Genomic DNA, 63,989 nt, shown 5'->3' with positions numbered 1-63,989 from the left:
AGTGCTCAAACCCAAGAGCTACATCTGAGACTCTTCGGGCTCCGGTTAACATGTTAAACGGAAAAGTTCATGACAGTACATTTAGAAAAAGACTGCACAAGTATGACTTGCTTGAAAGGGTTCACACGAGAAAGCCTCTTCTCTCTCAAAAGAACATTGCAGCATGGCCTGTGTTTGCAAGTTTCATCCAAACAACCCCCAACACTTCTGGAACAATGTCCTTTGGATGGACAAGACCAAAGGGAGATGTTTGGCCTTAATGCACAGTGCAACATTGGGCCAAAATATAACAAAGCACATCAGCAGAAATACTTCATTCCAGCTGTTAAGCATGGTGGTGGAGGGGTGATGATTTGGGCTGATTTTGCAGCTGCTGGATCTGGACACTTTGAGGTCTTTGATCCCATCATGAACTCCTCTGTATGCCAAAGTATTCCAGAGTCAAATGTGAGGCTATCTGTCCAATAGCTAAAGGCTAAAAATGGCTGAAAGTGGGTCATGAAAGAGGACAATAGAAAGCAGCAAATCTAAAACAGAACCACTGAAAACCAAACTGAAATGTTGTTGCTGAACCTTAAGAGAGCTCTGCATAAACAAGTACCCACAAATCTAACTGAACTAAAGCAGCACTGTGTAGAAAAATGGGCCAAAATTCCTCTGCAGTGATGTGAGAGACTCGTAAAGTCATACAGAAAACAATTGCTTCATGTTATGGCTCCTAAAAGTGCTTCTAAAAGTTATTTAACTATGGAGTTTAGTTGTTCAGATGATTGCACAGTGTCCTATGAAAACGTTCTTTTTCACATGACTATATGTTTTTGTAAACTATAAGTTCTGATTTGTTATAAGTCACTCAGTGTTTTCTTCTCTGTAAAACCTGAGCAGCTCAGGGTGTTGGTCACAACAAAGCCCAGGTAATGCTACGAAGCATGTAAAGAAGATGCCTGAAAAGATGAACCCTACAAAGTCAGCTCTGTGAACAATGATCAATCTGGTAAAAAGCAAGTTAAATTTGAAATAATTATAGACTGCTATCTTTAAGAAATCTGGGTTTTTGTGAGTTTTTATGAGCTTTTATGAGGATAGTGAGAAGAGAACACACTAATATATGGGCCAGCAGAACTTATATTCATATAATAGGTGGTTAAGAACAGTAAACTATTGTATTACTACTACTTTGCATTTCGAATGTGCACATTTCACAGTGAAGCATATGAACAAAAAAACCAACACTTGAACTGGGACTTAAGGATGTAGTCAAATGTACTCACTGCCATCTGGTGGAACATAAGAGACAGTTATTGCTCCAAAGACAGAGCGAAAGCACCGTCAGCTGTGAAATCTTTGTGCAGGTATGCTACCAAAGCTGATGGCACTGTGTCCCACAACATAGGACACAGTGCTGTTTACTTCAGCTTTGTGTCCACTGAGCTTTGTTTCCTGGTGGATATTATTTAATTTGAAAAATATTACGTCTGAAAGATTTATTATCTAAAGGGTAATTTATCAAGTTGCTGTCAGAGACTGTCTAATTGTTAGTGGAGCTGTTCCTGTATTTCCTCCTTGCCAGGCATGGCAGTCTCTGGGGTCCTTGAAGAAAGTGGCATCAATCATGCTGGAGAGGAGAGATTGCCAGTATGGCCTTGGATCTCGAGCGCATCTGGCCCACAGTTCAGATCAATCCTGACACACAGATGAAGATCCCTCAACCCGCTCCTGTGGTCCTCTTAAGCACATCTATCATCCTTTTAACAGTTAGTCTCACCACACAAACTACTGTGCACCATGTCGTAAATCAGACTGTTCATACAAATAATCGGATGTACAGATAAAAAATAATATAAAGACTGTAATTAAGCCACGAGAACAAACGTCAGCTGTCTTTTTACCTAAACACAGTGTTTGCCAGCGGTTAGTTTATTGGGATCCAGTCACCCTGCACATACGTGAAGTCTGATCAGGACTCATAGCACTTCTTTTTCAACTTGTACTTGCGTGTCATTTCAGTGGGGAAATATATTTACAAACACTCCAGAAGGGGGCGATCTTCACTGGCAGCATCGTTGCTGCAGTGATTGGATCTTTTGTGGCATCTTAATGAACAAAGAGGATCCCCAGAGTCACCCAAGTTAAACCTAATTATGGTGGTATTTCTTGCATACCATGACATTTGATCTTTTATGTATTTTGAAGGGAAATGGATGCTATAATAACAGATAAGCCTCTCTCATGTTTGAAACTGACTGGAAAACACATTTATAAAGCCAGGGAAACTTCACTCCAAATATAAATGGGTGTAACAGATATTTGTACTAATTTCCCATTATCTTGTAAATTTCTGGCTTCTTTTCGCATGGTAACCTAAAACCTCTTTTTATGTGGGTGGTGCCAGTATGATTACCGGGGAGTGGTTAACATCTCGGTCCCGGGGGACAGGGCTGAAGAGCTGACATTGATGTCTTACTCAGATGGAGCCTCAGCTGCTGCTCTCTGCCATCAAATCCTAATGGCTTTATTTAAAATTCAAAGGGGAGACACGCTGCAATATGACTCTCTTCTCTCATTCAGCCACTCTCATTTTTTCTCTCTCAATACAAGAGGGAAAAGGTTGTGCATGAATCTTCTAGTCAAAACATTTGAAAGTTAGTGTGAAGTCAAAGTTGTGATAGTTTTGTATTCTCCAATAATTTTTATTTATTATTATTTTTTGACATTTTGACTTTTTTTAAATTAGTTTCTGTGTTCAAAAAATATGATTATTATTTTTTAAATGATTAGCTTTTATTTTTGTCTAGAGGGCTTATGTCAGAGGTTAGATTTATGAAAATCAGTGCAGCTGTTATAATAAAAACACAGAACTTCTTGAAAGCAGTTGACTCACAGACTTGTAGACATCCAAAGTCTCAATAAACATGTGCATCAGTGCCTCATTGGGCATTATTAGCTGTAATAACACGGTTACCAAACCAACAAATACTAAAACTAAAGATATTTACTTTATATTTATATTTTATTTTATTTTATTTTTAAAAGTCTATTTTTAAGTTTTAGTTTAGTTAGTTTAGTTATCAAAAAGGCCTTTTTCACCAGGTTACTATAGTTAACTAAAAAGCATTTTAGTTAGCTATAATAACCTTGGTCCTAATTTCAATGAGTGACTGATTGCTTCCTAAAACTGCTGCTACAATTGTGTGAAAATGCTGTGTCCTTGCAGGCTGTTTAGAGAACAAATGTGCAGATAGGGCAATAGGATGAACAAATATATCATTATTTACTTATTAATCAGGATTAACACTTAATCAAGATCTGGTATATCATATATTACAAAAATAGTGTCTGAACCAAACATAGCTTTTGTAATATAAGAATGTCTGTTTTGATCACTGTGACTATAATTTGGAGTATTAATTATACTTTTCTTATAGACATTAAAGTTAATGTGAAGTGATAATTTTCTTTGTATGGTGGTGAATGCATCTGATTTCAGATGAATCCCACTATTCACGAAAATGTGCTCCTATATTAAATCTCCCTCTTATTGCTGAGCATTAAATTACTAAATAATAATGAAATAATGAAATAAATAATGAAAATATTTAAATGTGTTTTATATATATCACTAACATTGTGTATTATAATAAGTGTAAAAAATAAAATAAATACTTGCTGTTGAAAGCAGATAAAACGCTTTACAGCCAAGAGCCAATCACAATAAGCCATGTTTGGTTGCTAGACAACGAGTGGGCCAATTAGAGCTATGTTTGGAGTGCTTGCGGTGGCGTAGACTGTCATTAGGAACGACGGGGCTTAAGGAGACCGTCCGGTGCGAGCTGCTTTGGGGAAATACGTTTCAAATTGTATCGTAAGGTGAGTAAGTTTTGTTTCCTCATGATGTAAACATTTAAAACAGCAACTGTCGCGGCTGCCCAACTTGTTCGTCCGGCAGTGGTAGCCCTCCGGCTTCTGTTTTCACTGTTCTGAGGTGGTGGCGCTCCGTGGTCAGCGTTAGTTTAGCGCTGACGGCTGGTGATAACGTTTGCTTTAATATGCTTTATTTATTTATTTAATTTCATCGGCAAACCTAAAGCTAAAATAATGCGTAACTGGATGACACTTTACTTTCCTGGGATTTTTGAGTTTCCACTAAATTAGGAACACCGACTACGCAGTTATGGTGTAATAAATCCTTCATTCAAACGGCCAATAATCTTCATTTCCAATTTAATTAATTTTAGAGATGTTTTAAATTTAATATAGCTGCCAATTTTATAAAGGGATGTAGCTGAACTTTTAATCGTTATATGAAGGAAAGATTTACTACAGAGAGTTTTAGCTTCCACCCAGTAAACATAAACAGTGCGGCTTAGTTTGGTTTCTGCTGTGATCCCATCAAGTTCTCCTCATGTTTGGGGATGCGGTCTAAAACAATTATATATTATTTCACCATTACACTTTTAACAAATTCTGTCAGGACTCAGTTTGTGAATGGTGACTTAATGAGCTAAAGGTTAATACTTGTTGAGTAGTCTATATAAGCCGGGCCCAGGCTCCTCAGGCTTTGTGGCTGAAGGCTTGCCATCTGTTTCTGCAGACTGATTAAGTATCACTGAAACCAAAGGTAGGTCCCCTAAAAGTCACACTTCTCATTACAGATGCAGATAAGAGGGAAAAAATATTTTTTAGGTCTCGCTCTGGTACAGTAGCTGATGTCTTGTGAAGCGCTGTAAAAGGATGTTGTATGTTTGAAGTAGTGTTAGTGCACACTGTTTATTTTGTTAGAAGCAAATATTTTCCTCACATAATTTTTTTCATTCATGTTTTTGAACGTGATTGCCTGCAGACAAACAAGCATGTTGTCTGTCTGGGATTAGTCTAATCAGCTGATAAGCACATTGAGATAAGATGATCTCCCGTGTCCCAAACAGTAACCTGTTAGATACTCAGCCTGCACTGACAATGGTTTGATAACAAAAGCTACATTGTTAGATTTGAAGCTAAACTTTTTAAATAAACACACTGTGGGGTAACTGCGAGTGCGCTGTATGTTTTCTGTGTAGCTTGTTGCCGCTAATAAATGAATAAATCAACCCTCTGAAATCTGTTGTCCTCAGACCGTGCTCTCTAGCTTCATGCCTACATCTCTCACCACTGCCTCCCAAATCCTTGTAATCCAGACAAGTTGAATGGCTGCTGTTAATCTGATTGTCTATTTCAGGAGCAGGCTGCGTAGGTGGATCCTGTGGCAAACTTTGCCTGTCCTGCAAATGCAGTAGATGATCCAGAGACAAAGCCTGAGGTCTGCACTGCAAACATGCCAGAGTCCTCCCTGGGTGAGTTTTGACGTCTTTAAAGGCCACTGAATATATATCACTGCAGTGTTGTACCTTCAGTTCTGAATGTCGACCTCAGCTTTGCAGTAAAGAACGCTTAATTGATAAATATGATTGATAAAAGCTGTTCTTAGTGACACCTAATAAATGTATTGTTAGACACTGAATCAGCATGTACAATATTTAACAGGCTGCTTTCTTTCTCCACAAGTCAAGGACGGTCGCAGCAGCTCTGTTGAATATGGAGCATCCCCCTTGAGACAGTTTAGCCAATCATCACTGCTGCTGCACAGAAACTCCTACGTGCTCGGTACCTTCTGCACAGAGCACAATGTGCAACAATGTCTGTCACACATCAATCAGGTTGGTACCCTTACACATGCTTAATTACCACAGCTGTCATTGATGTTAGGTTAATGAAATGTAAAGTGTACATAACTGCAGTCTCCTGGGTTTGTCTTGTACTTGTTTTTCTCTGCTAAAACAAATTAGCCTTTAAAGAAAATCTTTATTTGAATGCATGTTTTCAGGGACACAAGACAGAGATGAATTTATGTCAGTCCTCCTTCACACTTTTCCCTTTGCTCTGTCTTTAAAGGAAATATCTTCTCTTGGCCTCCCACCAGTTTGGACAGAGTCGGGCGACAGCTCAGAGCTGAATATTGTGGCTGTGCTAAATTGCATGTATGACCTGATTCAGCTGCACCGCCGGGGCCTCAGAACCCTTGAAAGCATGGAAGTGGAGCAGCTTAAATCTAGCAGCAATATCGATCACCTGCAGCTCACCATCACTCGTCTGAAGGTACGCTAGCTCACCTGAAAAACACAGGTGGCATTATCTGTTGGTGAATTGGCATTAGAGTTTTGTTTCTTCATTTTATTTATGAAAAAACAACTTTACATTGTGATGTGCATCCTTTTGTTAAGCTCTCCAAAACACTTCTGGTCTTTTACTGAGTCTCTGGCCATTGTATTTTTTTAGGAGCAGCTCGAACTCTCTAAAAGAGAAAACACGGGACTTCTTGAGAGAGAACGGCAGCTACAGCTGAAAGCGAAAAGTTTGCAGAGCTGTCTGAAGAATGAGAAAGAAGAGGTATTTTTATTAAGTGCTGCCACAGACAGTGTGAAACCAGTCTGTGGCTTTCATGGCCTTGTATGTGGGTTTCACCTCAGGAGAAAGGGGGCCAATTTTATTAGAAGTCACAGTTTCTTTTATTCACAATCCCCTAGGTTCAAAAACTTCAGAACATTATTGCAAGCCGGGCCAGCCAGTACAATCATGAGATGAAAAGGAAGGAAAGAGAATTTAACAAACTGAAGGAACGACTGAATCAGCTGCTGGTTGACAAAAAGGAGAAGAAACAGGGTAAAATCCTCTCCTCTACATCATTCGTTGCATCAATAGTTAATTCAATGTCTTGTGTGTGTGAGAGGTGAAAATTCTTTCCTTTCGAGTCTCAGAATTTCTTCTTTTCCCACATTTGTTCTCCTGGCTCTTCAGCCATTGATGTATTAAACAACATTGGGAGAGCTGATGGGAAGAGAAGCCTTTGGAAAACTGAAAAGACAGAAGCAAAGTAAGTTCACTTCTTTTATATGTCAGTACAAATCTGGGTTTTGACTGCAAAGAGTCAATTTAAGTTACCAAGTTAAATTACTGACATCTAACTGTTAGTGTGAAGATGCTTTTATTTCTTGACAGTATTTATTGTATGTGTCAAAGTTAGAAAGGTTCAGTCTGCTACTGCCTTAGTCACATGATCCTAGAGCCTGGGGAAATGCATATTGTCCAACTAATTCTTGAATAGTTGCAAGTTTTTAAAATGGGTTGCAGTGGTGAGGCACAACTTCTACTCTGAGTCCTAAAATTCTCAGTTTCCAGTTTGTGTTGCACCTTTCACAGTTTGACTAGCACTCGGTGAGTAGTTGGCAAGTGTTTGGATCCGCAATGACAGCTACAGTAACCATGGCTATCTGCTAGTCACCAAATTAATCATAAGGTGGTCTTTGGTGTAAAGACCACCGCGTAAAGAGTGACTAACTCCTCTATGTTAGTCACTGTAGTTTGGAGCCTCAAACAAGAAGCAGATTAGTGCCTTTGTCAGTTTTCTTTTTCACGCTAATGAACATTTTTGGCAGCATGAACCTCAAACATGGCTGCCACTAATCTTGGATGTTTCTCTTCATAAGGCATGAAGGGGAAATGTATAAGACTCTGCTGAGCGACTATGACGCTCGACAGAGAGAGCTCGTGCTGGAAAATGCAGAGCTGAGAAAAGTGTTGCAGCAGATGAAAAAAGACATGGTGTCCATTCTAAGTTCAAGAAAACCAGCTGTGAAAAGCGACAAACCTGAACACAGTGGCGTACAGGTAGTGTTTGATCACTTTTTGCATACTTTGTACTTTTCTTTCTAGTACTTTGTGCTACCAGCAGACTGAAAAATGATTTTTTTATTTATTCACTCCAGGCCAGGTCGGAGGAGGAAGAGGAAGAGGTGTTCGATTCCAGTAAGGAAAGTGTAGAGCTTTATTGCCTTCATGCCCGGGAGAAACTGACCAACAGTATTCGCCTCCAGTGGAGAAGACTTAAGAACCACGTCGAAAGACTGGACAGCCAAGGTAAAATACTGTGACATCAACGATTCCTCACTAATGCAAATAATTCTTTACGTTATAAACTGAAGCCTCTGCTCTGATTGCTCAAAGAATTAAAAGTTCATGTTCACACATGGACCTGTTATTTTTTTGTCTGTTAAAATCAAGAAATGTTATGAGCTGATTGGAAGCTAAAGATAATGTGTGGTTTAAATATTTTATATACAGTGGCTCTGTCACTTGATGTTTGATGTTTACTTCTTGTTCCTTCTTGCTGAATTCAGTATTTATAAGACACATTTAAATCTGATTAATTATTTGGGCTTTTTGCTTAGCATCCTTGGTTCAGATGGTGGAAAGCAAAGACACTGATGCCGTTCCACAAGAGACTCAGGAGGAAGAGATGGACAGACTAAAGCTGGAGATCCAGCAGTGCAAAGACTTTATTCAAACACAGCAGCAGCTCCTACAGGTACGGATGAATTAGCCCTGAGGTTTTGTGGATTTAAAAGGTCAAGCTGATATTTGCACAGAGAGAGAAAGTGTCTTTAATCTTTATCGGTGTTTAGTGAAAGGTAATATGCGTTTACCAAAAACAGGATCAGAGATGTCTGCTACTTCTCACGTTACCCTGGAATGAACACCTGATTTTCTGTTGTTTGTGTTCTGGTTGAAACTGATTTTGTTCTATAAATAATCAATAAATTGTTGATTAATCAGGCCATCCACGTTCCTTTCTTTCCTACAGCAGCAGCTAAGCTCTCCATGTGATGAGGAAACCGCATCCCTGCTAAGCAATTGCTACATGCTTCAAGAGAAGGAGCGCCTCGGGGAGGAGTGGAAGACTCTGGAGGAGCAGAGGAAGATCTTTGAGAGGGAGAGGAAGAACTTTACAGAGGCAGCCATCAGACTGAGCCACGAGGTGATCAAAAACAAATATTAGTTTAGATCTTATGCAAAGTTGTGTGCATATGACAGGTTACTGACTTCAGTTAAGATGTTTGAACTGTTTTTAAAACCTTTTTTTGTTTGGTTCATTTTGCAGAGGAAGGCCTTTGAGGAGGATCGAGCAACATGGCTCAAACACCAGTTTTTAAACTTTAGTCCATTTGCGGACTCAAAGAAAACCCCATTGTTAAAATCTAAAAGTGCCTTTTTGATATGTGAGTGTCTCAGTTTTCTATCAGTTTTCCTAAAATGAAGAGGAGCAGTTGCTTTAGATGGTTTGAAATAGTTACATAGTAACAGGAGTTGGAAAAATGAATAGATATCTAAATAGACTTATGTCTGTTTCTTTTTAAGTGATGCGTAATTTCCATCAATTCCAGCAGTCATTAAATCAGCCTTTTTTAATCCAGCAGCTGAAACAGAGGCTCCAGAAAAGCTCATCAAATGTCATTCAGACACAGCCTCCCCCACACCCAGATGTGTCCCACTCGCGTCAGCTTCCACAGCTGACCTGTATCGCACGCTTTGCCTTATCCCAGAAAACAGGTGTGGTAGCTTTATGTGTACCACAATTTCTGAAATAGTAATAAGCATGGCATAATGTACCTGCATGAACTTAATTTGAAGTTTTCCCCTCAATGTGATTGCAGCTCAGTGCAACCAAAGACAAACGGGGAACATGTGGAGGAATCGAGCATGTTTCGTGGAGATGTTTTCGTCCAGCACCAACAGTGGGAGCACAGCGAGGACCACACACCCTCACAGGAGAAGAACAGCTCCATCTGAAGCCAAAAACTCCCATCACTTGAATCAGACTGATCGTTAATGTCCAGTGTTTATGTCTCACAAATGCATCTGATGGGTGGATGCCAAAGGCCCACAGATGAACTGTAAAATGATTAAACAGCTTAAGAAGGAAGGAGCATTAAGAGTGAAGTTCTGGCTTGCTGGATGGTTTCTTCTGTATTAATGTACTGCATATAGTATGTAGTTAGTTTATTTATTTATGGTACTGTAAATCATGAATTGGCATATCTTACATTTAGATGCTGCTGATTCAATGCAATATGTGACTGGGTAAATCAAGTATGCTGGCTCTCTATTGCTCAAGTGACAGCAGCATTTTTCCAGTAAATGTTGCTGTTAGGTTTATAACAGGTCGTATACCTGCTGCTTTTGAATAGGAAGAGTGTAACATCTTGCACAATTTACATATTATGTAGAAGATAGTGACTTTAAAGCTTCTTTTTTTTTATTGCCACTGTACATGTTTATTTACATTGCCACTCTGTACATTTCAGACATATCAGGCAGGGATTTACATTAAAGGCATAGTTTCATCCAACAATATTCATTATATCACAAAAATATGGAATGGAAATAACTGTTTGCATTGTTTAACAGTTCATTGTTTCAGCTGTTCAGTTCAGGAAACAAATGCTGTATAACACATATGTTTTGGAAAAACACATGCACTGAATACATGCTTCGGCAAAAGAAAATAAATTTTTATCTATCGTGGAACATTGATGTTGATCTCATTACAGAGATGTGAAGTTTTTTTTTCTTTTTTCTTTCTCCTTCCCTTTATTCTTTCCTTCCTTTCCTTTCCCTTCCAAAATCCGAAATCTTTTTTACATAAAATATAATAACCATTATATAAACGATCATATATTTATGTCTGTTCATATACATTTAGATGCCTAGATAGGTATATACAAAGGAGGGGAGAGAAGAAAAACCCCCAAAACAAAACAAAAAACAACCCCCCCCCCCCAAAAAAAAAAACCCCCCGAAAAGAACAATACACCTGCCCAAACCAATGTATATAATCTTGGAGCCGATATGGGAGGAGGCCATCCCTCCCAGTTTTACTTATTAAAGTAATCTATAAAGGGTTGCCAAATTAGGTAAAACTGTTTAATGTTATCTCTCAATGAGAATTTAATTTTCTCCAACTGTAAATGATACATTGTGTCTCTTAACAAAGCAGAGTGAGTTGGGGGGGCTTTATTTTTCCAGTTTAGAAGTATAAGGCGTCTTGCAAGCAATGTTATAAAACTCAAAACACAAACTCGTTTATTATTTAAGTATTTGACTGTAGCTACACCAAAAAGTGCCATTACTGGGTCTGGGGGGAGCTGTTTTATAAAAATATCAGACAAAGTTTTAAATATTTTAGACCAGTAGATGGCAATATTAGGACATGTCCAAAACATATGTGACAATGAGGCAGGATTCTGGCCACATCGATCACATCTTGAGTCTGCTCCTGGAAACATCCTTGAAACCTTCAATTTAGACAGATGGAGCCTATGTAGGACCTTAAATTGTAATAATCCGTGCCTGCAGCAGACAGAAGTGGAGTGAACCAGTTCTTGTGCCTTAGTCCATTGTTCTTCAGTGATGTTAATACCCAGTTCTTCATTCCAAGCGTTTCTCAAGTGGTCCAATGTTGTAGTACTGTCTATTTGCAAAAGTTGGTTATAGATCTTAGAAATAGCTCCTTTCTTTAGCGGGTTCATTAGGAACAGATCATCTGAAACTAGCTTTTGTGGTTCATTGGGAAAAGATGGAAATGTTTCTTTAATAAAATGACGTATTTGTAAATACTTGAAAAAATCTCTGTTTTCTATGGAAAATTTTTTCTGAAGTTGTTGAAACGAAGGAAAAAGGTTGTCAATAAACAAATCCTTGATTGTGTGTATCCCTTTGGAAGTCCATAGCTGGAATGTTGATCCTGAGAGCAATGTATATGCTTGATTATGAATTAATGGTGTAGAGATTGAACATTGAAGCCAATGGAAATGCCTTCTAATTTGAGACCAAATTTTTAGTGAGTTAGATACTACCGAATTTTTATATTTATGTTTACTCATATCTGAGTTTGAATGAACCAACGATTTAAGAGTATTAGGGAAAAAAGTCATACTTTCCATCTGTTCCCAATCAGGTCTATTTTCCCCGCCCCAGAATGACATACAACGTATATTACAAGCCCAATAATAAAACTGAAAGCAAGGCAACCCCATCCCTCCTGTAATCTTAGATCTTTGGAGAAAAACCTTTTTTATTCTAGGTGTCTTCTTGTTCCAGATAAACTGAGAAATTAACTGATCTATTTTCTTAAAAAAAGTTTTTGTGATCAATATTGGGATACATTGAAACAAAAATAAAAATTTGGGTAAAGTGCTCATCCTAATGATATTTATTCGGCCAGCAAGTGAGATGGGCAGTTTAAACAGTCTTTCCAGGTTCTGTTCAGTTTGATGGTATAAATTAATAAAACTATGTTTGAAAAGGCCAGAGAATTCACGGGTTACAGTTATTCCAAGATATTTAAAGGTATTTGAGATTGTAAAAGGAAATGAGGTCAATGTGGCGCTGTCTAATTTTTCTAAAGAACTAATAGGAAACAATATACTTTTTATTAAGTTGATTTTGTATCCAGAAATTTTCCCAAATTCAGTTAAAACTGTCATAATTTTTGGCAATGATTTAGTAGGGTCAGCGATATATAACAACAAATCATCTGCATAGAGAGACACCTTATGTTCTACACCAAATCTCCTTATTCCTTTATAATCCTTTGTTGAGCATAATTGAATGGCGAGAGGTTCTATAACAAGTGCAAATAGCAATGGGGACAAAGGGCACCCTTGTCTTGTAGAGCGGTGAAGGAGGAAAGGGCTAGAAATTAGATTATTTGTATTAACCGAGGCTTGAGGTTTTGTGTAAAGCAGTTTAACAAAGGAGATATAATTAGGGCCTATGCCATACTTTGATAGGGTCGAGAAGAGGAAATCCCACTCAACCCTGTCAAAGGCCTTCTCTGCATCTAGTGAGAGTAGTATTTCAGATTCAAATTCAGATTGATCATACGTATTCTGTGTATATATATAATATTGAATAGCCTTCTAATATTAAAAAATAACTGTCTATTTTTTACAAAACCCGTTTGGTCCTCCGACACAACAGTTGGGAGAACTATCTCTAATCGCATAGCCAAAATTTTTGCCAATATTTTATTATCTACGTTCAATAGGCTTATTGGTCTGTACGAACCAGGTTCCAAAGGATCCTTACCAGGCTTGTGAATTAGAGAGATAGTGCTATCATACATGGTTAAGGGTAAGCATCCTTTAGTTAAAGCTTCGTTATATACCTCTAAAAGAACGGATGAAATCTGTTCGCTAAAGGTCTTATAGAATTCAATACTATACCCGTCTGGACCGGGGCTTTTTGAGCACTGCATACTTTGAATGGCCTGATTTATCTCCCTTAATGTTATTGGTTGTTCTAACAATAATTTGTGTTCTATATTAATAGATGGAACTTGAATAGAATCGAAAAAACTTTAGATTATGTCTGGATCTTTTTTTAAGTCTGAAGAGTAAAATGCTTTATAATATTCTCGAAATACATCATTAATTCTCTTTGGGTCAGTTGTTAATTGTCCTGCACTAGTTCTTATTTCTGTAATCAGTCTTGATGCTGCAACTTCTTTAATTTGCCTTGCTAGTAAACTACCTGTTTTTTCCCCGTGTTCGTAGTACTTATGTCGAAGTTGTGTAAGTAATCTTATTGTGTCATTTGTATAAAGCAATTTAAGTTCTGTCTGCAATGAGACCTTCTTTTTATAAAGTTTGGATGAAGGAGAAATGGCGTATTCTTTATCTGTTTCTAAAAGTTCCGTTGTTATATTTAACCCTCTTTCTTTTCGTTGCTTATTCCTATAGCTACTCAATGAGATAATTTGGCCTCTCAAGTAGGCTTTTAATGTGTCCCATAGTGTGGATCTCGTAACTTCAGGTGTGTCGTTTATTGAAATAAATAGCTTAATTTGATCCTTTATTTCATTTACTAAAATGTTATCTAACAACAAACCATTATTAAATCGCCATTTTGATGCAGTAGGTCTATCTCCTATTGCTAACTGTAGCAATACTGGACTATGGTCAGATAAAACTATTGCCTTATAGTCACAGCTTTGGGTCTGTGTAAGAAATCTATGATCTATTAAGAAAAAGTCTATTCTAGAATAAGTGTGATGAACAGAAGAGAAAAATGAAAATTGATAGTGACTTTAGACCACTGTGATGTTAATATGATTTGTCATGAAACAACTTATTTCTTTAATGTTGCTTTTCCTTTAGGAGCTTTGTGTTGACAGATGGCCTTTATTTACCTCTCAAATGTTTAATGACATGTTCATGATCATTATAGTTTTACAGACACAAAAGGTTTCTGTCATTTGACTTCTATCATGGAAGTAATCACTGATTTTTTTATCATCACTGCCTCTCCTGGTTCCCATTCTTCTGAGACTGGAAAACAAAATACACTATAAAAAGAATACCATGGCACGAATGATTATAGCGATTCAATGGGTGTGTTTATTAAGAGGTCAAATAAAATACTTCATCTACATGAACAGAATACACTTGGTTTGCACTAAACACTGGGCATCATTCATTAATGTGTGTTTCAGTGTTCTTCCTTTGCACAAAAGAAGACACTGTGTGTGTGTGTGTGTGTGTGTGTGTGTGTGTGTGTGTGTGTGTGTGTGTGTGTGAATCACTAGTTCATTCTAAGTCAACAGTAGAGGTGGATGGATTAATCCAAATAGTTCCAATACAAATGCTGGTATTGGTATCAGATCAATACTTTGTTCCCAGCCTCTTAAGTTCAGTTTCATTTAGAGCCTAAAGCACATTTAAACAACAGAAGTTGACCCAAAGCTCTTTTGAGACGGGCACATTTACATTCCAGGTCCAAAAAATCTGTTTCAAAATACACAAAAAGCTGAAAGGTGTGTTTTATTGGCTTAAGTAATTATTGTGCAAAGTGAAAATCACAGCAGAAGTCATTAAAAGGTGTTCAGAATTTGCAAATTGATTATGATTTATGTCAAATGATAACGCACTGCTGTTCTCTACATAAGCTGCCTTTATACGCTAATAGTACCACTATCAGTGTATGGATCGATACCAAAATTTGCAGTATCACACAGCACTAGTCGCCTGCCATGTGCAAATCAATTGCAGTCACCATCCTCCCAAGCTCCTAAGGGAAGCATTTATGTGGATGATATCACAGAGGGCAGGGAAGCAGATGGAGAATATGGATCACTTGATATAAGCCAGAAGAAAAACTGGCTGCAATTACTGAATTTTAATGGGTGCGTTCAGCTTCACACTTTATTTCACAGATGATTTGATTTCTATCGTCTCTGTGTTACAATAAATGTAATAAACAGTCTTATTCAGTACGAATTTTCCTTTTGAAATCCACCATCGTTAATTTTCACCTCAGTAAGTTAATCTGCAGTTTATTTAAAATAACATTCAAAACATACATGCAATGTGTGAGACTGACAGTGCTGTTGTTAAGCACACTGAGCAGTGCAGGTGCAGGCGAGGTGACTCTCCGTAGTTTCCATCAGGTCCACGCTCGTATACATGCTGGAGGGGCTGGAACCTGCAGATGTGAAGGGAGCAAAAATGATTAGAAACACAGTGTTTTTCTCTACGTTGTTGCATTTTTAGTCTTTGTAGACTCACCAGCTGGAAGGCAGTGGAAGCCAACAGTGACGTTGGTGGTGCGCACAGGGAAGCACCCAGCCATGCAGCGCAGCACAGGGTCGACAGAGTAGCACTTGGAGTTCTGAGCTTGCACGTTTTCCTGTTTCTCCAGCTGCACAGATTCATGCTTCATACGGCACTCTGTAACACAGCAGGGACTTTAGGGTTCCTGATAGATTCAGTATATTTGTGTTTAGAAGACGTGCCTTCATTAAACATGACTTCATAGATATCTCTGTGTCATACCAGTGGCGTCTCTGCAGCTCTCAGCTGGCAGAATCCAAGAATGAGCAAAGCTCACTGCTGTCGTGGCTATCCATCCAGTGGGTGTGCGATACTCCTGCATGGTCTCCCCGTCAGCCTTTCCACAGAGCCCACAAGTCTTCCCCTTCATCCAGTCCACAACTTTAATCTGCATCGTAGGATCACGTGAGTAATCAGACCTCAATTTTAACCGAATTTCCATCTCTCTTGGTCTTTTTTGTTTTTCCTGGGCTTTTAAGCTAAAAACCAAAGTAATCCGTTTTGCTTTTACCTTCCATGACTTCTTGTCAAAGTAGACTTCATGAAGACCATAGCTAGCTGCATACACAGAGATGCCTTCGCCATTTTGTTTGATCTGGATGTCAGCTGTAAGACAAAAAGGTTTCATGATTGCGCTCGTTTTTTTCAACAGAAAGATCTGGGATAAAATTTGATCATAGATTTGATTGTAGTTTGCAAAATCAGATTAAATGTTGCTCATTAATAAAGTCACAGGTTTTAGACTGCATAGAAACCTTGGGGATAACGATATGGCAGGTTGCTCATGGGTATTTCCAGCCCGTTCACATTCACAGTCACACTGGTTCTCCTCTGATAGAGGTCAATGTCTCTGCACGAGAAGAAATAAAAAGACTCAGTTTTGTCAAAAAAAAAGAGTTTCTTTCCTGTTTTTAATGAAATCTTACATATGAGCAATTTTCACACTGATCTGCTTCTGTTCAGTGCGATCCTTCCTCAGTAGAACGATGAATTTCAGCTCGTCTGTGCCATCCTGTGCCAGAACCTGATAGCAGTTTGAGGGCATCTCGTTCTTTAATTTCTTGTTGTTGAATGTGGTCAGCGTATTGCCGGTGAAGCTACATTCAGCTGAGGAGGGAAAAAAACATATATATTTTTTAATTACAGAAAAGGACACATCCTGTCCACGTTTAACTGACAGGCACGAGCCATTACCTGCGCCAGCCGCAGCTAACAAGTGCTTGACTTTTCCAGAGACGTCACTGAAGGAAGTAAGATCTTTGATCTCGTTACGTGGCAGAGTGATGGGAAGATGCAAAGCCCGCTTATGAACAGTGCTCTGTAAACAGAATAATTATTGTAAGAAAAATCAAAACACATGACTCTATTTTGAAAGAACAACTTTGCTGTTCGTACTCTCGGTGTTTTCCAAATCAGGTCGATGATCTTGTCAGATACTACAGCCACAGTCAACGAGAGCTGCTTGTCGCTGTTTCTGTCCTTTTCCTGAATCAAGCTGGCAGGCATGTGAGCAGAAATGTACTTATACATCCTGCAAAGGAATTTACAAATATCAGATGTTTTCACATTGTCTGTATGACATGCATGACAGTGTCTGTGAAGTTTCATACGTCTTTGCATGGTGCTTGAGATCAGACGGTAGCCGATTCCAGTCCACCTTCAGCCGAGCTGCAGGGTTTCGACCGACAAGACCAGTTTCTGTTGTAATCGCGGTGTCATATTGGTTGCATTCTGCTCCCCAGTTCATTTTAGCCTAGAAAGAACAAATTGAAATGACAAACGGCAGAAAGGTTTAGGGTTCGTTTTTTTATACTATGCTTAGTTTAACATCCAAAAATAAGCCAAACAGTGTCTCACTTTGACTTTGTGCATGCTCAACACGGCTCCATCAGCACAGAGCCTCCAGTTGTTATCAGGAACAATGTCATCTAGAATGATTTGAAGTCTGCTGGTGGTTTTGTCCATGTAAGCAGTGAACTGGTATCCCTGCTTCTTCGTGTCAGCTTTAACAGCACGGAAGATCATGCCAAAGATAGCAGCTTGACTGTCAAGGAACCGCTTCTGTGGGGGCAATTATTCATGTGAGTACATCCATAAAATCCATCACCGGAAAGAAGATTTGACTGGATTTGACCTTATGTTGGATAGCGTCCAAGCTTGAGCCACTGCTTCTGCTTCTGAAAACCTGTGACGATGTGGCTTTAGAGGTGGGATGCTACAAGAATGCCACAAAGTGCCATGCAAAAGACATGACACAAGTTAACATCTGTGCAAACTGTACAATGTGCAGTATTGTCATACTTTCAAACACAGTGTAAATGGGTTCTCACTGGATTCTTGTGGTCCTTGTGTTTCTCCTTGTGTTTCTCCTTGTGTTTCTCCTTGGGTTTGTGGCGATGACTCGCAGGATGCTATGAAGAAACATTTTGTCAGCACCCACACTGGCCATAATTCATTCTTCTGTCACCTATACTCAGATAACTATGAGATTTCAAATGAATTAAAACTATAGATAAAAAACAGAATATTAATAAGATGCTGACTTATATAATATAAATATTCAAACAGTAGTAGTGGCAGCTCAAGCGGCTCTTTGTCTGAAAATAATACAACATGTTTACCTTTCCGTGGTGCGCACTGTAGTGAGAAGAGCTTGAACTAAGACTGAAGAGTGATGCAAAGCTCGATGCAAAGCTGGACTTGGAAGTACTGACAGAGGTGGAGAAGCTGAAGCTGCTGCTGCTGCTTCCTTCTCTTGTGCTGCTGCTGCTGCTTCTACTAATGCTTCTGCTGCTTCTACTACTACTGATACTGCTGCTGCTACTACTGCTGCTACTACTACTTCTACTACTGCTGCTACTACTGCTGCTACTACTACTACTGCTGCTGCTACTGCTACTACTTCTACTACTGCTACTACTACTGCTGCTGCTGCTGCTGTAACGTCTTTTCAGCAACTGGACTTGTTGAGCAGTTGCATCAATGGTCTTCCTGCTAGAATGGGATGAAGAGCTGGAATTGGAAGAAGAGGATCTGACTTGAAAGCGAGAGCTCCTGGAACTGGAGGATGAGGAGGACATGGTGCTATTCTTCTGGGTAGAGGCCAGGATTTTGTGGAGCTTCATTAAGACTGGTGTTTCCTCTGGGATTTCTTCTTCTCTAAGCGTGATGTGTTTGATGATCTTCTGTGCAGCCTTACTTCCAAGTTGAACCTCTAATTCCAGTCTCTCAGCAGCTTCACCTTCAACTGAAAGCACCACCAGTTAACGTGGTTAGCAGCTAATTTCTGCACGGTGTAACTAGACAAAGCACAAAAGTGCGGTTTTCTAAGTTCTTACTTGGTGTGACAGAAAAAGCAGCGGAGTGCTTTCCAGCCAGTTTATACACTGCAGCATCCCCCGTGTAAGCAGTGGCAATCTTGAGACAGGCCTTGAGTCCAGCGTTAACAGTCTGAGCGCAGTACTTCTTCTTACTCTTCACCATTTTAGATTTGATGTGCATGCCAGCTTTCTGACGCTGAGAAATGAACTCTTCGGATCTTGACTATGAGGAGAAAGATGTGTTAATTACATAAAAAAGACATAGATATTTTTTTATATATCTAAAACAGTTTAAAATTCACCTCACTAACAACATCAGAAGAAGTATTACTCGTTATAAGAATCTGTCTTGGGTTGGCAGGGATCACAGGAGTGATTCTTTCTCCCGAAGCAGGATTTCTTACCACAGCAAAAGTCTCAACCCTGTTAAAGAGAAGCAAGGATGTACCGTAATCATCAGTGCAAAGATAAAGCCATCTCAGAAGCAATGTTTAAGAATATGCAATGAATTCAAAATGTCATGGCTTACTCCACAGCTGTAATGTTTTCAGGCACTGAAACAGGAAGAGCTGTGAAATTCAAGTAGCCCTCATTGATGTTAAATGTGACTTCAGTTTTGGCTGGTGTGATGGAGTAGAGTTTGGCTCTGGATACCATGACAGCCTGGAGTATGGCAGTGTTTATCCCAAACACAGCAAATGTGTTCACAGCGACACTAGAAGAGGAGGACAGTTGAACATTATATTACATTTGTTGGTAACACGTTATAATACAGCCCGCGCCCAAGAGGGTAATTCCCCTAGAAATAAATGGAATTTCCTTATATTATACCTGAAATTACAATCTAATTATATTTACCAACAAAGGTAGACACAGTTGCATTAGGGTAATAATATAAGTTTTCTACATAAAGAAAAGAATAATTATACTGTAAGTAATTTTACGTTATGCACACGTACTTTTAAGCTGCGTGTAACTTAAGGTATTTTACAGGAAAGGAGACATAAATTATGCAAATTATAATGTGAGTAATTTAAATAGTACATAAATACCTGCATCACTCAGGCCACTTACACACAGACTCTATTCAGACCTTTTCTTTGCACTACTTCCAAACTGTTTGCAACCTTTACCTTATTTTTGTATATATCCCTCTTGATTGTATATATTCCTGCTGTATACTATTTATATTTTATTTTTGCACAAATAGTGTGGAGCACCCACAAGTTTGTTGTACAGTACATGTACAATGACAATAAATGGCTATTCTATTCTATTCTATTCTATTCTATTCTATTCTATTCTATTCTATTCTATTCTAATGTCTTTAAATATTTAAATATAAGAAAATTCAACTAGTACGTATCTTTGAGTATTTTACAGGAAAAGAGACACAAATTGTACCTTAATTTTTTTTTAATTTTAAGAAAACAAGGAGTTTAAATTCATGGATAAGTAACTTTAAGTTGTATGTAAGTAGTTATAAGTATTGTGTTTCCAGGAAAAGACTAATTGTACTGTAAGCAATTTTAAATAGTACAGAAGGAGCTATAATAGTGAGAAAACAGTGTGTAACTTTGGTTATTTTGCAAGAAAAGATGCAAATTACACTGTAAGTCATTTTAAATAGTACATGAAGAGTTTTAAGTAAAGCATAAGTAATTTTAAGTAATGCGTAACTTCAGGTATTTTACAGGAATTGGGCACAAACACAAAATTAAGCCATTTTAAGTAGGGAATAATTTCCAAAGTTTCCCCACCTCACACTGCAGGTACCTGCTGTATTTTAGGTTCTCCAAACATCAAGTAGCTTAACTTTGCCTTTTTACAATTTAGTATTCATTATGCTGGTGTGACTCATGGATGTTCCATTATTCCTCTTATTTGACATATAAAAATGTGATAAGGACTGTTCTCACGTTCCTACTTGGAAAAACTAATATTTGCTTTTTGTTTTTTAATTTAACTTACACACTACATAAAATTACTCACAGTGCCATTATTTCGTCTTTCCTGTAAAAACTTGGAATATTATCCCTTTTTGTAGCATATCTACTGCTAAGTGTTTGTAAGTAAATATAATTTCAGGTAAAATTCTTGGAAATTCCCATTTGATTCCAGGGGTAGAATTAAACCCTTAGTTATGTGCTGTATTATAAAGTATTAGCCATTTACTATTGTAGCGACAGCTATTGTCCCACCTTGGTGTGACCTTGGTACTAATGTGTATATCTGCCTTGAGAAGGTATCTGAGATAAAAGTCTTCTGGCAGAGCTGGAGTCGTGGTGACTTTGACTAAGAAAACAGAATTAAAAAGTTACTTTTTCGTACATTGTTATGATATTTCCATATTCATCTATTAAAAGAAAGTTTGCAACTTCTTCTTTTCTTTGAAAAAAGTTTAAAAAAAAATTATGCTCAAAACTTTTAAAGAGTTTTTGGTGTTGATGGAAATATTAGGTCGTTAAGTAATATTAGATATTTTAGTTGATTTTTAGCATTTACTCACTTTGACCAGGAACAGCAGCCACAGCAGCAGTGTACAGACCGAGCTCCATGGGAAAACCAGCTATAGTAGGCATGATACGTCTCACCTCATTAGCCAGCAGAGGCTTAACAAAGCGCAAAGTAGGACCAGACTGCAGAGCCTTGAAAACATCTCTACCAAACGTGTCAGCATTGTTATTGGCAAAGATGAGCTGCAGGGGAAGAATATTTTATAAATATTGCGTCTTGCAAAATCGTGATTAAATTGATCTTTAGGTTGATGGGTTGTTTGTTTAAATCATACATTAAAGATGTTGTCAAACCAGATTTTGTCAAAGTCAACAAAGGCAACTTCTTGTCCAAAGAACTTGACATAGATGGAAGTCAGGGATTTGCTGTTGGGTGCAGACTTCCAGTGAGAGAGCTGTAGAGAGAGAACATATGACACTCATCACTAGTCTGCTGTTTCATTTTGCAGATAGCAGATAAGATGTCCTTGTCATTCTTGTAACTTTATGGTGTTGCTTACAGCCTTAATGACATGTTTCATCCTGGTGACCCTGTCAGCACTATCAAAAACTGCTGGGTTTTTCAGAAAAGCCTCCTGTAGTCCCTCAGTTCTTACTCCAACCTAGAAAAAAAACACAAGTAACTTTCAGGTTAGTTACTAAATATCTGGACTGATTTCAGTTTCCTTTACCTCCAGAATGTCAGCAGCAGCTCCAGCAAAGAAAGCCTTGATCCTAGTCGTAATAGATTTGGGCATGATGGTGGCAGCATCATTGATGTAGTAAGCAGTCGCAGCAGCACCAAGCATAAAGGGACCTAACAGAGAGTTTAATGAGATGCAGTTAAACAATATTAAATCAAAAATAAAGATCCAGGTTAGTTAAACCAGGCATGGCGATTCTCACTGCTATAGACGTCGACATGGATGGCTTTGCTGAAACGTGAGCTCAGTTTGTCCAGGTTTGGGCCCAACATTCTCAGGGCAGCTTTGCATGCTGCAGCACTGCAGTGATAACATGAAAGAGCTCAGTGCAGGATGGATCAAATCACAGAGATTTATCTGATTGTGACGAAGGATTAGAAAGCACTCTTACACTGAGGCATAAATAACGCTGGTGCTCCTAGTCAGGGACTTCATGTGGGAATAGGTGAAGCTTGCTACTTGCATATTTGTATCTGTCTTCACAATATGAACAACAGCTGACACCAAACTCATTGAAGGTTTTGTCTCAAAGAGCACCATGCACGCAAGCATGCGGATCTCTGAATGAAGAGTCTTGTCCCCGTAGAGCTGAAAGGCTAAATACTGGACCTAATTTATAAGAGAACGCAGACTCAGTGTGGAGCTTTGTGCAAAAACTAGAATGGTCAGGAACTCTCTGTGTTGATAATTCACCGTTTTAGGCTCCTTTTTGGCGATGTTCTTCAAGGCCATCATGGCTTCAGCATGAACTCTCACTGGCAGTGATGAACCTAATTTACTATGTAGGGGCAGCATCTTTGTGATTTTCTTGAGGCTAGAAGGATGCGCAGCATTTCCCAAAGCCTTCACAAACAGGATGATGTCCTCTGTGTTTCCATCTTTCAGTGCCTGCGCAAGAAGGTCTTGAATGGGCTGCAAGAGCAAATAAGGCAGTAAATCACCCGTTCTCTCATTCTTAAATGTGTACGTGACTCTAAGGCAGCATATAAGGTCAATGTTATATCACCTGTATGAGCTCAGCAGGACAGGAAGTCCTCTCATAGCAGTGTTTGTAAATCATGGTACCGTAGCCAAGGAATACAATCTGACGCAGAAATGGGTTTCTCACTATTTTGCTTTCCTTTGTTAGGCTCTAAAACATTACACAGAGTTAAGAGTATCAGAGTTAATTCAAAAACGTCCCTCCGGACAAAATAACTTGACTTCACTAGATATGTTGAGATTTACCGACCTCGATGACCTCAATGGCCTCAGTGGTTGCTGTCACCATGTGAAATGAAGTAATCAAAGCCTGAACGGCTTCAAACACAGTTATGGTTTCTGCTAGGTATTTCTCTTTGATAAATCTCAGAGCATCAGGATTTCCCACAGCAGGGATGGCATCCATGATCCATTTTCTGAAACAGTAAAAAGGAAGTTTGCCAAATTGTGCAAATATCTTTTGCATGATATTTTAAATGATGTACCCCGCCTCTCGCCCTATGACAGCTGGGATAGGCTCCAGCGCCCCCCGCGACCCTGGAAAGGATAAGCGGAAGCGAATGGATGGATGATATTTTAAACATTTAAACTGTGAAATCACCTGTGGGCAGAAATCCCTGAGTGTTTGCTCCAGAGGTTCTCCAGAGTTTCATTGGAGGCTGCACGGAGGAGTTGAACAAACTTCAAAAATTCCAGAGGTGCATCTTCATGAACTCTTTCTACAGCCTGTTTGACCAGGTGATTCAGAGTGTCCTCGAGCTAATGACACAGGGGTAAACAGGATATCACCGAGCACGGCAGAGACTTTTAATTCATGTCTTAGGAATAATCTCTTAATGATGACAATACCTGAGACTCTATGTCGTTGATATTGAGGAGCAGAATGGGTAACTGAAGAAGCTCAGTGGAGAACTGATATGTGAGATTTCCACGGTGTGAATACTCAGCCTGGGGTGGTGGTGTAGTGGGTGCATAAGGGGGTCTTCGAACCTCAAGGAGCATCAAGGATTGCCTTGAATGTGGAAAGAAAAGTTCATTTATGTTCTTTGAATCAATTTTTATATTCACAGTTGTTATGGACATACTTGGTCTCCATATGGGCGGCTCCATGCTGCTCACTGAAAGGTGAGAACTGGATCAGCTCATGGACCGATGCCTCCTTGATCTGGATGCCATTATCGAGTGGTTTCATGATGTAACTGTATGATGAAACTCCTTTCAGGTTTTTAGTGTCCTGTAAGAACAAAGTTGTTGCTTGTCATGCATCCCATCACTTTCACAGATGTGTCCATGGTATAAAATGTGTAAAACCTACCTCCTGGCACTTTCCACATTTCTCTGTGTATGCTAACCCCATGTCTTTAGTTATTCTTTCTTGACAGTGGCTCATGTCCCTGGTCTTTCTCAGATAGACACGTTCAGCCTCTGTGTCCTCAGTGATGGAGTAAAGTGTCTTGCACACACCTTGAGTTCCAGCCTATAGAGCAGCACACATATTCAGTAGGGAGATTTAACTTCTTGTCACACACAGATTTATAAAGATCTTTCACTGACCTCCTGCAACTCGTAGACATTTAGTGTCTTTTTGACGTTGAGCTGAAAGACATTCAGGATACCTCTGTAGATGTTAAGCACTGTTGTTGAGACGGTTTCAGGGGCGAAGACTTTTCCAACAGCACCATTGACATATTCAAACTTAATGGGAGTCGTGAGCTCAGCTTGGAGGGCTGAAGTCAGCTCAGTTGCTGGGATAAAAGGATCCTCAGGCCAATTTCCACTATACTCCTGGAGCTCAGGTTCCTCAAGCTTTCATATAAGCACAAGGTTTAATTCAATTAGTATACACATATAAGGTAAAATGACTGCAGCTTGTGCAGGATTTTGATCTTTACCTTAATGAAGTATGTGTTCTGGTCTATAGCATTGATGCTAACTTTGCTGCTGATATTTAGTCCAGCTCTCGCTGAACCTTTCTCGAGCAGGCCCGCCAGGAGCAGCGCCTCATACTTGTACACATAGGTTTTACCAGCTTCAAAAACAGGATCTGGAAGTACAGCTTCAGTCAGTGAATGTAATTTATATGACTAATTTGTGAATTTATGTGATCTATAAACTCTAAACCAAGCCTACAGTCTATGTTTCACAATGAAAACAGTATTAAACTTAACTTGATGTTGAAGATCACCAGCTGTAAGAAAATAAGAAAAGAATCAGTAATACAGCAAGTAAAATCTGAAACTATTAGAGCATTTGAAAACAGTTTAGCATTTTGTTTTGCAAATTAAAATCAGGGGTAAAAGGAAAAAGCAGTGAACTGTAAATGTTGAAGGCCAATTCAGCTGCAAATCTAGGCATGTTACAAATACTGAGCCAGACAGAGACTCAAAGCACAGAGGTTAAGAAAAATCTGTCGAAAGAAAGAAAACACACAAAGAAAAGAATTTGAATCCACAAATGGAACAATGCCAAAATATATGAATGGGCTTGCATGTTCTTTTCAGCAGTGTTTATATATGTTATGTTTTATATTTACTGTGCAAATTACTGCATGTTCGCTCCAAAAGACTCTGCTCTGAAATTTCATTATAATTGTGTACAATAAGACTTCTATTTTATTTTAGATAATGAAGTAGTAAAGATGAGCAACTAAACTAATGGATATGCAAAGTTTTGCTGGAAATTCATTTATTTTGTTTGAATGTATTTGAAAGTTGTGGTGGAATTTTCTGTTAATAAAGTCTGCAACAAGGTCAGCTGTGGTCAAGCCTCTTTAATTACTGCATGCAGGAGAGCAAACACACATCAAACATCACAGTTCTACAGTCATGAAAGCTTTGTCCTTGAGACGTCACAGGTCTCTTTTATATCCTCACACACAACACCCTGTATCTTTTCAGTTACAACAGTTTTTCGTCCCACCCGGCTGTTGCTGGGCAGGGAAGACTTCCCACTATCTATGCTCCAGGAAGCACCTGGCCTGGTCTTTTTGGGAATTTTGTCCTTCTACACCCTAACAGTCAGTAGATACATCGTGAAACATCGTTAAGCATAGCTAAGCAGTTACACCTGGTCATATTGACACACACACCCTTCATCTAAGAAACAAAAGGTTATACAAAATCCTAAATCCTAAAACACCTAAATCTAAATGTGAGGAAAAACTAGAATTTTCCCCATTACAAAGTCACAATGTCCAAAAAGGTATATTAGTGTTTCTTTGTAAGTAGAGTCTACAGGAGCTGACAAACTGACCCTTTTTAAACTGATCTTGATCATTTGAATTTTCTTCTTATCTTCAGCTGCCAATTTCCTCCAGAGAGCTAAGTCGTCTCATTAAAGCAGTGACAGTGAAACATTAATATAACATAATGTACTTTAATGTGTAATATTAATACAGCAAGCTCCATATTTATGGTAGTTTAGCATTTTCTAATTAGTTTTTATTTTTATTTCATTTAGATTTTTGTTTATAATTCAAATTTAGTTTTTGTAATTATTATTTTATAGGGGAGATTTAGGAGAATCAGTACAGGTAGGGTTAGAGTTAGTCTTGTCTTGTGAACATCCAGCATCTCAATAAACACATCCAAAAATGTCTCATCAGGCAAGTTTAATTTTATTTCTTCTTTACTTATTTATTTACCAATCTAAATCCTAAAACTAAGAATCTTTCCGCTATTTTTTCATTTTATTTTAGTTTTCCAAGTTGACAAAATTGCTTCAAGTACTTTAATTTTTTCCTCAAAAGTCAGTTTTATTTATTTTATTTTATTTATTTAAGTGAGCTAAAATGGTTTTTCTTTCATTTCTAGTTCTAGGTTTTAGCTCCCTGGTTACAAGAAAAGTTGACCTGCTGGGTCTGTATATATTAAAATTCACATAAAGCACCAAATATGTAACAAACACGCAGCATGTTTTCTGTTACATATGCCTAAAAATGAAAAAGTTTGTTTTTAAAGCCGGATAAACCCCCCACCCCATTTATAACAAGTACATAAAAATAATTTGTCTTTACCTACATTCAACTCAATTCAGATTTCATTTACATATCACCAAATCACAACAACAGTTGCTTCAAGGGGCTCTTATTGTTGGGTAAAGACCCTACATTACATTGACATTACCATTAAACTCATAATCAGTAAACCTCCAAATATGAAATCAGCATTATTTTTGAACATATTTATAAAATAGCAAAGTTTTACAAAACCATCATCACACTCACCCACAAAGGCCAGAATCAGGGCGAGCACAAGCGCTCTCATTGCTGACAGGGTGGTGCTGGTCTGCAGAGGCAGGCAGCCTTTTAAAGGGAAATTTGTGCTGACAAGTTGCACGAAACCCCGGGACATTTGATCATTGCACTCATATATCAGTGGATGAAAAGTTAGGGTCACCTGCCCTTGCTCTCTTCAAATATGGCAAGTTAAGCCCTGGCGTGATGTGTACAAATTTTCATTGTGTTTCATTCTATTTTTCACTGAAAAATAGAAGTTTTTTCACAAAGATCTTATTTTATTGCAATGTATTTTTTGACATATAACTAATCTCCCTTTATCCAAACGACTCATATAAGAATAGCAAAAAGGTTCATTAAAAATAAGGTTTCACTGACATTTTTAATTGTTTACATACATGTTAAGTATTTGATTAGATATTATTTGTCTCATCAAATTCAAGACAGTGCCATTGATTTATTTACTTTTTTAATGTTGTAACATTTGTGGCATCTCTCCACCAAATTATTCAAATGTGGTTTCAAAGTTCAGATAAAGGGGCAGCGTGACTACTGCTGTTTGCTCACTTTATTTGTTGTGGTCAGACGACGAAGGCTGTGACATTTTAGCCATCTGCCTGCTCTGCTTTTATCTGCTGTCGTGTTCTGACAGAGTTTATTTATTTTTGCTTAATTTCTGTTGGTTGGCTTGACTCTGTCCATTTTTCTGCCAAAAAATATAATTTATGTGATGGTTGCTTAAGTAAAATTTACTTTGTTTCCATGTTTTTTTATTTAGCTTTTTACTTCTAAATGTTCTCTTTAAAAAATATGAGATGTTGTGAAATATTAGACAGGACCAAAGACTATAAGATTCTATAAGATGACTATATCATACTTTTAATTGACTAACATTTAGCAAATTTAGCTAGTTACAAATACAATGTATGGGGTCACCCCCTTTGCTCACCTTGCAGATCTCATTCCTTATTCCCAGTTTGAGTTTTTTCTGGCTTGATCCAGTCCCAGGCCCCAAGCTGGATGTCATTCCTTCCTCTCTCTCTCCCCACCCACCCACTCTGTGGCTGTCACTAACAAATATGAGGCCAGAAAACAAAAAAAAAACTAATCACATGGCTTGCAAAACAGACTGATGAGCTCAAGGTTCCCATATGCAGTATCAATGAATTATATTCTAACTTCCTATAAAATTTACAGTGTAACATTACTGAATACTACGTAATATTTTAACCATGGTGGGTACATGGTGTGTCTCGGTCTTCTCATCAAGAGCCCACTTTCCAAATCCCACCTCATTTTATTAACAAGCCTTTTTTGTAATTGATGACAAAATTAATTTAATTTTTAAAGTTTCCTATCAGTGAAGTAAAGTACAACAATAAATATAATGAATCTCACTTTCAATAATTTTGTTATTATTTCTTAATCTTTATCAGCATAGTTCATCAGCATAGGGAAAATTTCACCCATTGTTCAAATGGTCTTTAATGAATCAGTCCCACAGCAGCAGCTCAATGCATGTATATGTCTGAAACATATAAAAAACAAGCTGTTGAAGTTCAAATTGAGCATCAGAAGACCTGAGCAGTCAGGGTTATGATTATGATTGTTGAAATCATTAGAATAGAGAACTTGCACTGACATATTTCTGTTTTTACAGGACTCAAAGACATGATCATGACAGATTTATCAAAATATTTTGATTAGATTTTTGGATATCAATACAGAACTGTGTGATTACTATTGATATATCACACAAACATAATAAGTAATCATTCATCAACCTGTTTTGTGACCTGCCTGACTTTTAAGCTCTCTGGTGGAGAACCATGCTGGCCCTAAGCAGCTGCGTAATCTGCTTATCCCTTGGCCGCTATGCATTAACATCAATTTCTTGCCTGGGAAATACAGCCGATGTACCTTTAGCTAACAAATAAATTGTCTGTGAACACCCGTGTGTACACCTGGGTGGACACCTGTATGCGTGAGCGCACTTGTATTCAAAAGGTTTCTCCATGTAATGATCTGCTAGAGGGTGTGGGGAGCCATAGCCCCGTCCCCCAGGGCATGAAGCAGGTATGGAGGAGATCCAGGCCCCAGACATCAAGTGGCACCCAGAGCGCGACAGCCCAAGGAGGACGATCAGAGGAGCCACCGTGCCACCCTCCTGGAAAGAGCTGAGGAGAGCCCCAGACGTGGGGCCACCCAGCAGCCGCGACGCAGAAGCCACAGCGGGCTCTTGGGAGGGGCTGTGCTGACACCGGCTGCTCTCTGGCAGGAAGCACCATGCCCTCCCATATTTTAATGCACTTTAGAACAGCACGCAGCAACACCACGGGCGGAGGGAGGAATTCGGTCTTCACACCCCCGTTCTCTGTTTACCATCGGGGCGGGGGGCTGGGAGGAGGAGTTGGCTGTCTGATCGGGGTATGGTTGCGAGGCCTCTCTGTTTGTCTGCTTGGTCTCCACCCCAGGGAAAAGGGTAACATCTCCTGGGTCTGGGTACCATCACCCCTCTGGTGGTGGTGGTGCCTGGACCTGGGGTATAGAGTATGTTTGGGGAGTGTGAGTGTGTGTACAGTGTGTTTGAGTGATGAGCATTTGTATATATGTGCATGAGTGTGGGAATGTATCTGTGACACACATTGTCTGTGTGCGCCTGTTCGTCTGTATCTATGTCTGGTCGAGTCTTAGACTCCACCTCTCTGGAAGCAAATACTTGTTTATGACCTGTTTCTGCTGGTCATTTTAAGTAGAATTTTCAGGTACATGTTCAGGTGTATTTGTGCATTTATTTTTCACAACATTTTTTACTTTTACTACCTACATTGTTACTCGAGTATCTGTACTTTCCACTCTCTATATTTTCAAAACAGACATTAAATTAGGTTTAAGTCTATCGTATATAGCTAGGTGTTTATGCTGGGGGGCTAAAGTGGGCCAGAAAGAGTGCAAGTGTTGTAAGTTGTGGTTGCTGTTCTTGAGCATCTAGCTAGCCCTACAGAAGAGGAGTGAGGATAAAGGGAGTAACGTTTTTTGTCAGATAATTACAGGGAGTGCAGAATTATTAGGCAAGTTGTATTTTTGAGGAATAATTTTATTATTGAACAACAACCATGTTCTCAATGAACCCAAAAAACTCATTAATATCAAAGCTGAATGTTTTTGGAAGTAGTTTTTAGTTTGTTTTTAGTTTTAGCTATTTTAGGGGGATATCTGTGTGTGCAGGTGACTATTACTGTGCATAATTATTAGGCAACTCAACTAAAAACAAATATATACCCATTTCAATTATTTATTTTTACCAGTGAAACCAATATAACGTCTCCACATTCACAAATATACATTTCTGACATTCAAAAACAAAACAAAAACAAATCAGCGACCAATATAGCCACCTTTCTTTGCAAGGACACTCAAAAGCCTGCCATCCATGGATTCTGTCAGTGTTTTGATCTGTTCACCATCAACATTGCGTGCAGCAGCAACCACAGCCTCCCAGACACTGTTCAGAGAGGTGTACTGTTTTCCCTCCTTGTAAATCTCACATTTGATGATGGACCACCTGATCTGGGGTTCAGATCAGGTGAACAAGGAGGCCATGTATTAGTTTTTCTTCTTTTATACCCTTTCTTGCCAGCCACACTGTGGAGTACTTGGACGCGTGTGATGGAGCATTGTCCTGCATGAAAATCATGTTTTTCTTGAAGGATGCAGACTTCTTCCTGTACCACTGCTTGAAGAAGGTGTCTTCCAGAAACTGGCAGTAGGACTGGGAGTTGAGCTTGACTCCATCCTCAACCCGAAAAGGGCCCCACAAGCTCATCTTTGATGATACCAGCCCAAACCAGTACTCCACCTCCACCTTGCTGGCGTCCTGAGTGGGACTGGAGCTCTCTGCCCTTTACCAATCCAGCCACGGGCCCATCCATCTGGCCCATCAAGACTCACTCTCATTTCATCAGTCCATAAAACCTTAGAAAAATCAGTCTTGAGATATTTCTTGGCCCAGTCTTGACGTTTCAGCTTGTGTGTCTTGTTCAGTGGTGGTCGTCTTTCAGCCTTTCTTACCTTGGCCATGTCTCTGAGTATTGCACACCTTGTGCTTTTGGGCACTCCAGTGATGTTGCAGCTCTGAAATATGGCCAAACTGGTGGCAAGTGGCATCTTGGCAGCTGCACGCTTGACTTTTCTCAGTTCATGGGCAGTTATTTTGCGGCTTGGTTTTTCCACACGCTTCTTGCGACCCTGTTGACTATTTTGAATGAAACGCTTGATTGTTCGATGATCACGCTTCAGAAGCTTTGCAATTTTAAGACTGCTGCATCCCTCTGCAAGATATCTCACTACTTTTCTGAGCCTGTCAAGTCCTTCTTTTGACCCATTTTGCCAAAGGAAAGGAAGTTGCCTAATAATTATGCACACTTGATATAGAGTGTTGATGTCATTAGACCACACCCCTTCTCATTACAGAGATGCACATCACCTAATATGCTTAATTGGTAGTAGGCTTTCGAGCCTATACAGCTTGGAGTAAGACAACATGCATGAAGAGGATGATGTGGACAAAATACTCATTTGCCTAATAATTCTGCACTCCCTGTAGAAATGTTTCAATATTATTAGCTCAACAAACACAAAAACTGTGTGTCCAGCTTGTCACATATTTTACTAAAAAAACAACAGCTGCAGTATTTCCAGGTACAGACAGGAGTTTCAAGATACTAAGAGACGGAGAAAGACCTAAGGAAGGACAGAGGTTAGATTTAAAGGTAAGGGTTGCTCAGTTGCATTTTAATCACTAATTGGATCCGTATGTAATGTGTTTTGGTAAATTGTGTATTTTCATAATGTGAAACATCCTGCAAAACAAACTAAGGTATACTTACTTTGTGTTATTTAAATGTTGAATGAAAATTCACAGTAAAGGAGTATGTTGGACAATTACATTAGAATAATTTGCAAATAAACTGATGATACTTAGATTAATTCACTGGATTCCAGGATTGTGCTAACTGTAAGTGGTCTAGTATAAAGACAGTATGCAGTATACTGTCAGTGTAGGAAATGTAAATCCAGGATATAGAGCTCATGAAACATCTGCTTACACTCTTGAATTAAATAAATCTTGTTTAATTTGTCAGTCCACAAAGAGGAGCAGGTCATCTGATCACAGCCTGTACACAAAGAAATCTACTGGAGCTCACAGTTATTGTGATTCTTTTCCCCACTACTGAGCCACTACAACCAATTGTAGGGTTCCCCTACCTTCTGAATCCCACTTTAACCCTTTAGTGCAGAGAAAAAACTTTAAACTTTAGAATTCTCCTTCACTGCTTGTGTCCTTCATAAAAGATTCAAGCTCAGTGCATTAGACAGATATATCATTTAAATGTGAATAAATTTTGTATTCTGAGTACCAATATTATTTTATTATCATATTAATACAGCACAAGGTTAAATTATGAAGGTTAAATTATTATTTGCATAAAAATAGATGTTAGAATCTACTAACATCTACTACTAGCTCCTTTTTACTCAAAGTAAAAAAGAGCTACTCTTTACTTTGAGTAAACAGACATTGTACTTTTTCAATTTTATTTGAGCAAAGAAGTTGATTCTGTACTTTAGCTTTTACTGGAGTATTTTTTTAACACAGGTAGCCTGTCTGTACTTCTACTTAAGTAAAGAATGTCTGTATTTTTGCCACCTCTACCGCACTGCGCAGAAACAGTTTGGTTGTTATGTGTATTGAGCTGTGTGCAGGTGGTGTCATGTGGTTACTTACATAACAGTCTCTGAAAGGACCAGCTCATAAAAACCTGGCATCTCTTAACAATATTTTATAATAAAATGTGAATCAGATTTAATTATAATTCATTCATAATTCACAGCTTTGAACTTTTCTAGTGTCTAACTCAGTTGGCTGTGTATTTAACCTGCTAGTACATTGGTAGGCCTACAAAGTCAAAGTTGCACCAGATAATCTAAATAAAACTGGTAAGCCATACTTGCAGGGGTGGTTCTAGAAAGGTGGCATGTGCCACCCTAAAATCATCCCTTGCCACCCCTAGTGCCACAATATAACTTACCAACGTGTACATAATAAGCTAATACTCCTGTGTGCTATAGACTACACTGTACGCTGTACACCTACTTACTGTTTTTTGTTTGTTTGTTTTTGTTCAGCCTGCGTCTCTTAATTAATTTGTGTTTCCCCCTACAGCTCTTTGCCAGCCCGTTCCCAGCTCGTAACCAGCGCACTATGCTGTTAAGGGCGATCATTGGTTAATGGTAGTCATGTGACTGATGCAAGCCAGATCCTTTTATTGAGCAAAACTGTGATTAATAGTTAAATGTTATTGTTGAGGGGCACAGACAGGACTCCACACACACACACACACACACACACACACACACACACACACACACATACCCGCTTAAGTCCCGTTTGGGGTCGCATATCTTAACTCCCACCCTTTGGGGACACCACTTTCTGTATGGTTTAGAAGCAAGCTGGCAACTGAGTTTTACTCCTCCAAGACCACAGAAATAAAAAATCACTTGAGATTTTCATTTAAAGCAACTTTTGCCCAGACAGTATTTTTACCTTCCCATTGGGGACTGGGAATTTTTAATGTCCACTTTGGGGTCTTCAGCGATACACAGATAAACAAACTATTTTATGTCACTTTTGGGGACCTTACTTCCATTTGGGGTCTTCAGCAACACACACATACACAAACTATTTTATGTCACTTCTGGGGACCTTACTTCCATTTGGGGTCTTCAGCAACACACACATACACAAACTATTTTATGTCACTTCTGGGGACCTTACTTCCATTTGGGGTCTTCAGCAACACACATACACAAACTATTTTATGTCACTTCTGGGGACCTTACTTCCATTTGGGGTCTTCAGCAACACACACATACACAAACTATTTTATGCCACTTTTGGGGACCTTACTTCCATTTGGGGTCTTCAGCAACACACACATACACAAGTTATTTTATGCCACTTTTGGGGTCGTTACTTCCATTTGGGGTCTTCAGCAATACACACATAATCAAACAATTTTCAGTTTTGGGGATATTACTTCATCAAAGTACGTACAAGGTAATGTTATGATTTAACCATCTAGAAATGTTTTAGTATGTTGCTGCTGCTCAATGTCACAATGTTAAAACCCAACCTAACAATATTCATTGCAATTAGGTCTGCTAACTTGACAGAATCCAATGGATTTGCCAGAACTTCAAAGTCAGGTCATTACCGTACTTATTATGAAAGAAATCACAACTAATTGTACCACAGAAACATTTAAATATTCTGCTTCTTTTATTCCTACCGTGTTGTTTTTAGCAATTTACATGCACTTCATGTATACACAGGAACTTGCAGCAACAAAGAAACAGCAAAATATCTGCACAATTCATTAAGTGCTTCTAACCGCAAATGTAAAAAACTTTGATTCCAAATACATTTCGTACAGTGTGAAGTGGACACAATGAAAACCATGTTAAGAACAAAATGTCAACTTGAAAAGATTTGTTTTTTCCTCTCAGAATGAGAAAAGGTCTTAGGTAACAAAATTACTGAACCTGAAATTTTTGGAGTGCAACGTCTTCAAAACATCTTCAGAACCATTTTACCAGAGAAACAGGAAATTTTAACTCACTGAAATCACAAACAGACAGCCCTCAGTCCTTTGCACAAGCTTTTCTTTTTAAGGCAGTAATGCGATTTCTAACATAATTTTTCACTCCAGTCCAGTTTCTGTCTTTCAGTGCATAGGGTTCTGCATTGATGCATTGAATGCAGTCCAGCTTCTGAGGCACCTTGCATGTGTTGATGAAACGCATCATGTGTCTTTCAACTGCACGTACCTCATGAGCTTCCCACTTACATTTGGCGTTAACTCGGTTGCCTTTGAAGAAAAGAAAACAGACATCAATACACTGCTTAAAACCTTTTCAATATAAAATGTTTTCCTCCTCTACTCAATGAATAATGTCATGTATTTAGTATATATTCTTAGTGCTTATTTGCTGATTATATTGTTTTACGTATAAGAGGGCCAGCGTTGAGTGTAAACTAGGTCGCAGGCTGATAGGAAACTGCATGCTTTTGCAGAGCATATGAGCTGCAGGCAGAAAGTGAAACTAAGTAGAGTGTTTGATCGAAACTTAAAGTGTGCGTGACGTCTAGAGGAAGTATATAAATAAACAGACCGGTCTAAAAAGATTTAAAGGTAGGCACAAGCCTGTTCAAAGTAAAAGCAAAATTGTGCATATTGGATGAATTCTAAATTATTTGTTCGTCGAGTTGATGATCGTCACCATCAAAAATTGGCTCAGTAGTGGTGAAATTAAACTAAACTTAATCATTTATAACCAGATGACCCATCACCTTTTCACTTCATTAATTCACTGAACCATATTTATTTTTCTGTGTCAATGTATAAAGTTTATGTTAATGCCAAAACAAATTGGTCGGTACCCTTTTTCAAAGGAGGACTGAAAGAAGTCCTTGGAGATGAAGACGTCCCTGGAGATGAAGAAGTCCATGGCCCTCTGTCTCCACCCTGATCCATTGTCTCATTCTCTGGTGTTTTTATTGCCTCCAGAGCTGATTGAAGAGGCTCACTCTCATCGCTTGAGCCATCTGAATTTCCCAGATCAACTTTTTCTAAAGGTTAAATGAAAATAAAACACCGCCAGAGCATTTAATAATTAAAAATAAAATCAATTATTATATTTTAGAGCATCCTAATAAAATTTACACTCTTACCTTCAGGGTAAATTTCAATATCATCAAGTGTTTGGCCTTTATAATGTGAAACAGTTCCATTCTCCAGTGCCAAAAGCAATTTGCTCATCTTAGCAAGCTGAAGTGTTCCCTGAGGCAAACGGTAATACTGCCTGTGCACACGTATGTCATGACCCAGAAAGTCTGCTAGTTGATCTGCTTCATTTTCTTGAAGATTAAGCACCTGAGACATTGTTGCTATATGTTTTCGGAGCCTTGTTGATGTTAAGATTTCAGGGTGTTTTGCTCCACTCTCCTTTGCAAACATTTGGATACAGTCTCTTCCTCGATAGGCAGATAAAGCTCCTGGTCTAGCAAACATGTAAATGTTCTCTTTGGGGACGCCACAAGATTCACGAGTTTCCACAAGGAGCTCCATTGCAGAGACCATTGATGGTTTCAGGAGAATAGGAACTCCTCTCCCTCGTTTTCCACGGATTTCTACTCTGGTGAAGAAATCACACATTTTTTTCTCAAGTGAGGTCAGACAAGCAGCCATGTCCATATTGATTTCTGACTTTTTTCTGTCTTTAAAGGTGGACACCTCCATTCTTGATACCTCTCCTTCTCTTCTTCTGTTAAAAATGATCACTTGAGCAAGTGTCACTTTGGCAAGCATTGCATAGCTGTATGGAGTTGGAGTCAACCTCAGCATTCTTTCAGCACTGCTTTTAACAGTCTCCATATGGCGATCCAAGCATTTGACATCATCTGTTAAAGGTAAAATCTGTGGTGCATTCCACTTAGACTCCTTCATGGTTGTTGTTGCACCTCTGGTGATCAGTCCCTTCCATCTAAAATTTTGATAGCCTTAAATTCTCTGGCAAATTGCACAAGGCTTGAGTCTCTGTCTTCTGAGGACAAATTGTCAGTCTCTACAAGCTCACAGATAATTCCCAGATTGTTGCCAATTTTTAGAGCTAAGGTAGGTTTCTGGAATGTATTTCTTTCAGGATTGTACCCAGCCACCTCTTTCACTGCAGATATCAAATGGTTGAAGTTTGCAGGATAAATCAGTTCCTCTGCCTTTTGAATGGGGGTATTCTTCTGAGCTATAAGCAGCAGTCGCCCAAGTTCCCTAAGCCTTTGCCTTATGTAGTCATGTCTGTTCTTTCTTGAACCATTTAGATCATAAAGGTGCTGTCCAAACTGAAGAAGAAGTTGGTCATTTTGGATTAATTGAGTTACCTCGTCATATTTCATGCAGGAAATCACATTTTTCAAGCCCTCTCCGATGTCACGAGCAACAGCAGTTTTCAGTGCACATTTGGATCGAACCCGCTGCTTCCCACTCTGGGAGTCTTCTTCACTTTCTTTCTTTGCTGGGCATATTCTCATGTGCTTCCACAGTGTTTTCTTAGAATAGAGTCCCTGGCAGTGATAACAATGAATGTAATCAATGCCCTCTGTGGATTTCTTTGGTCTATAGCAGGCCTGTAGCTCACCAGCCCCCCTCTTCACAACACTGGCATTATGGGCAAAATTTCCACGTCTTCGAAGGATGTTCAACCTATTGCGTCTCTCTCTTGAATTTTTGGGATATTGAAATGCACGAGCAACCTCTTCCTTATTTTTATGTACAGTCTCAAGGTGTCGTGCAATTTTTGATGTAGGTTGGAGACAAAACAAACAATAGTTTCTCTTATCATACACACGGCGACTTCCAGACTTTGAAGGTGGTAACACTTTGATTGAGTCCGAAATCTCTTCAGTTCTGCTTTTCTTTGGTGTACTTTCATTGCCATTTGTTGCACTGTGGGATGAGAGCTTTCTCTTTCTTGGGGTTTTTGAGATCCTCTTCTTAAAAGATGTGGCACCATTACCTTTATTTAAAATTTCTGAATAATTATCTAGTTTTCGTGGAGATAAATAGGGGTATTGCAGAGAAAGCAGAGACTTCTTTGCAGTTGGATAAAGAGGTCCATCTTCATCTAGCTGAGAGGAACTTCCTTCAGAGTCTGGAACATAATCAGCATCACTATAGTCTGTGTGATCGGATTCATCAGAAGATGTTTCTGTATATGTCGAGACCTTGGGGAAAAAAAATAACATCTCTTTAAGATTTAAGACATGATAGAAGTATTTTTTCTGACAGATTAAAAGTTAGAGCCATTTAAAGATAAATAAAACATGTATATTAAACATTTTCCACCTGTTTTTGTCTTGAGGACTTCTTTTTTAAGTATTCAATGAAGCATTTCTCTGATGCTGGTTGAAGTAATGATGTTGTGGCAACTACAGGAACTGCAGCCTTAAAGGATGGACAAAAACAAACACTGAGTTTCTAAAAGTATAATATTATTACAATATATTTTTGATATCTATAAAACCAAATAAGGAAATATTAAACTGTAAAGGTAACACTAGTTATAGCATAAAATTCAACACTGGAATCACTGGTTTGAGGATATACACTTGAAAAAACAAAAGTCATTTAAAAAATAAGGTTGCATAGGGTATTTTTTTTAAGAGGGATATGAAAATTAATATTTAAAACTAACCTAAACTGCACAGCAGTGTACTTGTTTAAATTCAAAGACTTGTTACCAATATTTCAGCTACCTTCATGCATCTTCCAGAGTTCCCTGGTCCTCTCCAAGAAGAAGTCATCAGAATAATGTAGTGGCTATGAAGATACGGAACTTCAATATATAGCAGACATATTTAACAATAATAAACCATCTTTGTGATTTCAATTACACAGTACTTGTATGGACAGAACTTTGTTAAATTAGTTAGGTAATAAATGTATTGCGTGTATAAGAAAAAGCATTGTGTAAACAAATGACAGGCTAACAGTAACTGTTATGCTTGTTGTAGCTGTTAGCTAAAACCACTAATTTAGCTTAGTTTGCCCTGGGTTCAACTTTGACAAATATGATCGACTGTTATTATTATTAGGCCTCACACTTATAACATTTGGGGACGTTTCTAACACAAATACACTCTGCTTTAACCTAAGTGAGGACAGTAAATGGCAAACTGAACTAAGGGTATTCATAAGATACTGATGACAACATAACACTTACCTGAGTGCAGTGTTCAAGATCACCATTTTGGTTGCAGATCTCATAGGTAGATTTATCCTGAAAACAGAGACATGACTTCACTAACAACTACAAAAACATCACCAACTACAGTCATCATTCTCTGATATCTTCATCATTTTCTGATATCTTATGAGTACCCTTAGTTCACCTCTGTCAGTCCTTCATCATTCATCCTCACCTCTGTCAGTGCGCCCAAGGGTGGCTGTGGCTACAACGTAGCTTGCTATCACCAGTGTGTGAATGGGTGGATGACTGGATGTGTAAAGCGCTTTGCGGTTCTTACGGACTAGTAAAGCGCTTTATAAATACAGACCATTTACAATTTTACCATCATTAGGCCTCAAACTTATAACCTTTGGGGACGTTTCTAACACAAATACACTCTGCTTTAACCTAAGTGAGGACAGTAAATGGCAAACTGAACAAAGGGTATTCATAAGATACTGATGACAACATAACACTTACCTGAGTGCAGTGTTCAAGATCACCATTTTGGTTGCTGATCTCATAGGTAGATTTATCCTGAAAACAGAGACATGACTTCACTAACTACAAAAACATCACCAACTACAGTCATCATTCTCTGATATCTTCATCATTTTCTGGTATCTTATGAGTACCCTTAGTTCACCTCTGTCAGTGCGCTCAAGGGTGGCTGTGGCTACAACGTAGCTTGCTATCACCAGTGTGTGAATGGGTGGATGACTGGATGTGTAAAGCGCTTTGGGGTCCTTAGGGACTAGTAAAGCGCTTTATACATACAGACCAGTTACCATTTTACCATCATTAGGCCTCACACTTATAACCTTTGGGGACATTTCTAACACAAATACACTCTGCTTTAACCTAAGTGAGGACAGTAAACGGCAAACTGAACAAAGGGTATTCATAAGATACTGATGACAACATAACACTTACCAGAGTGCAGTGTTCAGGATCACCATTTTGGTTGCTGATCTCATAAGTAGATTTATCCTGAAAACAGAGACATGACTTCACTGACTACAAAAACATCACCAACTACAGTCATCATTAGGCCTCGCACTTATAACCTTTGGGGACGTTTCTAACACAAATACACTCTGCTTTAACCTAAGTGAGGACAGTAAATGGCAAACTGAACTAAGGGTACTCATAAGATACTGATGACAACATAACACTTACCTGAGTGCAGTGTTCAGGATCACCATTTTGGTTGCTGATCTCATAAGTAGATTTATCCTGAAAACAGAGACATGACTTCACTGACTACAAAAACATCACCAACTACAGTCATCATTCTCTGATATCTTCATCATTTTCTGGTATCTTATGAGTACCCTTAGTTCACCTCTGTCAGTCCTTCATCATTCATCCTCACCTCTGTCAGTGCGCTCAAGGGTGGCTGTGGCTACAACGTAGCTTTCTATCACCAGTGTGTGAATGGGTGGATGACTGATGTGTAAAGCGCTTTGTTCTTACGGACTAGTAAAGCGCTTTATAAATACAGACCATTTACAATTTTACCATCATTAGGCCTCAAACTTATAACCTTTGGGGACGTTTCTAACACAAATACACTCTGCTTTAACCTAAGTGAGGACAGTAAATGGCAAACTGAACAAAGGGTATTCATAAGATACTGATGACAACATAACACTTACCTGAGTGCAGTGTTCAAGATCACCATTTTGGTTGCTGATCTCATAAGTCGATTTATCCTGAAAACAGAGACATGACTTCAGTAACAACTACAGAAACATCACCAACTACAGTCATCATTCTCCGATATCTTCATCATTTTTCTGGTATCTTATGAGTACCCTTAGTTCACCTCTGTCAGTCCATCATTCATCCTCACCTCTGTCAGTGCGCTCAAGGGTGGCTGTGGCTACAACGTAGCTTGCTATCACCAGTGTGTGAATGGGTGGATGACTGATGTGTAAAGCGCTTTGGGGTCCTTAGGGACTAGTAAAGCGCTTTATACATACAGACCATTTACCATTTTACCATCATTAGGCCTCAAACTTATAACCTTTGGGGACGTTTCTAACACAAATACACTCTGCTTTAACCTAAGTGAGGACAGTAAATGGCAAACTGAACTAAGGGTACTCATAAGATACTGATGACAACATAACACTTACCTGAGTGCAGTGTTCAAGATCACCATTTTGGTTGCAGATCTCATAGGTAGATTTATCCTGAAAACAGAGACATGACTTCACTAACAACTACAAAAACATCACCAACTACAGTCATCATTCTCTGATATCTTCATCATTTTCTGATATCTTATGAGTACCCTTAGTTCACCTCTGTCAGTCCTTCATCATTCATCCTCACCTCTGTCAGTGCGCCCAAGGGTGGCTGTGGCTACAACGTAGCTTGCTATCACCAGTGTGTGAATGGGTGGATGACTGGATGTGTAAAGCGCTTTGCGGTTCTTACGGACTAGTAAAGCGCTTTATAAATACAGACCAGTTACCATTTTACCATCATTAGGCCTCAAACTTATAACCTTTGGGGACGTTTCTAACACAAATACACTCTGCTTTAACCTAAGTGAGGACAGTAAATGGCAAACTGAACTAAGGGTATTCATAAGATACTGATGACAACATAACACTTACCTGAGTGCAGTGTTCAAGATCGCCGGTTTGTTTGCTGATCTCATAGGTAGATTTATCCTGAAAACAGAGACATGACTTCACTGACTACAAAAACATTACCAACTACAGTCATCATTAGGCCTCACACTTATAACCTTTGGGGACGTTTCTAACACAAATACACTCTGCTTTAACCTAAGTGAGGACAGTAAATGGCAAACTGAACTAAGGGTACTCATAAGATACTGATGACAACATAACACTTACCTGAGTGCAGTGTTCAGGATCACCATTTTGGTTGCTGATCTCATAAGTAGATTTATCCTGAAAACAGAGACATGACTTCACTGACTACAAAAACATCACCAACTACAGTCATCATTCTCTGATATCTTCATCATTTTCTGGTATCTTATGAGTACCCTTAGTTCACCTCTGTCAGTCCTTCATCATTCATCCTCACCTCTGTCAGTGCGCTCAAGGGTGGCTGTGGCTACAACGTAGCTTTCTATCACCAGTGTGTGAATGGGTGGATGACTGGATGTGTAAAGCGCTTTGCGGTTCTTACGGACTAGTAAAGCGCTTTATAAATACAGACCAGTTACCATTTTACCATCATTAGGCCTCAAACTTATAACCTTTGGGGACGTTTCTAACACAAATACACTCTGCTTTAACCTAAGTGAGGACAGTAAATGGCAAACTGAACAAAGGGTATTCATAAGATACTGATGACAACATAACACTTACCTGAGTGCAGTGTTCAGGATCACCATTTTGGTTGCTGATCTCATAGGTAGATTTATCCTGAAAACAGAGACATGACTTCACTAACTACAAAAACATCACCAACTACAGTCATCATTCTCTGACATCTTCATCATTTTCTGGTATCTTATGAGTACCCTTAGTTCACCTCTGTCAGTCCATCATTCATCCTCACCTCTGTCAGTGCGCCCAAGGGTGGCTGTGGCTACAACGTAGCTTGCTATCACCAGTGTGTGAATGGGTGGATGACTGGATGTGTAAAGCGCTTTGCGGTTCTTACGGACTAGTAAAGCGCTTTATAAATACAGACCAGTTACCATTTTACCATCATTAGGCCTCAAACTTATAACCTTTGGGGACGTTTCTAACACAAATACACTCTGCTTTAACCTAAGTGAGGACAGTAAATGGCAAACTGAACTAAGGGTATTCATAAGATACTGATGACAACATAACACTTACCTGAGTGCAGTGTTCAAGATCACCATTTTGGTTGCTGATCTCATAGGTAGATTTATCCTGAAAACAGAGACATGACTTCACTAACTACAAAAACATCACCAACTACAGTCATCATTCTCTGATATCTTCATCATTTTCTGGTATCTTATGAGTACCCTTAGTTCACCTCTGTCAGTCCTTCATCATTCATCCTCACCTCTGTCAGTGCGCTCAAGGGTGGCTGTGGCTACAACGTAGCTTTCTATCACCAGTGTGTGAATGGGTGGATGACTGGATGTGTAAAGCGCTTTGCGGTTCTTACGGACTAGTAAAGCGCTTTATAAATACAGACCATTTACAATTTTACCATCATTAGGCCTCAAACTTATAACCTTTGGGGACGTTTCTAACACAAATACACTCTGCTTTAACCTAAGTGAGGACAGTAAATGGCAAACTGAACAAAGGGTATTCATAAGATACTGATGACAACATAACACTTACCTGAGTGCAGTGTTCAAGATCACCATTTTGGTTGCTGATCTCATAAGTCGATTTATCCTGAAAACAGAGACATGACTTCAGTAACAACTACAGAAACATCACCAACTACAGTCATCATTCTCCGATATCTTCATCATTTTCTGGTATCTTATGAGTACCCTTAGTTCACCTCTGTCAGTCCATCATTCATCCTCACCTCTGTCAGTGCGCCCAAGGGTGGCTGTGGCTACAACGTAGCTTGCTATCACCAGTGTGTGAATGGGTGGATGACTGGATGTGTAAAGCGCTTTGGGGTCCTTAGGGACTAGTAAAGCGCTTTATACATACAGACCATTTACCATTTTACCATCATTAGGCCTCAAACTTATAACCTTTGGGGACGTTTCTAACACAAATACACTCTGCTTTAACCTAAGTGAGGACAGTAAATGGCAAACTGAACTAAGGGTATTCATAAGATACTGATGACAACATAACACTTACCTGAGTGCAGTGTTCAGGATCACCATTTTGGTTGCTGATCTCATAAGTAGATTTATCCTGAAAACAGAGACATGACTTCACTGACTACAAAAACATCACCAACTACAGTCATCATTCTCTGATATCTTCATCATTTTCTGGTATCTTATGAGTACCCTTAGTTCACCTCTGTCAGTCCTTCATCATTCATCCTCACCTCTGTCAGTGCGCCTAAGGGTGGCTGTGGCTACAACGTAGCTTGCTATCACCAGTGTGTGAATGGGTGGATGACTGGATGTGTAAAAGCGCTTTGCGGTTCTTACGGACTAGTAAAGCGCTTTATAAATACAGACCAGTTACCATTTTACCATCATTAGGCCTCAAACTTATAACCTTTGGGGACGTTTCTAACACAAATACACTCTGCTTTAACCTAAGTGAGGACAGTAAATGGCAAACTGAACAAAGGGTATTCATAAGATACTGATGACAACATAACACTTACCTGAGTGCAGTGTTCAGGATCACCATTTTGGTTGCTGATCTCATAGGTAGATTTATCCTGAAAACAGAGACATGACTTCACTAACTACAAAAACATCACCAACTACAGTCATCATTCTCTGATATCTTCATCATTTTCTGGTATCTTATGAGTACCCTTAGTTCACCTCTGTCAGTCCATCATTCATCCTCACCTCTGTCAGTGCGCCCAAGGGTGGCTGTGGCTACAACGTAGCTTGCTATCACCAGTGTGTGAATGGGTGGATGACTGGATGTGTAAAGCGCTTATGGTTCTTACGGACTAGTAAAGCGCTTTATAAATACAGACCAGTTACCATTTTACCATCATTAGGCCTCAAACTTATAACCTTTGGGGACGTTTCTAACACAAATACACTCTGCTTTAACCTAAGTGAGGACAGTAAATGGCAAACTGAACTAAGGGTATTCATAAGATACTGATGACAACATAACACTTACCTGAGTGCAGTGTTCAAGATCACCATTTTGGTTGCTGATCTCATAGGTAGATTTATCCTGAAAACAGAGACATGACTTCACTAACTACAAAAACATCACCAACTACAGTCATCATTCTCTGATATCTTCATCATTTTCTGGTATCTTATGAGTACCCTTAGTTCACCTCTGTCAGTGCGCTCAAGGGTGGCTGTGGCTACAACGTAGCTTGCTATCACCAGTGTGTGAATGGGTGGATGACTGGATGTGTAAAGCGCTTTGGGGTCCTTAGGGACTAGTAAAGCGCTTTATACATACAGACCAGTTACCATTTTACCATCATTAGGCCTCACACTTATAACCTTTGGGGACATTTCTAACACAAATACACTCTGCTTTAACCTAAGTGAGGACAGTAAACGGCAAACTGAACAAAGGGTATTCATAAGATACTGATGACAACATAACACTTACCAGAGTGCAGTGTTCAGGATCACCATTTTGGTTGCTGATCTCATAAGTAGATTTATCCTGAAAACAGAGACATGACTTCACTGACTACAAAAACATCACCAACTACAGTCATCATTAGGCCTCGCACTTATAACCTTTGGGGACGTTTCTAACACAAATACACTCTGCTTTAACCTAAGTGAGGACAGTAAATGGCAAACTGAACTAAGGGTACTCATAAGATACTGATGACAACATAACACTTACCTGAGTGCAGTGTTCAGGATCACCATTTTGGTTGCTGATCTCATAAGTAGATTTATCCTGAAAACAGAGACATGACTTCACTGACTACAAAAACATCACCAACTACAGTCATCATTCTCTGATATCTTCATCATTTTCTGGTATCTTATGAGTACCCTTAGTTCACCTCTGTCAGTCCTTCATCATTCATCCTCACCTCTGTCAGTGCGCTCAAGGGTGGCTGTGGCTACAACGTAGCTTTCTATCACCAGTGTGTGAATGGGTGGATGACTGGATGTGTAAAGCGCTTTGCGGTTCTTACGGACTAGTAAAGCGCTTTATAAATACAGACCATTTACAATTTTACCATCATTAGGCCTCAAACTTATAACCTTTGGGGACGTTTCTAACACAAATACACTCTGCTTTAACCTAAGTGAGGACAGTAAATGGCAAACTGAACAAAGGGTATTCATAAGATACTGATGACAACATAACACTTACCTGAGTGCAGTGTTCAAGATCACCATTTTGGTTGCTGATCTCATAAGTCGATTTATCCTGAAAACAGAGACATGACTTCAGTAACAACTACAGAAACATCACCAACTACAGTCATCATTCTCCGATATCTTCATCATTTTCTGGTATCTTATGAGTACCCTTAGTTCACCTCTGTCAGTCCATCATTCATCCTCACCTCTGTCAGTGCGCCCAAGGGTGGCTGTGGCTACAACGTAGCTTGCTATCACCAGTGTGTGAATGGGTGGATGACTGGATGTGTAAAGCGCTTTGGGGTCCTTAGGGACTAGTAAAGCGCTTTATACATACAGACCATTTACCATTTTACCATCATTAGGCCTCAAACTTATAACCTTTGGGGACGTTTCTAACACAAATACACTCTGCTTTAACCTAAGTGAGGACAGTAAATGGCAAACTGAACAAAGGGTATTCATAAGATACTGATGACAACATAACACTTACCTGAGTGCAGTGTTCAAGATCACCATTTTGGTTGCTGATCTCATAGGTAGATTTATCCTGAAAACAGAGACATGACTTCACTAACTACAAAAACATCACCAACTACAGTCATCATTAGGCCTCACACTTATAACCTTTGGGGACGTTTCTAACACAAATACACTCTGCTTTAACCTAAGTGAGGACAGTAAATGGCAAACTGAACTCAGGGTATTCATAAGATACTGATGAGAACATATTATGTGCAGGACACTGCTGAAAAGCTGTGTGTGTTAAGACAACCAGAAATAAAAAGACCGACAAGGTGGTTCAACCCCTCCTCCGCACCCCTCAACATTTTTTTTTCTGGTTGTCGTTTCAATAAACAATCACAGAAGCAGCTCTTCAGCGGTGTCCTGTACAAAATGACAACAACAAGTCAGTAAGGACCCAGCACAGGCTTTAATTCAAGGACAGCGTGATGAGCCAATGCAGCTCCTGGTGTGTCAGCCTCCCCACAGCGGCCCCACAGACCACACCCCACCATACCAGTATATTCACTGATATTAAATACTATTATCTTATCGAAATACAAAACATACTTGTTTTTTTTATTTTTGAGTTGAAATACAATGTTCTGAAGAGGTTTAAGAAAAACTTGAAGAGGTTTAAAATTTAAGCTGTTTTAACAGTTTATGTGATATCTTTGGGCCAAAATCAAATATAGTTAGACTTATTTGAGATCATGTGCAGCAATAGTGCAATGTAATAGTTTACCATCTTGCGCCAAGGCCAGTCAGCTTTTCCGTAGTCATAAGTTATTTCTTCTCCTGGGTCAATGTCACGTAAGGCAAACAGGCAAAGATGTGGCCTTCCTTCAACTTCAACTGTTTTCATCTTACAGTTAGGCCTTCGGTGGTCATCATTCACAAGCCTTCCTAATGACTTGTCTTCAACAGAAGCATCAATGCTTGAAGAAAAAAAAAAAAGTATCAACAGTAGAGTAAATCAACATACTGTGTGGCATGTTACATAAATAATAGATATTTGTAGTAGTGTATTAAGTATAGCACAGCTCCTAAATACACTGTAATATGAAATATTATGTCTTACCACCAAGAGGTTCCTTTCCATTTGAAATCAAATAAGAACACTTCCACCGTATCATTGAACTTGTTTTTTTCAAGATAAGGATCTGCTTTGCAAAGTTCTCCACGGTATTCAAGAACAAATTCCCCCTGTTTGAAAAACTGTGAGGTAATTACACCACGACCTTTAAAAGAAGAAAATATTGCTCTAGTTTAAAAAAAAAAACAACAAAAAAACGTTTCCACCAATTGTAAGACATTTTAAAACTTATGAATGAAGTTACTCTTCTTTACACAGTCTATTAAAAAAACTAACATAAATACTTGATAAATGCAAATGACATGAGCAAGGTTATCAGTACTGAATGTCTAATTTGCATACAGGAGCGAAATGTTACTGTTTATGCATGCTGTAATTATGAAAATGCACAAATGACACTATACCTTTGCATGGGCTGATGAATTGCTCTGTTAGACCAGTCTTGTCAGTTTTCAGTTTAATATAGTGTTCTGCATCATGTTGAGGATTAACTCTTTTTCTTCTTCTACCTGATGTTTCCATCATAATATCAAATGCAAGATTTCTTTTCTGTAAAAAGAGATTTAAAGACCTACTTATTCCCTGTTCACCAACTCCAAGTTAAAATACAGTATGCCTTTTCTTAAACGCTTATGATAAAATATAAATATTTGATAAATTATTAAAAATATTTGTCAATTACTAAGGCACACTATCAACTCATGATTACATTAAAGATTACACTGAAATTTAACATTTGTACTTTTTCTTGGTTTTTTTCTGTTTTATTCGATTAACTCAGTAAAGAATGGCAGGAAAGCGGGGCAGAAAGAGCGAGGGGAAGACACTGGGCAAAGGACTCGAACTCAGGCTGGTGTTGAGGCCAAGGCGAAAACAGCTAACAAATAAATGTCACCACGCTGATGCTGTTCACAAGACAGCAAAAATCAGCGATCTGGAGAAAAAATTGTCTACGTTATCATTCCCCGCATACATTTTATTACTCGGATTTCAATGTTAGCTCATTTGGGCTTTATCAAGGGCACACCTAGCTAACCAATATCAGCATTCATCGTGAAATAACTTTCTTACATTCAGACAGAAAATACTGACATTTCATTTTTTCGTGAAATTTCCTTTTCAGCAGAAACCTACAGGCATGGCAATAACAAACTAAATGTCTTAAGCTACTTTTCATACCTTTAAAAGCTGCTCTCCGATGGTCACCTCCATGACTGCGATCCAAAGATATTGTGACCCTCCCCCACCTGCCTTTTCTTTCGCGCCTCTCCTTCGCGCCTCTCCCTTTCGCGCGCCTCCCGGCCGCCGACCGGCAGGCCCTTGCCGCGCCCTGCCCCGCCCCGCCCACATATCTAAAAAAAAAAAACAAATCTGAGAAACCAATGTTTTTTGCAAAGCCTAATGGCAAGATTATGATTATGCACTTAAAGATGTTCAGTCAGTTCTGTATTATTTTAATTAATCAAGTAATATGGCCAAGTTCACGTCAGTCCCACCGATCAGAAGTTGCAAGGCCAAAAAAACGCGTGACCTCGCCCTGGTCCAATCAAATGTCTGTAACTTGGCAGAAAATGATAAAAAAAATTTTAAAATAGTAAACAGCTCCGAGGCATTGTGGGAGAAGGAAACATTCTGTAGTCCCATATAGATGTTTAAACATTGGAAACAACAAGCAAAGTCCGATTATAACGTTATTGATTATTGATGGGTGAGAACACCGTTTGTCTATATTCTTAGTTAACATTCTTGTTTTGATTTAATCATATTTCACATGTAATCTGCAATAGGCAAACATCTACTATCCCGGGTTTGTTTATGTTTTGCACTTTTACAGATTATATAATATAACATCTTGGTTTACGTCAATTCCTACAAGTTTGTTAAGTTAACATGTTATTTACTTCAACTGTTAATTTGTATTGCTTAGAACTTACCTTACCTACCTGTCTTCTAGCAACAAAAGGAGGAAATGTAGTCTTACTTCCTGCTTTATACCTTCTGGGTTCACCTGAGGTTACAGGAAGAGACCAAGTGCAGGAGGGGTAGAACGCTAATTTAATAAAGTTGATTTTAGAGTGTTTATGGATAAATAGATTTATTGTTGTAGTATGTATTGATTACACCATAGAGTTTATGTTGCCAGTAAAGAGTAGTAGAGGTTTGAATATAATTATGTTCATCTTACCTACCTACTGAATGGAATAGTCCAGAGGAGAAATTGTTTGGTTAAGTGGACTATTTAAACAGAAGAACTCAGGTGTATGAGAGGAAAGGTTCAGGTCAGTGTAGCTGTGTGCAGTTTGACCTTAATTTCTGTTGATTTAAGTTCAGTTATGTTTATTTGAACGGAGTTAATTTGGAGTTGAGTTTCTTATTTGTTTCTTTGTAAATATTGTTTGGGTCACACAATGGTGAATAAATCACTTGCTACACTGGACAGCATCAGTCTCCTGCACTTCTTTGACCGCTTAAGTCAAGTCCTACCACATTTGGTGTCAGCAGCAGTGGGTTTCCAGGCCAATTAAGGAGTGGAGAAGATGTCTACCCGAGCAAAGAGAGGGCTTGTCCCAGAATGCGAAGCAGATGGTTTACAAGATGGCAGTGACCAACAAGGGGCAATAAGTGGCCATATTACTGGACAAGAGAATGTGGCTGAATTGTCCAAACTTTTGCAAACTCTGATGCAACAGCAGGCTGAAAGAGATGCTAAACTGGAGCAAGAGTACAAGCGCCAGGAAGATAGATGGAGGCAAATCCGGCATCAGTTTGCCCAGCTTCAACAGCAGGTGCAGCATGGCAATCAAGAGCACCAGTTACTTGAAGTACAAGCATCTACATCGGCTTCTTTGAGAGCACCTACTCCAGAACCATCTCCCAGCACACAAGAATCAAATAGGCTTGACTTGGAGCCAGTACATCAACCCAGTGAAGCACAGCTTTCAACACTGGTGAGACATTCAGGCTGGAAGGGGCCAAAAATGCAACCTTACAATGAAGGTGAGGACATGAGAACACCGTTTGTCTATATTCTTAGTTAACATTCTTGTTTTGATTTAATCATATTTCACATGTAATCTGCAATAGGCAAACATCTACTATCCCGGGTTTGTTTATGTTTTGCACTTTTACAGATTATATAATATAACATCTTGGTTTACGTCAATTCCTACAAGTTTGTTAAGTTAACATGTTATTTACTTCAACTGTTAATTTGTATTGCTTAGAACTTACCTTACCTACCTGTCTTCTAGCAACAAAAGGAGGAAATGTAGTTTTACTTCCTGCTTTATACCTTCTGGGTTCACCTGAGGTTACAGGAAGAGACCAAGTGCAGGAGGGTAGAGAACGCTAATTTAATAAAGTTGATTTTAGAGTGTTTATGGATAAATAGATTTATTGTTGTAGTATGTATTGATTACACCATAGAGTTTATTTTGCCAGAAAAGAGTAGTAGAGGTTTGAATATAATTATGTTCATCTTACCTACCTACTGAATGGAATAGTCCAGAGGAGAAATTGTTTGGTTAAGTGGACTATTTAAACAGAAGAACTCAGGTGTATGAGAGGAAAGGTTCAGGTCAGTGTAGCTGTGTGCAGTTTGACCTTAATTTCTGTTGATTTAAGTTCAGTTATGTTTATTTGAACGGAGTTAATTTGGAGTTGATTTTCTAATTTGTTTCTTTGTAAATATTGTTTGGGTCACACAATGGTGAATAAATCACGTGCTACACTGGACAGCATCAGTCTCCAGCACTTCTTTGACCGCTTAAGTCAAGTCCTACCATAAGCTCCGAGGCATTGTGGGAGAAGGAAACATTCTGTAGTCCCATATAGATGTTTAAACATTGGAAACAACAAGCAAAGTCCGATTATAACGTTATTGATTATTGATCGTAAAAATATTGTGGTCTGATTTTGTGGCTGGTTCGTTGATTTTTGGTCGGAGCGTGACGAAGCTTGCAGTTCTGGAATCTGTAAGAGCTTTCTTTTCAAAACCATGTATTGTTTGTTTGGTTAGCTGAGGCTCCGTGCTGATGAGGCTCCACCGTGTTTGTTTACTGACATTTCATGAAATGGTGTAACTGCTTTTGTGTTTGGTGGTTGTAGAAATGGATAATATGAGCGTTTAGCTGAGATTCACAGGTCTCTATGGATACCATGTATGCCAGGACTTAATATTAGTGAGCTTGTCTTACAGTACCAGGGCAAAAAGGTTTGGGTTCCAGAACAGTGTCGTCAGCCTTCTTTATGCATGTTGAACTTTTTTAATCCCTGGCTCTAATACTGCTACTCTATCAGATGATGGCAGAAGAGACGACTCTCTACAATTTACATTATCTTCTCCTGTGATTAAATGACAGATTAAAACAGATATGTATGGGAACATATGAGTAAATCAGTGTTGTTGAAGAAAGAAGAATTCTTATTTTTTATTTTATATTTCACTTGCTGGCACAACTGCTGTAAGAAGACTCTTAAGAGATGTGCTATCAGGAAGCGGCTGCAGTCTTTATACTTAAAATGGCACCACAGAAGGATTTGAAAGAGTGGACTTGTAAGTGTACATCCTTGTAATCCTAACATAGATTAGCATTATAGTGGCTCTTTTTATCAATACAGATATAAAGAGCCACATATTCATCATGACTCAAGTATTTGTGATCAAGGAAAAAAGATTTCAGAATATGTTAGGAGATATTGAATGGTAATGATTTCTATTGATATACTGATCTTTGTTGAAGTTGCAGATTTTCAGTTGCATATGATTCATTTGATTTGTGGATTTGATTAATTCAATTCAATGTTATTTATACAGCAACAACAGACTCCAATTTGCACATGTAAATGGAGAGTCGTCTTCACACACTAAGGTTAATTATGGAGTTCCATGGGGTTCAGTGCTAGGACCAATTCTGTTTACATTATACATGCTTCCCTTAGGCAGTATCATCAGAAGGCATAGCGTACATTTTCACTGCTATGCAGATGAAACCCAACTTTATCTATCCATGAAGCCAGATAACACACACCAATTAGTTAAACTTCAGGATTGTCTTAAAGACATAAAGACCTGCATGGCCTCAAACTTTCTGCTTCTTAATTCAGATCAAACTGAGGTTATTGTATTCAGCCCTGAAAATCTTAGAAATATGGTATCTAACCAGATTCTTACTCTGGATGGCATTACCTTGGCCTTCAGTAACACTGTGAGGAACCTTGGAGTCATTTTTGACCAGAATATGTCTTTCAATGTACATATTAAACAAATATGTAAGACTGCTTACATTCCATTTGTGCAACATCTCTAAAGTTAGAAATATCCTGTCTCAGTGTGACGCTGAAAAACTAGTTCATGCATTTATTACTTCCAGGCTGGACTACTGTAATTCATTATTTTCAGGAAGTCCTAAAAACTCCATGAAAAGCCTTCAGTTGATCCAAAGTTCTGCAACAAGAATACTGACAGGGACTAGAAAGAGAGAGCATATTTCTCCTGTATTGGCTTCCCTTCATTGGCTCCCTGTTAAATCCAGAATTCAAAATCCTGCTCCTCACATACAAGGTCTTAAATAATCAGGCCCCATCCTATCTTAATGACCTTATAATTCTATATTACCCCATTAGAGCACTTCGCTCTCGCTCTGCAGGCCTACTTGTTGTTCCTAGAGTATTTAAAAGTAGAATGGGAGGGAGAGCCTTCAGTTTTCAGGCCCCTCTTCTGTGGAACCAGCTTCCAGTTTGGATTCAGGAGACAGACACTATCTCTACTTTTAAGATTAGGCTTAAAACTTTCCTTTTTGCTAAAGCATATAGTTAGGGCTGGATAAGGTGACCATGAATCCCCCTTTAGTTATGCTGCAATAGGTGTAGGCTGCTGGGGGACTCCAATGATGCATTGACTATTTCTTCTTCAGTCACCTTCTTCACTCACTATGTGCTAGTATGCCTCTCTGTATTGAATCATACTTTTTTTAATTTCTGGCTCTCTTACACAACATGTCTTTATCCTGTCTTCCTTCTCTCAATGCGTCACAGCAGATGGCCCCGCCCCTCCCTGAGTCTGGTTCTGCTGGAAGTTTCTTCCTGTTAAAAGGGAGTTTTTCCTTCCCACTGGCAAGAAAGTGCTTGCTCATAGGGGGTCATATGATTGTTGTTTTTGTTCTCTGAATGTATTATTGTAGGGTCTACCTAACAAAATAAAGTGGCTTGAGGTGACTGTTGCTGTGATTTGGCACTATATAGATAAAATTGAATTGAATTTAAAGCAAAGTGGATGAGCAACTATGTCATTTTACAGTAAGGTCACTTTTTGTGGAGAAATTTCTGTTTCAAATCTGAGACTCTAGCTGAACTCTAAATGCAAGTAGTTGATGTGAATTTTTTTTAGTTAAAATTTATTTTTATATAGACAGTGACAGATTTATGCTGATTTATCACACTTAATCACTAACACAAACACATTATATGTAATTGGCAACTTGATGCAGTTTATTTGCAGACTGATAGGAGACTGGCTCTGTCTTGCTGCTTTATTACTACTTTGAAAAACCAAACTTGTTTTGAGGATGGCAGCTGACTGCAAGTGGTTGCAGACCTGATCATCAACTTCAAGCAGCAAAATCAGTCATCAAGTTCATTGCAAGTGGTCAAAATACTTTTGGGCGGTCAGCGGTCTCCAACCACTGTTTTGTCTACTGACTTGCACAAAGTAGCAAGTCAGCAAAACAGGCAGTCAGGTTGATGGTTACTACTATGTGCATATCCCTCTGGCCTACTGTACTAGTGATGGGATTTCCGGCTCTTTTTAGAGAACCGGCTTTTTCGGCTCGGCTCACTAAAACGAGCCGGCTCTTTCGGCTCCGAACCGGCTCTTCAGGTTGTTTTGTTGCTTTAATTAATTTATTATTAACAATAATATAAAATTATGCACAAAAGGAATTACTAATGTAAAAAAAATCTGTGGTTTTATTTATATATGTTTATATATAAATATATGCGGTGGCCCCTAGAGACAAAGCACGTACATTTCTAGCATTAACTGAACACAAATTAGCATTTCGTGCGCACGTTATACCTATTTTGGGCCCTCGAAATAGTATTTCGTGGGCACGTTATACCCATTTCGTGCCCACGAAGTAGTATTTTGTGGCCACAATTTATTTATTTTTTGGACCATGTCATTAGAGGGGCTCCGTAAATTTGAGTTCTAAGCATCCCAGAAATAATTCAGAAAAGCAAAAAGTGAAATATGACTTTTAAAAACACCAGTGTAGGCTTATAAGGCCATGAAGGTAAAAAACTGTTTTTGGCGAAAATGACATCACTTCCGGTTTTGGGCAGATAATGGCAGACATGTTATAGTTCGCGCTGACCTCTATTCCAGTGTTCCGAACAGCTGATCGGATTGGCAAAGCGTGTTTCTGGAATATTATGTTTTTGTTGCTGCAAGTGCTTTTTATGCAATTTTTGCTAAGCTATATGTGGAAGGAAACCGTGACCTAGGACAAGCTGATGGCATAAGATGTACGTACAACTCCTCCGGTTTCATATGCAAAAGAAATTATTGCGCTAGCTTATGTGTCTGCAATTCTACAGCGATTTAAAAATAGTTATGCAAAACGGAGCGTGCCCACTCTTACCAGTTTTAAAGCGGTTAATTTGGTGCCAGTAGAGATTAAGTTGTTTTTTTCCTGGGTGGCTGAACATCTGCTATTAGTAAATGTTATGAAACAAATGTAAAGGCTGTGTTAATTCTTTTCTAATCAGTTTGTTTGTTGAGAAGTCCCAATGTACCAAAAGCTCAAGTTTCAGACTGCCAACCATGGTTCAGACAATTTGTTTTTTTTCTTCCTCTTGGTTCTGTATGACATCACTAAAAGTCGATATCTGTTGTAAGCAACTGAAGGGCATAAACAAAGCTCAGTCTAAGATAAATAAGGAATATTTTAAATAGTGAATCATGTCAGCTCTTAAATGGACCCTGGTGACAATTACGGTGTGTTCACACCGAACGCGATAGAGGCGAGCGAAAACGCCCCAGATGCCCCTAATTTAACGCGTGCACTGTCAAATGTGGGAGGAAGTTGTACCAGACGATATCTTTGCTAGATGGCAGCTGTCGAGCTAGCGTTTGAAGAGAGAGACTCCCTACTCTATTTACTGTGGAGAGCAGAGCAGCAGCGTTAAGGACGTCCTCGCCGTACCTGGGTCCATCAGGTTCTCCAGAGGCGTGAGCAGTTTGGTGAGTTTCACCATTTGCTCCAGGAGCTGCACCTGGACGACGGCTGCTTTCAGCGGTACCACCGTCTGTCCCTCGCTCAGTTTGAGGACCTGCTGCTGCGCATACACGGCGAACCAATTTCGCAGTTATAAATCTCTGGAGGCGCACATCCAGTTCACCAAGGATTGGGTACAAGATTTGGCTATTTTTAAGCCTTCACGTTTGTGAATTCGTCGTCATTCAAACAAAGGTAAGGGCTTTCTGTCCTGGTCACTGTGTCCTTGGGCAAGACACTTTACCCTACCGCCTACTGGTGTTGGCCAGAGGGGCCGATGGGGCGATATGGCAGCCTCGCTTCTGTCAGTCTGCCCCAGGGCAGCTGTGGCTTCAACTGTAGCTGGCCTCCACCAGTGTGTGAATGTGAGAGTGCATGAATAGTGGAATTGTAAAGCGCTTTGGGTGCCTTGAAAAGCACTATATAAAGGAGCGGTCATACACACACAAAAAAAATCCAAGAAATGTCACTTTTGGGGACAGTGGAAATCTTTGCAATTCCACACACTTCCACTAGGGGCAACATAGAGTTATACACAGATTGCGAAAATTTTTGGGGGCAATGTCATACACATACACAAAATATCTTAAAAATGTCACTTCTGGGGACAGGTGAGATTTTTGGATTAAAATATGTTTTAGAGCATGCTGAACGCTGTTAGAGGTAAATCTAATTGGGGACGGTGGTTTTGGTCCCCAAAGGTAGAGGTGTCCCCAATTGACTGGTGTGTGAGCTGATAGAAGTCCCCAATTGGGACACAAGCAAACTCACACACACACACACACACACACACACACACACACACACACAAAATAACTAAAAAAAAATAAAAATAAAAATTTGCCTCAAAAGGGCACTTGATGCAGAGATCAGGAAAGAGGCAGGTGCTCAAGCCCCTTCTGCCACCCCCCCAGCATGTGCCTGGCTAGTGTTATTAACCCTCTGGGGTCCATTGACACGCCACACCTCCAAATCACATGACTGGTTTAAGCTGACATAGCAACATTTCAGCTTGTGTTGAAAAGTAGATTGTCATGGTCCTGGGTTGCTGACCAGCGTTTCTGAGTTTATTGTCATTCTTTTCTAGTTTCTTCTGATTTTGTATTAGTTCTTAGGGTTTGGTTCTTGTGTTTAGTGTTTTAGTGTTCTCCCTCCTGTCCTCTGTTCATGTCCCTGGGTTTGTGTTGTAAAACAGTCTGTGAGTTCCTGTTTTACTTTGAAAGTCTGTGTCTCGTGATGTCAGTTAGGATCAGCTATGTCTCCCTCTTGTTTTGGCCATTCCTTATTCTCTTCCATGTGTATTTATAGTGTGTGTCTACCTGTGCTCATCTTCAGTTCGTCTGTGTTATTTGGTCATCTCCGCGTCTCTCTGCTCCACTTTCTGCTCTCCATTCCCAGCTCTTCGTCCCCTGCGTAACCTCCTTATGTTTTCCCCTGCATGAGACTATGTGAGTTACGGTTTCGCGTTTTGTTTATTATTAGTTTCCCCCAGTTTAGGTTTATGTTTAGTTTAGCCCTCGCCTTTGTTATTTATTGTTCACTGTAAATAAACTCAGTGGCATCACCAACGCTGTCTGCAACTTGGGTCCTCATTCACTTCACCACACGACTGCTGCCCCAGCCGTGACATATATACCAGTTTTAAAATTTTAATGAAGACCACTAAATACAGAGTTATGGATTATCATCACAGTAAAAAAAAAAATGTAAAGGGCCGGGGGAGGCTTCTAAGAACAGCCCGAAAACAGTAAAGAAAGAAAAATAGCCACATCTTTTCTATTGGTGGAAAAATGTACCATGCCAACCAATAAAAAAGACGGCAACCGCGGGATTTGGTTGTTTAGGAAGAGGGGAATGTTTTGGAAGTGAGTGAGAAAGAGAGAGAGAGTTTTGAGATGTTTGAACCTGAGTAAAACAAAATTCATAATATTTGGGAATCGCACATATTCTACTAATAGTAAACTGACAATAAATAACACTGAATTAGAGTATCTGAAATCAAATTCCTTGGTGTGATAATACATCACAAACTATCCTGGACTCCCTTATATCAAAGGCAAAATATCGAAGTCTTTGGCAATTCTCTACAAGGTTAAGGATCTCATAAATCAAACATCATTATATACTCTTTATTGTTCTATTATACTGCCGTACATGACATACTGTGTGGAAGTGTGGGGAAACACGTATAAGACACACACCCATCCAATATACATTCTGCAAAAAAGAGCAATAAGAATAATAAATAAAGCTACTTCAAGAGAACCATCAAGTCCACTTTTTATCAAATTTAATATTCTCAAATTTAAAGATCTGGTCGACCTCAGAACTGCGCAAACAATGTACAAACCAGCAAATGTTGCCCCACAACATTCAGAACTTGTTCCAAATAAGACCAAATACTCCTGACCTGAGAGGAATCCTTATGTTCAGCAAGCCAGTAGTAAGGACAAATGTAAAATATCACAGCATTACAGTCAGAGGAGTTAGTGTGTGGAACACCTGTACAGATGAAATCAAGAAAAGTACATCAATACAAAAATTCACACGATTGTTCAAAAATAGTAAATTGCATGAATATAGGAAATCTTCCTCTCAGTGACCGAGTCATCTCCTTGTGTCCTCATTTTTTATAGCTCAAGGCCAGAGTACCCCAAGCTTAAGTGTTCATTAAGGTGTTTGTCACACAGATATAAAAAAAAGCTCAGAGATTAAGCGGGTGTTAAAGACAGGGTGATTAGTTTATGTAAAAATGCAGTTTGTTGTTGTTCTGGTTTACGTGCTGAAAATGGTTTTATTTGTGTATGTTCAATGTGTTAGACTTGTACATAGTTAAACATATATGGATCAAAAGTGTAAACTTCGTCCTACTCCTTCTCGAGCACACACATTCCGTAGACATGAAAACTTGATGATTTTTAAGTTTTGTTTTTTGTTTTTGTTTTCTCTTGTTATTTCAATTATATTTGCATGTTCGAAATAAAATTGTATTCTATTCTATTTTAGATTTGTGAAGTTTAGTGTATAGTTAGAGTGTTGTGTTGTCTTGTGTAGTTAGTGCGTTGTGTAGTTGTTGTTTTGTTTTGTGAGTGAGTGAGGGCACTAATGAATGTCACAAAGGCAGATTTCTATGTAAACACTGTCTCCAGGTGGAAAACCAGAGGAGTGATACACCTCCTGTTGCCAGGCCTGCAGGGTTTATCCCTGTGGTTTCTCCTCTGTTATGGCCCTTCTAGGCGTGGCCAGACCATAACATAAGGGTGATCCGTCCCCGTCCGACCCCAAGCAGCTCATCACGCAATTAATACTTTTTGACGGTGATTTATTTACAATAAGTGAATTTAGAAACAAAGGAAGAGAGCAAATTATAACTTCGGGGTGGACCTACGGCCAAAACAACAAACAAAGGGAGCCTATCTCAAGGATACATCAAACTTACCTATTCAAAAGAATTTAACCAAACAACAATGCCTTACCTCCCTAATCAAAGGAGTTTGCAAAGAAAAGCGTCTGGACTTCTTTAAGTTGCTTGAAGACGTTTCACCTCTCATCCGAGAAGCTTCTTCAGTTCTAAGGTCAAATGGCCGAGAGTCCCAGATTTAAACCCAGTGGGAGTATCCCCCCAAAGAGGGACAAAGGACCCCCTGGTGATCCTCTAATCACATGAGCCAAGGTGTGAAAGCGGGTGTGGTACCTAATCAGCCAGGGTTTCGGGTGAGCTCATTGTGAAACCTGGCCCCACCCTGTCATGTGAATTCCTGAGGTCAGATGGCCCAGGATGTGAGTGGGCGTTAAGGCGTCTGGGGAGGGAACTCAAAACTGGATTATAGATGGCAGACAGTTGGTGTCGTAAACCACCGCCTCTGTTCAAAGATGGTCGCTCACAGTGGACATAGATGGCCTCTTTCACTCCTCTTTCAAACCATCTGTCCTCTCTGTCCAAAATGTGAACATTGGCATCCTCGAAAGAGTGACCTTTATCCTTAAGATGCAGGTGGACTGCTGAGTCTTGTCCTGTGGAGGTGGCTCTTCTATGTTGTGCCATGCGCTTGTGAAGTGGCTGTTTGGTCAGAAGTCCAGATGCTTTTCTTCGCAAACTCCTTTGACTACGATGACCTGGATGACTGAGAACCTTCACAGACATCTTACCTCCCTAACTAACAAAAACAGGAGAAAACTGTAATCAACGAAAAAGGCAGTCCACCCCTACATGCTCCTGCATTAAACAAACATTACTAGACAGGGAACACACAGTCTGCCGGTTGGGATGGGCCGAGGATGGATGACTGGCCGTCCATGGCGGTGTCTTCTTATATGCTGCCTCCTGGTCATTAGCCAGTTGGTGCGATCCATCCCCCTGGATGCACCAATCATGGAAAGGCACCTGCACACTTTAGATTTGCATATTAGTTAAAATTACAACAACAGTCGTAACACCTCTGTCTTGTGGCCAGTAAGGAAAATCGCTATTGGCTGAACTAAAAGTGGCTAGAAGTCGCTAAATGACTTCATCGCCTAATTTGCATAATTGGTCATGCTTATGTAATTGTAACCTACATTGTAGGAAGAGACAAAGAGAGTAAAAACACCCTAATTGCATTTAGAATATATTTACAACTACAAATTACATTTCTTTCAGTAATTGTTTTTTTTTTAATGTCACAATTTCAACCCATCTCCTTTATCCGGGCTTGGTACCAGTAAAAGTGACCCGGAATAGGCACTCTGGCAGAGTTACGTTTTGTGTGTGTTTTTTAAACGGTTGTACAAAATAAAATAAAATAAAAAAAAACACCAGATGCTTTGCCTGCATTTTTAGATAAATAGTTGTATATAATTGTATTGTTTACATTTACATTTTTACATTTAAGCAGAAGTTTTCAAAATAATTCATATTTGCATTTCAAGTTATGAAAATAATTCACTAAACATGTCTGTGGTTTTTACAGTAAAAAAAAATTTCTACTTGGATTTTATGTTTTTTGTGTGATTTCAGATCAGTTGTGTTCATGTCAATGAAAAAATAACTGTAAATTCAGACACGTGAGCTTGTGCTGAAAAGAAAGCTTCAGCAAGGCAGGGTAAAAAAAATTATGAATAATAATAATAAAACAATTTGAAGGTTAAACCAAATCGGCCCACCAGCATATGCCCGGTATGCTCGTTGGCCAGTCCAGCTATTGTAAAAGGCATAAAGGCAAAAACTCAAAAGCAAAGTTTGTTTTTCTTCTTTTTGTGTTTTGTTGTTTATGTTAAATACATCTTCTCTGTGGTCAGTGTCTGTATGTTACAGTATACTGTCTTTTAAAAATGGCCACAGTGGTCCAACACACGAGTCCTTGCAGGCTGTCTTTGACCTACACGCCTTCAGGCCAGCCGTGAACCTCAGCAATCCCACCATAGCCAACATCTTCACCTTGTATGCTGTCCTCGGTGTGGTGAGCACAGAGTGAAACCTACGAGGTGATTGGATGTTTTGTATAAAATTTGAAAGGAACAATTGTTCTGTGGCGTGGGTGTGGTCTCTGGCCGGCTGCAGAGGAGGGGTGATGCAGTGAGCTCCCGGGGCGGCGCAGGGGCGGGGTGAACAGGTGTGCTGGGATCTGAAGGTGATTGTGACTCTTTATATGTTCACAGTGACAGTCGGAGAGGGAGGAGAGCGGACGTGACAGCAGAGAGCGGGAGTGTCTGTGTCCCAGTGCAAAACAAAAACCACAGTTGTAAATAAAAGTTCTGCTGTCATCACACTCGTGTCCAGCGTATGCATAACGGGTCAAAGGTTACATGTTCCTGTCCCCTTTGCTGTGTACTGTGCTGATGCTGTTTTCAAAACCTACCACACTCATGTACAGTATCAGTGTCACACTGAGATATTTCAAAGATAACCTGAATGAATACAAATAAAATACAAATAAAGGGAAAGAGCTGTCCAAACCTCTGTCTCTGACCATCTGTGTTCAAATTTGAAATGGGAAACATGTAAGTGTAACAAACATGTTAAAACATAAGAAATCAGGAAGGGGCAAAAAAGCTTTTTCCTAAAAAAAGATTTAGAGCAGAAGTTTCTTGCACTGCATTTTAAAATGAAGATATATTGCATTTATTTACAATTAAAGACACACAGAGCAGAAAGTGTGTTACTGTTTTACATCCACAGACACACAAGAAAAGAAGCAGGCAACATGAGGTCAAGTTAAAGCAATTTTATTTGTGTATTTCAGTACATGTATTCAGATTAGAGTTTTTAAAAACAAACAAACGTCCCAAGTAAAGTTTGGGGGAGTTTTAGGAGGAGAGGGACGGTGAAAGAGAAAGTGGGTTAAAGGTGAGAGGTCAGGGTAGAGAAGATGAGAGAGAGAGAGGAGAAGAAGGATGGGGTGAAAGAAAGGTGGAGAGAGGGGAAGGAGGAAGAAGCTGTTGATCTCCTTAAACTTGATGCTGCTGGGTCAGTTCTTTCTCAGCAGTCTGCTCCAGAATCCCCTCGTGTCCTCGGCTTTCTTTTCTTTTTCTTTGGCCTTCAGCTCTTTCAACGTTTTGTTTAGCTGCTCCTCGGCGTCTTTAAATTTGTCTTTCAGCTGCTGTTTGGCCAGTTTCACTTTCTGTTTGAGGAGCTCTTTAGCTTCCTTTTTGTGCTTTTGGATTTCTTTAAGTGCATCTTTGCAGTCTTTCTTGGTCCTCGCAGAGCCTGTCATTTCTTTCTCGAATACCTTCACCTCAATTTTCTCTTCTGCAAGTTCTTCTTGCACTTTCATCAGTTCCTTCTTCAGAGTTTCACTTTCCTGTTTTGCCTCCCATTTTCCACGTGTCTCTTTTCTATTGCTTCCTGTGTTTCCAGCAACTTCTTCTTCATGTTTTGAGTGTAACTCTTTGTATTTTCCATTTCTTTCTTTGCTTCCTGTATTTTCATTTTCTCTTCCTCCAACACTTTTTGAGCTTCCAACAATTCTTTCTTCATATTTTCAATCTCATTTTCTGCCTCATGTTTACGTTTTTTCTCCTCTTCAAGTTGTTGCTTTACGTGCAGGAATTCCTTCCTTACTCTTTCAGCTTCAGCCATGACATTTTCAGCTTCTTGTGTTGCCAACTGCATTTTCCTTTTTCCTCTTCAAAATCTTTCTGCACCTCCTGTAATTCCTGCATCACGTTTTCTGCCTCCTTCTTTGCAGTCTGATATTTATTTTTGGCTTCTTGTGCTGTGGTTTTCTCTTCCTCCAATGCTTTTTGAGCTTCCAACAGTTCTTTCTTGATGTTTTCATTCTCATTTTCTGCCTGTTGTTTTCCCATCTTCTCTACTTTAAGTTTTAGACCCACATGCAGTAATTCCTGCAATACTACTTCAGTTTCAAACTTTGAATTTTAGCTTCTCCTCTTGATTTTTCTGCCTCTTCTCTTAATTTGACATTCTCAGCCTGTATTATTTGAAATTCCTCTCGTAGGTTCATCAGCTCAGACTGTACTGTACTGCATGGTGAAGCACTCACCAATCCTCTTCTCGATCTCCCTCGATTCATTTTGGCCTTTGAAACAAAGGAACCAACGTATTGTAGAGAAGTGAAGTGAAGTTTTCGATGTTTTATGTCTTCAACTGTCGTTTGTCCTGCACAGAGATGCTGCTGTAGATGTGTCTCTAGCTGTGTCTGGATACAATGAAAAATGCTGTAACTAAGTGCTTGTGTTGCACAGTTATACTAAACATTCCATTTCATGCATGCTCCGCCCACATGGTCAGGAATGTCAGGTGCTGCATCACCAAATGCTGCTCCCGTTGCCTAGCAATAACAGCTGTTTACTTTTTGGGGTCTGGTTCATTATTTAATAAAGAAAACATGTCCAAGTATTGCAACCATGGTGCTGAGGCTCAGTGCATATTCTAGCCTGCTGTGTGGGTTGGCAGCCAGAAATCACTGGTGGGCAACATGAGTGAGGAGAAAACTGGAGCAGCCAAGCAGGGACCTGCAGGTTGCTGGTTTGAGTCTCTGTTCAGATGCTGGTGTCTCCTCTCTCTGAGATGTTTGCAAACAGTCCCTGATAAAACAATAAGGATAATAAGCAAACATGTGACTAAACTAACAATTATGACACTGATGTGTTTCATGTGTAGCAGGAT

At 39.2% G+C, this 63,989-nt stretch overlaps 4 protein-coding genes across 7 annotated transcripts; 1 reads left to right on the top strand and 3 right to left on the bottom strand.

Moving 5' to 3' along the window:
- The first annotated feature begins 3,760 nt into the window (after positions 1 to 3,760).
- Positions 3,761 to 10,398, top strand: LOC116333041 (afadin- and alpha-actinin-binding protein). Of its 4 annotated transcripts, none has more exons than XM_039598599.1 (14): positions 3,761 to 3,867; positions 5,222 to 5,330; positions 5,542 to 5,693; positions 5,929 to 6,132; positions 6,313 to 6,423; positions 6,561 to 6,696; positions 6,832 to 6,907; positions 7,521 to 7,701; positions 7,800 to 7,950; positions 8,262 to 8,398; positions 8,675 to 8,848; positions 8,972 to 9,089; positions 9,285 to 9,420; positions 9,525 to 10,398. In XM_039598599.1, exons 2-14 carry the CDS (start codon positions 5,312 to 5,314, stop codon positions 9,658 to 9,660), a joined length of 1,731 nt encoding a protein of 576 aa, XP_039454533.1. In that variant the 5' UTR covers positions 3,761 to 3,867; positions 5,222 to 5,311; the 3' UTR covers positions 9,661 to 10,398. The 4 variants fall into 4 exon arrangements, with proteins under 4 accessions (XP_039454533.1, XP_031612029.2, XP_031612028.2 ...); XM_031756169.2 differs by having other exon boundaries at positions 5,216 to 5,330; positions 8,678 to 8,848; XM_031756168.2 differs by having other exon boundaries at positions 5,216 to 5,330; positions 9,288 to 9,420.
- A 3,849-nt stretch (positions 10,399 to 14,247) lies between these two features.
- On the bottom strand, positions 14,248 to 27,257 carry LOC116333048 (vitellogenin-1-like). The gene is made up of 34 exons (XM_031756180.2): positions 27,208 to 27,257; positions 25,150 to 25,170; positions 24,875 to 25,026; positions 24,537 to 24,788; positions 24,298 to 24,459; positions 24,068 to 24,216; positions 23,832 to 23,994; positions 23,584 to 23,741; positions 23,233 to 23,398; positions 23,008 to 23,133; positions 22,695 to 22,913; positions 22,393 to 22,610; positions 22,204 to 22,301; positions 21,990 to 22,114; positions 21,819 to 21,920; positions 21,594 to 21,713; positions 21,312 to 21,501; positions 21,004 to 21,097; positions 19,332 to 19,517; positions 19,105 to 19,225; positions 18,821 to 19,025; positions 18,104 to 18,729; positions 17,813 to 17,893; positions 17,617 to 17,697; positions 17,340 to 17,543; positions 17,093 to 17,235; positions 16,878 to 17,013; positions 16,677 to 16,800; positions 16,409 to 16,589; positions 16,238 to 16,332; positions 15,994 to 16,088; positions 15,705 to 15,870; positions 15,438 to 15,599; positions 14,248 to 15,354 (listed from the first exon to the last, which is right to left on the bottom strand). The coding sequence occupies exons 1-34, from the start codon at positions 27,245 to 27,247 to the stop codon at positions 15,263 to 15,265; spliced, it is 5,253 nt and encodes a 1,750-aa protein (XP_031612040.2). The 5' UTR covers positions 27,248 to 27,257; the 3' UTR covers positions 14,248 to 15,262.
- Positions 27,258 to 34,389: 7,132 nt separating this feature from the next.
- On the bottom strand, positions 34,390 to 36,823 carry LOC120433097. Its single transcript, XM_039598659.1, has 3 exons — positions 36,017 to 36,823; positions 35,726 to 35,914; positions 34,390 to 35,153 (listed from the first exon to the last, which is right to left on the bottom strand). The coding sequence occupies exons 1-3, from the start codon at positions 36,789 to 36,791 to the stop codon at positions 34,927 to 34,929; spliced, it is 1,191 nt and encodes a 396-aa protein (XP_039454593.1). The 5' UTR covers positions 36,792 to 36,823; the 3' UTR covers positions 34,390 to 34,926.
- A 1,765-nt stretch (positions 36,824 to 38,588) lies between these two features.
- Positions 38,589 to 48,876, bottom strand: LOC120433023 (uncharacterized protein DDB_G0290685-like). Its single transcript, XM_039598466.1, has 23 exons — positions 48,786 to 48,876; positions 48,011 to 48,155; positions 47,592 to 47,751; positions 47,256 to 47,448; positions 46,500 to 46,556; positions 46,017 to 46,073; positions 45,534 to 45,590; positions 45,288 to 45,344; positions 44,835 to 44,891; positions 44,356 to 44,412; positions 43,872 to 43,928; positions 43,389 to 43,445; positions 42,906 to 42,962; positions 42,426 to 42,482; positions 41,943 to 41,999; positions 41,697 to 41,753; positions 41,211 to 41,267; positions 40,728 to 40,784; positions 40,249 to 40,305; positions 40,003 to 40,059; positions 39,550 to 39,606; positions 39,064 to 39,120; positions 38,589 to 38,660 (listed from the first exon to the last, which is right to left on the bottom strand). Exons 1-23 carry the CDS (start codon positions 48,816 to 48,818, stop codon positions 38,589 to 38,591), a joined length of 1,629 nt encoding a protein of 542 aa, XP_039454400.1. The 5' UTR covers positions 48,819 to 48,876.
- Between the last annotated feature and the right edge of the window lie 15,113 nt (positions 48,877 to 63,989).

Source organism: Oreochromis aureus, linkage group 15 (assembly GCF_013358895.1).
Source record: "Oreochromis aureus strain Israel breed Guangdong linkage group 15, ZZ_aureus, whole genome shotgun sequence".
Lineage (NCBI taxonomy): Eukaryota > Metazoa > Chordata > Actinopteri > Cichliformes > Cichlidae > Oreochromis > Oreochromis aureus.
The sequence above is the reverse complement of the archived record's forward strand: the minus strand, read 5'-3'. Positions and strand labels throughout refer to the sequence as shown.

What these genes read in the sequence shown, in the direction of transcription:
- LOC116333041 (XM_039598599.1), top strand. An exon ending in CAAAAAGGAGAAGAAACAGG is followed by an intron (nt 6,697 to 6,831) that starts GTAAAATCCTCT and finishes CTGGCTCTTCAG; the next exon opens with CCATTGATGTATTAAACAAC. An exon ending in CCATCAGACTGAGCCACGAG is followed by an intron (nt 8,849 to 8,971) that starts GTGATCAAAAAC and finishes TTCATTTTGCAG; the next exon opens with AGGAAGGCCTTTGAGGAGGA.
- LOC116333048 (XM_031756180.2), bottom strand. Translation starts at nt 27,247, where the DNA reads ATGAGAGCGCTTGTGCTCGCCCTGATTCTGGCCTTTGTGG. An exon ending in TGGTGATCTTCAACATCAAG is followed by an intron (nt 25,027 to 25,149) that starts TTAAGTTTAATA and finishes CTGTACTTCCAG; the next exon opens with ATCCTGTTTTTGAAGCTGGT. An exon ending in CCAAAAAGGAGCCTAAAACG is followed by an intron (nt 22,611 to 22,694) that starts GTGAATTATCAA and finishes CTTATAAATTAG; the next exon opens with GTCCAGTATTTAGCCTTTCA.
- LOC120433097 (XM_039598659.1), bottom strand. Translation starts at nt 36,791, where the DNA reads ATGAAGGAGTCTAAGTGGAATGCACCACAGATTTTACCTTTAACAGAT. An exon ending in TATTGAAATTTACCCTGAAG is followed by an intron (nt 35,915 to 36,016) that starts GTAAGAGTGTAA and finishes TTTAACCTTTAG; the next exon opens with AAAAAGTTGATCTGGGAAAT. An exon ending in CAGTCCTCCTTTGAAAAAGG is followed by an intron (nt 35,154 to 35,725) that starts GTACCGACCAAT and finishes TTTTCTTCAAAG; the next exon opens with GCAACCGAGTTAACGCCAAA.
- LOC120433023 (XM_039598466.1), bottom strand. Translation starts at nt 48,818, where the DNA reads ATGGAGGTGACCATCGGAGAGCAGCTTTTAAAG. An exon ending in ATCTTGAACACTGCACTCAG is followed by an intron (nt 44,413 to 44,834) that starts GTAAGTGTTATG and finishes CTCTGTTTTCAG; the next exon opens with GATAAATCTACCTATGAGAT. An exon ending in ATCTTGAACACTGCACTCAG is followed by an intron (nt 39,121 to 39,549) that starts GTAAGTGTTATG and finishes CTCTGTTTTCAG; the next exon opens with GATAAATCTACCTATGAGAT.